This window comes from Aquila chrysaetos, chromosome 16, assembly GCF_900496995.4.
Source record: "Aquila chrysaetos chrysaetos chromosome 16, bAquChr1.4, whole genome shotgun sequence".
Classification (NCBI taxonomy): domain Eukaryota; kingdom Metazoa; phylum Chordata; class Aves; order Accipitriformes; family Accipitridae; genus Aquila; species Aquila chrysaetos.
In genome coordinates, this window is record NC_044019.1 from 611,398 (window position 1) to 681,625 (window position 70,228).

Sequence of the window (70,228 nt, forward strand, 5' to 3'; positions counted from 1 at the left end):
TCATCATTTCTATCACAGACCTTGGCTCTCAGAGGCTCAGACACCTGAGCTCTCAGTCTGCAATTCTGTCTTTCAACCAGAGGAAGAGAAGAAGAAACAGGGGCTGCCTGAGCGTGAAGAAGTCCATCTGTGCAAAGACCAGGGTGCTGGCATCCTGCCCTGTATTCAGCACTCCCGGCAAAGCATCTCTGCAGGGCAGGACTGTCCTCCCCGGGGGAGCTGGGGCGTCTCTCTTGTTGGGACCCCCCCCAGCCCGGTTATAACTGTGCTGTGCATGACTCCATCGCAAAGGTCTGCACTTGCTGCCAGCAGTAAAGGGGCCGGCATGGAGACCGGCCGGGCAGAGCAGCGCTGGGAGGATCCGGGGTCCGGCTGGGATGGCATCGGTCGGTATTTCTGACCCTGCTGCTCAGAAGTGACTGAACGGGTGGGGCAGGACACAGTCCCAAATTCAATATGTTTACTTTAGGTAATAGGACATTAATTAGCAGTAAATTACAGCTGGATTCCTCTGGAGCTCTAAATTACTTTTCTATTAGCACCAAATGGTTTCCTCTTGATCAGTGCCACCCAGGTGAGTGTCGGAGCCACGGTCAGTGGCTGGTCAGTGGTGACTGCCATGATCCTCAGGAGACATGCCGGTCCCCCGGCTGCCACATGCTTGGGGCGTTTGGGGAGAAGCGGTGCTGTGGGTGAGGGAGGGCAGGGTCCATCCGGAGTAGTGAGCTGGCGGCTGTGCCGGGCACCACACCGGCTGCAAGAGGAGCTCCCCTGCCCCTCTCCTGGAGAGCAGCAAACCCCCACTGCTCCGTGCGAAATGCTGGAGCTGCCCGGCCGGGTTTGCTGCAGTTTTCCCACGTGTCTGCTGTTAGCAGGTGACGCCAGGTCTCTGTGCCTTCACGCCGCCTTTTCTGCGTGCTGGCCGAGCAACGCGTGGGCTGGAGTGACCTCTGAGAGCGGAGCCAGAAGCACCAGGTTACTCAGCGAGGACCAAAATGAACTGAACCCTCCCCATGCTGGGACAGAGCTGAGCAAACACAAACCATCATTTTCTTCTGGGAAAACTAAAACGTAATTCTTTCTCCTCTGTGCGTTGCAGCCTGGCGTTGGCCCCGTGCGAGGCTCTGAGTGCCACTGCAGTCTGGGATGGATCGGATTTGTCTGGCTTTGTTACTCCCTCAGCAATCCGGCCTCAGTAATTTATACGCCATTGTGTGACTCTGACGAAAACCTCCTATCAGATAATTGATTCCCTTTGTTTATTTGTAATCCTTCGAAATCTCCTTTCTGATACTAATTACCTATCCGAGGCCTTTGCCCAGCCAGCCTCCCTCTGCGGGCGGGTTTCTGCCCGGCCCCCCGTGCCAAGCCCACTTACGGCTGTGGAGGGGCAGGAGGGGTTGGGGGAGCCCGGGCAGACCCTCGGGCACTGCAGGAGCTGTGGCTGCCTCGGATGCTGCTGAAGGAGAGCCTGAGGGTGCTGGGCTTGCCTTCCCCCAGCAGCCGGCGGCTTCGCTGCCCTCGTGCTCTCGGCACTGGCTCCAGCCCTGCCACGCACCCCTGTCCCCGTGTGCCACTGACACAGAGCTGCACGGCTGTGGGTCTGAGTCCCCTGGGAATGGCACAGGGAGTCTAATTAATGCATGTAATAAATCTGCAGAATTAGGTGACCCATCTGCACTTGCGCATCTGTTGCTTCCTCCTCCACAGAGGTAATTATACCAGACAGCTCTTAGAATAGGTGCTTTTGCCTTTACAGGGGTTTTGTGGCTGGAGCTGAAGGCAGCAGGAGGACTCGCGCCCAGACTGGGCTGGGGCACCCCGGGACAGCCGGGTCCCAGGACCGCTGCTGAGCAGGCACGGCATTGCCCGGGCCAGGGACCCTTCGTAACCCCGCAATGCCAGAAGAGGTGAGACGGTCCACCTCTGTGAGAAGTGCCCCTCATTCCTTGTCCCTGCTACGTCTCGTCCCTGCCTTGCAGGTTTAGTGAGCAGGTGCTTGGCTTCTGGTTCTTCTCAGCAGGGGTGGAATGGCGGGTGGCTTTCAGCCATTCGTAAGCAGCGAGAGGATGAAAGTCCCGAGGAATAGCTGCGCTGCGCGGCATTCCCAGCGGCTGCTCCTGCACAGCTGCTGCAGCTCTTGCCGCCCCTGCCAAAGCCACCAGTGCGACCGGGGACAGAGACAGCCGGACAGGCCCGTGCCCAGTGTGCACAGGCAGGACGGCAGCAGGTCGGGCTGCTGGCGGGGTGAGGGCAGTGCTGCCGGCTGGCTGCCCGTTGCTCTGGGGTGGTGGATGGAACAGAACAAGGAGAGCTGTTGCACGCAGATGCGAAGTGACAGCAAGCTGAAGCACGAGAATTTTGCCCAGGGACTGTTTACTTGCTGGCATTACCTTGCCTGCGTTCGGTCCCTGTGGGGTTTTGGGCTGCAGGCGATGTGCGGTGAGCCCTGGACCCCCATAGGAATTAGGGGATGGGGCTGCTGCCTGGCGGGACGCGGGGTCGCAGCGCCGCTGCACTGCTGTGCATGGAGGGTCCTGCCCCCCGGCTCTGAGGGGAGCAGGCAGAGGGGTGGGAAGGGCATGGGGTACGAGGGGAGACCCACTTCTGCACAAGGGTTTGCACTCGCCTTTGCCAGCTGCTTGGTTCCGCACAGCAAAAAGCATGGCATGGCATCACCCTCCACGAGCCCTCCTGCTGCTCCCAGAGCGCGATTCGAGGCGGGGAGAGGGTAACGTTTTCCACGCACAACTCCTGAGCTCAGTAAATGCCTTGGCTTGCCCTTCAGATTCTATCACCAGATTGTGGTGCCTGGATCCCTCCTGTCTGGCTTTAATTAATAGCATGTGATAATTTGTCTCTGGTTGAGTTGGAATTTAACGCTGAATGGATCCTTGCCCCCAGTGAAAGGCTGGGTTTCATATTGATGATGACAGAACAGAATATTACTTATATAAGTGTAATGATCTTATGCTGCCTGGAGCTTTGGATTTTCTCAGTATATGACGAATGTGAGGCATTTAAAAAAATCAGACACTTACTATATTTTTACATTATTTTCTAGAACGTGGATCTCTGTGGGCTGCCTAGAAATCCATTAGCAAGAAATGTAAAGATGCTTAAAGGCATTTACCCAGATTAGTTGCCTTTATGTAGTCAAGGATCTTTTATGTGATTACCTTAAAAGCTAAAGAGCTGCTGCAAAACGTTTATAGTACAGAGATCCTGAAGAAGAGAGTACACATCTGACAGAAAAATTAAGCCGTTAAAAACAAATGCATAGCTCTGCTTGCTTTTATTTTCAGACAAACAACATAGAAGGTAAAAGGAGTTCATACACAGAATATTTCCTTTTGCAGCCCATGATGCAGGGCTGTGTGTGCAGTGTTGATCATGAGATTTATGGGGAAGCTTTACATTAACTTTTATTTTTGCTGTGATTTCTACCAGTTAGCAGCCAGGAGATGGTGCAGGGATGAGGCGGCACTATCGGCAGCAGGCTGTGAAGACACTGGCTGCGACGGAGCGTGGTCCACCTGGGAAGCAGTGTCCGAGCCCTAGGATCAGCCAGGGGCAGCGGATTGGCGAGGCACCGATGGTACCTGGTGCAGATCATTTGAGCTGCGTTAACTCTGCCGCTTGCCGGTGTGGGATGTTTACTTAATGCCAGATACATTTGTGCTGTATTGCTGCTGCTTGCTCTGCTCTGACTCTGGCCTCGTCACAGCAGAAGCAGCAAAACTGATCCTGGAGCATGTATTTGTGACATGCCCAAACCAGCACAAAATTGCACAAATCCCTTGTTTTCCATTGTAAGAAAATCCTTTCAAGCGTGGAAGAGGAAGGAGAGGTGCAAAAGCTTCTGTGAGGTTTCTGCCTGCTCCTTCTGTCTTCAAGGGCAGCTCTTACAGCCACATACGGAGGCCCGCATCCTCCTGGCTCCTTTGTCCTTTAGCATAAAAAGTCATTTGTCAGCAAAAGAAACAAAGTTTTGTTTTTCAGTCCAGATCTGGCTGTCCTCCCACTGAGACTTTCAACTCTTTATCTCAGGAATTGATGGTCTCGGATTCTGATCCTCTTTCCTTGGTGTTTGTATTGATTTTTTTTTTCCAGGAGGGTTATTTTCACTGTGGTTTCAAAACTATCTTTCTGTCTCCACTTACAGCAGGTAATAGCTCAGGTCGGAGAATTACATATTTTCTGAGCTGTGCTGGCCCCAGCTCTTTGCAGAAGTTCCCCATGCAATCTGGAGCCTGGATAACCAGGCATCTTTGCTTTCCCACTCATGTCTCTCCAGGCTCATCCTGTGGCTGTGGTAGCACTCAGGAGTGGGGTGAGGGAAGCTGCCCACGTGTTGGATGTGAGTTGACAGAGGTGACCAGACAACCTGGGTATTCTTCTTCCTTCGCTTCCAGAAACTGGCCCTTTGTTGTGCCGCTGGTGCTCGAGGAGACAGCTGGTCTGCCGTGCCGTCCCGGGCACAGCATCCCTCCGCCGTGTCTGCTGGCCCCAGGGGGACGGCATCCCTCTGCCCTGCTCCCTGACCGCGTCCCTGGTGCTGGCTGGGCTGTGCCGCAGCCTGTCTTTGGGCTCGGAGGCCCATCCCTGGTCATCAGCTGTGCCTGATAATGAATAAATCCAATAGTCTCAATTTAAAAGGCTGCTCTGTTTCCTTCACCTCAGCAATGGCTTTTAGTCTTCCAGTCTTGCCAAAGAAAAATTCATGAGATCATTTCCCCAGAACAACATGATACTTCAAAATTGTAATTAAAATACCTCTGGCTGTTCTAATATTAAGCTTTTATAAGTGCTTGGAATAATATTTCAGATAAATGGAAAAGCTTTGTACTCTATTAGCCTGACATACCCTTATTCTAGTGAAACGTATCTCTAACATCAAATCCTCCATATACATTGAAAATACTCTTCCCTGTTTGTTTCTTCAATGACATGAATGTGTACGCCTCCCGTGGGTCTCTCGGTGGTGAATGGAGCTATCCCAGGGGTCTGTATCGATTTGCTTCGTGACATTAATGCCTTCCAGTGTACCAGCAGCAAGATCCTGTGCATGAATACTAAATGGGAGGCTGTTGTGCCTCAGAGGCTGGTAAGTGAGATCCCATATATTAAACCATGTGAGTTGTGTGTCATATTAGAGCAATCTAGTTTTAAAGGGCATCTTTCAAGCACAAACTAGCTTTTTCCCACACTTGACTGATCACACAAATAACTGTGATTAAAGGTCAAGTGCCTGGGTTTTTCTATTTTACTCCTTAAAAATTTATATGCGAAAGAAAACCTAGAAGTTAACATAGCATGAAATTGTTATGCAGTTATGAGCCTTTAACGACAACTAAATATCACTTTTCTTCCTGGGTGGCTTGAACAATCTCCAGTAATAATGGGTCACTTCTTCTGGTTTCCACTTGAGGAAGATTATAAATAAACCCTGTCTTTTGCTTCCCTGCCCTGTAATGTGATGGAGAGGGAATTTTAATCATATGAACTTGTGACCCCAGCCATCAGGGCTGTACCCCTGGCTCACCGGGAGCTCCTGGGCTGCAGGTACGAGGTGGGAGCGTTGGCTGGGCTCGAAGTGCTGGTGTGCTGCGGCAGCACCGCAGCAAAGCACTGGCCCAAGCTGAGCTCTCCCAGACAGAAAGAGCATTGCTAAATGGACAGGGATTTTCTCACTGGTCAAATTAGCACAGAGAAAAGGTAGTGGCTGTGTTTCCAGAGGGGCTAAGAAATGGAGGGAGAGCAGGAAACACCCTGTGGCTTCAGGCATCCAGGTGGGCAGTCTGCATCCCGTTATGGGTCTCTCCCCCAGATCTGCCAGGCTGCAACTAACGTGGTAGCTGAATAGCAGTTTTGGGGGCTGAGGTGGGATATGAGGGGTCTGTACTTTGGGGTGTGGGGCGAGTGCTGGAAGACATGGAGAGCAAGTAGAAGTATTAGAGGTATATATTGTCAAATCCAATTGTGGATCCTCATTGTGCTTGAAAAATGCTTCCTCCATTTCTGCAGAATGGCCACAGCAGCAGCATCTTCCTCTGAGCTGGCCAAGAGCCCCAGATTGCCAACAGATTTATAGTCAGATGCAATGCCTCCCAAACCTCTCAAAAGCAAACATGCCTTAGGTATTAAAAACACTTGGAAAGGCAAGATGCCTGTGGAACAGGTTAAAGAAACATTGAGCTCCGGGTTTGGAGCTGGTACCCAGGTTGTTCAGGATTCCTGATCCTGCAGGGACTTTCACACTTGGTTAAATCTATTCACATGGGTAGTCTTATTGACTTCAGGAGGAGAGTACTTAGAAGCTGGGGCACGAGGCAAATGAACTGCAATCACCATATCTAATTAATCTTATTATGCAATGTGCAAATCCGAGTCTGACTGGCAGCAGGCTTCAGTAGGATACCTGCTCCAGTAAACTTATGCATGGGTGAGGCACTGCAGAATTCAGGCTTTAGTGTCTAACGCTTTAAGGTGTTTAAGTGCAGTGTGTTTGTGGAGACACACGACACTGCTCTTCGCCTGCAACGCTGTGCCCCCCCCCCTCCAGTTTTCACATGGGCATGTTCACTGGGTTGCTGTGCCTGGCAGCCCTCGCTGCACCTCTCGTTTCATGCATGGGTTTTGGTGTAGCTGGGCAAGTCCTGCTGCCAGCGTGAACCAGCCCTCAGCTCTCCGTGTCTGGACACAGCCCTCCACACTGGGTGCTCCTCGCCTGCCAAGCCAGCACCTGAGTCCCTCACCGTCCTCACTGGGGGTTGCCAGCTGCGGCAGTGGGGATCCAGCGGCGATGGTGAGGGCAGGGGCTGCCCCTCCCCGGGGCTGTGGGACTGCACACAGGGCTTGACCTGTGGTCCGAGCACCCACTGCCGTGAACAGGGACTGTGCACGGGGTGCCACAGCCCAGCCAGGCTGCGTTAGATGGGAACTCAATATTTTTATTCCAGACTTGCAATGTTTTGCATTTGACAGCACATCATCACAGCGAAGGGAACATCCCACAGGAACAAGTGTTGCTACATAAGCAAGCTTTGGTGTCGCAGTATCAGCCATCAGGTAGGGAACTGACGGGTGTTCAGCCTGACTAAATTTTGCAGAGACCTGCAACACCTACAATTAGCGATAATCAAACCTCGTTGAGTTCCTCCCCCGGTGCAGGAGGCTGTGGGCCTGGCAGCATGCACCTCGCCTGCAGCGAGCTGGGAATTGCCTCCCCCAGCCAACCTCACCGCAGCCTTCCCGTGGTGTGCTTGCCTCAGCAGCGCTGCCCTTCATGCAGGTCTGGCAGGACCCACCCTGCCTGGGGCCACCTTTTCCTGGGGTTTCTTTCTGACCACTCTGACTCTTACAGCAGCCGGTGGGCTTGGAGGACCTTGAGACGAAACTGGGAATCAAATTTCAACCCAGAAAGGCAGAACAGAGGGCTTGACATAACACTGGCATTCCTGGGCATCACTTGCAGGCAAGGGCAGTAACAAGACCTGCCCCGCTGCTCTCTTGGGCCCTGTGGTGCAGAAATAAGGCTCTGACTCACCACTGACTGCCTGTTAAAGGCAGCAGGGTGCAAATGTCATCTGGGGAGGGGGGCACAGCACTCTTAATTATGGCTGTGACCAGTAGGCCACCGCGTCTCAGCATCAGCAATAGCTGTCCATGTCCCAGCAGTCCTTTGGCTTCCATGGCGAGGGCAGATCCTGCCCTCGGCAGCGGTACCAGGCAGGCCAAAGCTCAGCCCCGCCGTGCTCGGCCTGTTCCGGCAGGAGCCGGCCCCACAGATCATGCAGCGAGACACAGCTGGTCGAGGACCGTCCCGCAGCTGCCACCAGTAGACTTCAGAGTGAACGGCGTCCCCGCCCCCGCCCTCGCCCCGCCCCTTCCCGCCGAGAGCCCCGGCGGCCGCCGCGGATTGGCCCTGCCGGCCCGCGGCCACGCCCTCGGCGGCGGCTGGCGGCGGCGGTTGGCGGCGCGGGGCGGGGGCGGGGCGCGGCGGCCGGAGCGCGGCGGCGGCGCGGGGCGCGCGGAGTCGGCGGCGCCATGGCGACAGCGCGCGGCGGCGGTGGCTTCCCCCGGGTGCTGCTGCTGCTGCTGCTGCTGCTGCTGCTGCTGCTGCTGGTGCTGCCCCCGCGCCGCCGCCGAGCAGGGTGAGCCGGGGCGGGGACCGGGCGGGCGGAGCGGCGTGGCCGCGGCACCCGGCGCGCCGGCACTCCGGCACTCCTGGCCGCGCCGTGTCCCCGGTGCTCCGGCGCCGGCGGCCGCGCCGTGCCCCCGCCCCGTGCCCGCCGGTCCTCGGCGCACGGTGCAGCCGCATCGGCCCCGGCGTCGGTCGCCCGGGGCGGGTTGGGCTGCGCGTTGCGGTGCCCGGTGCCGCCGGGGAGAGGCCGGCGCTGCTGGGCGGCAGGCGGCGGGTCCGCTCCGGTGCCGGAGGGTCGGGTCCGGGCGCGCTTCCCCTTCCTCCCGCCGTCTCCGGTGCCGCCGCCGCCTGCCCCCGCGGGCGCGGCGGCGCTGGCTTCGCGGGGCGGATGTGCCGCCGCTCTCCGGGGCGCGGGAGGAGCGGGACGGGACGGGGCTGGGGGTCCCGGTGGCCGCGATCGCCGGAGACGCTGGGAGGAACGGGCTCCCGCGGCGCCCGCTGCCCGCGCAGCGTTGCCGGTCCCGGGCCGGGCCGCCCGTCCTGACGCGCAGGACCCCGGTCCGGCTGCGGGGGGGAGGCGGCAGCGCTGACTCCCCGCTGCAGCCTGCGCTCCGCACCGCGGGCTCGTCGGGGCTGTGGCGTGGGGAGAGGGCTCGAGCCCCAAAGGTGCGGGTGCGCTGCCGTGGGCAGAGCCGCCGAGCCTCGCGTGGGACGCGCCCTCGGGGCACGGCGTGGTCTGGTGTCTCGAACCTGGGGGGGACAGTTCGCCGGGCGGGGGTTGCTTCTGTTCGCTGGCTGTGGAAGGATGGTGAGACTGTGCGTTGGGGGAAGTACCTCTTCCTGTCAAACGCAGAGTTGGGGGTTCTGTGGAGAAAGGATGTAGCCTCCCGAGGAAATCCGTATTTCAGAGCAGTACCTTTCGGTTCCAGGAGATAACGCACGCTGCGGGCATGGTATGGCTGCAGCGTTGGCTGGAGGTGTCAGGGGGATTGTCCTGCAGAGTCCCTTGGGGAGGAGTGTAGCCTTCCCTGGGACATCATCCTCGTTAGTTTAGGGTGCTAATTGCGTAACCGCGAGGTCTGCTCTGGATGAGCAGCCTAGAGCTCTGCAGCCTGAGTCCTGCTCGGTGCTGTGCTCGGTGCTCATACGATGGCTGGGGAGCTGGGGCCCCGGGAGCTGCTCCCTGTGCGCTGGGACCTGACCCACTGCTCAGGCGGGCGCACCGCGGCACTGAGCTTCCCAACGGGCGGGCCGGGTGGGTATTTGCTGGTTTTTCCTGGGTCAGTGAGTTTGCTTTCTAGTGTGTTGTCTTCCCTGCAGTTGTCCTGTTGGACTCGAAGGAATCGCAAGCGGAGCTGGGCTGGACCTCGCACCCATCAAACGGGGTAAGTGCGGAGGTGGGACTGTCCCTCTGTGCTGCTAGAGAGGGTCTGCCTCTTGGTGCTCAGCACGTGGAGCCGGTGGAAGGGGCTGGCAGCCACGGGGTCTCCTCGGGCCGGGGGCGGGTGGGCAGCTCGGCACGAGCTGTCGTGTTGATCAGCACCAGGCACCCCGAGGAGCAGAGCGAGAAGTGAAGTACTGGTTATGGGAGTGGTACAACCAGTGTGGAACAGCTCCTCAAAACGAATTTTACACTCCTGTAATCAGCAAATAGCAGGCAGTTAAGGCTTTGTGTTGTAGTTTGCACACCAGCGCGAGCTCCTGGGGGGTCAGCTCAGCGCTTGGAAGAGGGCTGTGGCTGGGGTGGGATCGCCAGGAGCTCTGCCTCACGTAGGGTTTGTTTGATCAGGTCCTTGCTTTGCTGCCGGGGTCAGTCTGCAGCTGCTTTCAGGAGAGTGTGTCGGGAAACTCAAAGTTGTGTTCCTTGCTGCTTTGGGTTCATTTTCCAGAATGGAAACAAACCATTCAGAGGGAGTAGTGATAGATCCTGGAGTCATCTGTGTTGCCCAGCTGTATTTGGCAATCTTGCATAAATTTACCCCCAGAAAGAATTACTTTGGGAAGTTGCCAGGTCATCCTTAAGGCTGTGAGGGTTGAATCATCATTTCACTAATCGGAATCTCTGCTGGTAACATTGGGGAAATACCGTTTCACTTGAAGTCTGAGGATTTGTCCTGTTCTGGCTAAAACTTCTCCTGACAGAGAAGCTGCTGCTTGCTGTTCACAAAGATAGTTGTCCTTGTGTGATGATGTGTCTGGCGTCACATCTCCTTGGCCATCTTTGACTTCTCTGGGTAGCCCAACCCCATCTGGCATTACGCCGTATGGTAATGCTCTGCAGATGCACCTTCCCAGGGACAGAAAATCCAAGGCGTGTGTGGGAGATAAAAGGCTCTGGCTTCGCAGCAGATGATGTGTCCCGTTTCATATTAGACTTTGTTTTAGAAGGTCTGATGCCAGTGCCCTCTTTCTGGTTGTGTCTCTGCGTTTGCACCTCTTCAAAGAGCTCAGGTGTTAGGTGGTCCAGCAGCACCGCTATGTTACTACAGCTTGCGGGTTTGGTGGGCTGAGGACTTTCAGTGCCTATGATATGATGGCCTGTAGGTGGAGAGGCTTGTGGTGGCGATTTCGTACTGATCGGTGTGTTTCTGCCAGGGTGGCTGGTTCTTGCGCACGACAGCGCTCGAGCTGTTACAGTCCTTTGTATTCTTTCCCCAGTGGGAAGAAATCAGTGGCGTGGATGAGAATTACAAGCCGATACGCACGTACCAGGTCTGCAATGTCATGGAGCCAAACCAGAACAACTGGCTGCAGACAGGCTGGATTGCCAGGCGCGATGGCCAGAGGATCTTCATCGAGCTGAAGTTCACCCTGCGGGACTGCAACAGCATCCCTGGCGTGATGGGCACCTGCAAGGAGACTTTCAACCTGTACTATGTCGAGTCTGACTCCGACCTGGGCCGTAGCGTCCGTGAGAGCAAGCACATCAAGATCGACACCATTGCTGCTGATGAGAGCTTCACGCAGGGGGACCTGGGTGAACGTAAGATGAAACTGAACACTGAGCTGAGGGAGATTGGGCACCTGAGCAAGAGAGGCTTCCACCTGGGCTTCCAGGACGTGGGAGCCTGCGTGGCGCTGGTCTCTGTGCGCGTCTATTACAAGAAGTGCCTCGCCACTGTGCAGAACCTGGCTGTGTTTCCGGACACGGTGGCGGAGACGGCCTTTGCAACTTTGGTGGAAGTTAAGGGCACTTGCGTTGCTCACGCTGAAGTGGATGTGGATAATCCCCCCAGGATGCACTGCAGCGCGGAGGGCGAGTGGCTGGTGCCCATAGGGAAATGCACGTGTGGTCCCGGCTTCGAGGAGAAGGACGGGGGATGCAGAGGTAAAAGCGGCCGTCGGTGTCCTTCGGCAGTTTTTGTCTGTGTCAATCCATGTTGCTGCCAGACTGCTCGAGTCTGCTTGGTGCCTGAGCACACCTCAGACAAGTGGTATTGCCTTTTGTCAGCAATATGATTCTTTTAGTTGATTGCAGCTCCCCAGCTAACAGCCAGACCTTAATTTGAAGGGTGGCAATTGGGCAAATGGGGCGTGTTGCTGGCAGCTGCTCTGCAGCACGGTGTTGGCTGGGCAGATGTGCCAAAGCTCTTGAATACCATCGGGCATTTCCCACAGCTTTACCTGTAACTATAAAATTACTCTAGAACGTTAATATCCCCATTGTCATGCTTTAGACACAACTTAATAATTTGGTGACTTTACAGCTTGCAAGATTATGTTTAATGACAGCTGTAAAAATGGATATAACCTCTACCTTAATGGGCATCTCTCTCACGAACCTGGTGCTGTGACCACTTCGATCTTGCTTTCAAAGGCAGGTGAGAGCTGGGCGTGGGATCAGCCCTGAGTGTGGGATACCAGCTGCCGTGGTCCTCCTTGGAGTGTGTGAGCCTCTGAAAGGAGAGAGGTGCTGGGCTAATGCCTCCTCCCAGGCACCTTCCCGCTTCGGGCCGTGGTCAGGACCTAGTCCTGGCTCAGCGTGGTCTCGGCCGCTTCTGTGCCGAGTCAGGTGTCAGCAGGAGCCGGCAGCGGTCCCGGGCGAGCGGAGGCTGCTCTGCGTGCGGTGCGGGGCAGCGGGTGTGCATCTCCTACCCCAGGAATGGCTGCTGTCCATCGGCACCTGGGGCTTTTCTCCTTTGAAAGGTGTAATTGGCTATCAATTATTAACTGGCAGTGTGCGTGGCTGCCCTCTTAGGCAAAGCTCCTCTGGGGCAGAGGAGAGGTCAGACCATCAGCTGGGACGTGTGAGAGGAGGTGTTTTCTTCAGACAGCCTGAAAGATATGCCTGAAAAGACACTTTGCTGCCTGTGCCTGGTGTCCAGGTGATACCTTGGACCTCTACCTTTTCACCTGGTAGGAAACAGATTGAGAGGAAAGTAGCTAAATAAGTCCCAAGCAGGTACAGTTCCCCCGTGTTTGAGGCGTATGGTAGGAGAGTGAGCTTTTCCTGAGGAATCAGGTTTGCCCTTCAGGAGCTACTTGAGGCTTTTCAGATTTAAATTGTGCCAACTGTGCCTCCTTCCTCCAGGAGGTGGGAAGCCTTTCCAGGTGCTCCAGGTAGTGGCTATTCACTTGGTGCCCTCCATAAGAAGACCTTATTAAAACTATCGAATTGAAATCTCAGGACTGTTCATTGCTTCAGTGGCTGCATGGCAGCTTGCCATGCTTTCCCCATCTGTTTGGAGTGGGAATTTACATAGCGAGTCCCAGAAGGCTTTTACTAATGTCTCAGGTTTCTCTGTGTTGAGTTTAAATAATTCATATTCTCTAAGGAAAAATATTTGAAGTAATTTAATGGACGTAATTAAGTTTTTCCCCCCTCTCACAGAAAGCAGGTCATTAGCCACTCTCCATGGAGCAGCGTCTGATGTCTGGTCAAATATCAGAAAATAGTTTTTAAGGGTTGAAAGTTTTTGGTTTGTTTTAGAGCCCTGCATTAGCATAGTGCTAAGTGCATAGCTTTAAAAGATTTCTGATGAAAGCATCCAGGGCTAAGGAAGTTCTGTGACAAGGACAAAAGCCCTCGAGCTGGAGGCAGGTAAATATGGTGGGAGTTTGGGGATGTTAAAACAGCCAGGTGATGGCACAGCAAATCTGGCTCCGCTATCGTGGTCCCACGGCGGTGGCTTTAGAGGGCTCAGCGGGTGCGAGTCCACTGGATCTTCCTTGCCCGTGAAACATATTGGCCACAGTTTCTGTCACAGCTCTTGTGCCCCTGAGAGGTTGGACCCCAAGGGCTGGCTGCTCTGGGGAGCGGGGGCAGCCCGGGTGCTGACCCCCCACCCAGTGCCAGGGGCGGCTGGTGGTTCTCCAGGCTGTCTTGGGCTTTGCTTCGCAGCTCCTGGTCTCCTCCCTTATCCTTCGAACTTCTCCGAGGACTTTCTGGCTGCGCCTGCAACGTGGGACGTGCTGGTGTCTGAAGTCAGTCGCCTGTTGACCCCGCTGACTGCCGGGGTGGCTGCGTGTCCGGTGATCCCGCGGGGCCTGGCCGCCAGCTGGATCCGGGATGGATCTGGGGCGACGCTTAGGGCCAAGCGCGTGGCGCAGCTTCTTGGGTCTAAATCAAAAGGAAATCGGACGGCAGAAACGCAGGAGAAGTTTCCCCAGGCCGTCTCGCGCTGGGCGCTGCCCTCCGTCGTCGTGCTCCGAAGCCAGGGCACATGACGGTGTCCTGCGGGGACCGGCCGGTGCCCCGGGGCTGCGCTCGCCGGGCAGAGGGGCCGGTCGAGGTCCTCGGGTGGTCTGACCCCAGCCGGCCGGGGGTGGCGGGGGGCTTCTCTGCGGCTGGTGCCCTTGGCGCGGGGCCGGGACCGGCGCTCGTGGGCGGCAGCGGGCAGGGCCGTGCCGTGCCTGGTCGGCGGCGCTGGTGGCGGCCGCGGCGCAGGCGCAAGGTGTGGGAGGTGCGGGCTTCTCTGCAGCAAGAACAAGCTTTGTTTCCCGCTGAACTGGTGAAGCTGTTTGAACTAAATCACAAAGCGAGTCTCCCTGTAACCATGATTTAAGTGCTGAAATCATCCTGCCGCTGAGAGAACATTTGTATCCTCACACTGAAATTGGGAGAGATGAAAAAAGGCTAATAGGATTTACGGCACTGCTAATTACTGCTGTGAGAAAGCGAGCCTTTTTGCTGTCCATCTTTCTATATTGCACCACCTCTCTGAAGAAGCCCCAGTGTACCTGACAGTCTTCCATGGGCTTGCACGTTTCTGATGAATCATTTCAGTGATCGTTGAAATGCAGCCATCTCTAGGGTGGAACTGAGCAGCTTTAGCATCTGTTTAACATCTACTCTCAAATAAGAGGAGAGATTCTGTCACTGTAAATACATTTAGACTGCTTTTCTTGTCTAATATATATCTGTAGCCAGATGCTGGTCTGCGCTTACTCTGATCTTAAAACCTATTTCCAGCAGATGGACTGCAGGCAAGTGGGAAGTCCTGTTGCACCGGGGATGATCACCTGTACATCCCTATTTTGTTTTCGGTAGGCTTCTCGGCACTGATGTCTTTTTACCCTTAATTTTACCAGGCATGGGCTGTGGTCCCTTCATGCCATTTACTTTGTGGTGCATTGCAATAGCTCTTGTGTAAATGAAACCGTGATGTGGAGGATCTGCCTGACATTTGCTGTAAAGTTGTCTCTTTCTGCTTCATCTTTTCCATCCAATCCCTTGTAATATCTGCAAGGAGAATTTCAACAAAGCCCAAGGTTAATATTTACCAGCCAGATTTGCTGCAAATGAGACAACTTCAACCAGACGTTGAATTAATATGATGGAGACCGGTTTCCAAAAATAGCTGTCAGCCACTCTCCTTTGACAGAAACGTAAATTTGTGCTGTAGCAAAGTTTCCTTCTCAATTTGTTTCCCTCCACTTCTGACAGCAGCGGCGGGAGCCGGCTCTGCGCTGCTGTTGCACTGGGGAAATGCCCTGTGCTCCGGTCTCCTTCACTGGTATTGCTTGCACAGGGCAGCCTGGCACCCTGCTTGTTCCGGTGGATGATGGCCTAATTGGCGGGCTGTATCCCTTGCAGTCATTCCCTATGCAGGAATGACACTACTGAAACCAATTTTAGGGATGAAATAGTTTCTAGTGCTTTGTCAGGATTTTTAAATGACATTTTAAAGTGAATTTGGCATAGGCAGCTGGACCAGGTTTGCCACCTGCGGTGCTTGTGGCCGCAGGGACCGGGCGGTGAGGGAGGGCGATCAGGCCGGTCCCTCGCCGGTGCTGATTCTGTTTCATGGTCCAGCTGATCATGGGCGTGCATTTTTCTTCCCCTGCAGTAAGCAGCGAGTGTTGCTGCTTTCCAGGGAAGGAAAACCTTGCACAAGAAGTCACATCAGTGACTTACTGTTTGTGGCAGCCCATGGGCATGAGGAGCAGCCACCGATGTCCACAGTGACAGTTTGAAAAGGGGACTAAAAGAAGTTTCCCCCCTTTTCTGCATTACTGAATGGATTTTTGAGCAGCATGTTGTATTCAACAAGCCATGGACAGGACACAAGGAAGATTTACGGTATCTCAGGGAGAAAGCTAGAGAAAATAATAGCCCTTAGACTCATTCTTTTGCACCTTTGCTTATAAAGCATGTTGGTCTTCTGGGCTCTCCTGAAAAGAAACTTCAAGGATAGAGACATGAAAGGTGTTGCTGTTGTGGGATTTTCCCTTTTTCCCACCCCCTTCCTGTACGTTTGTGGTAAACCAGTGCGAGTTAACCAGGCTCGGCTGGGCAGATTTGTGCGCTTTGTCCCACTGTGTCAGGTATTCCTGTACGTTGCTCTTGCACAGATAACCTGTCAGCTACTCTGCCTGTTTGCTTCTGTGGAAATGGGACTTTCTGAGGGCTGGAGGCAAGTCTTCCCACGGAGCCTTTCCCCGGAGGGCGCAGGCACGCTCTGGAGAAGGCTCCAGCGTGCGAGGCTGTTGGTGCAAGCCTGCGCGTCTGCGTCTGGGATGTTTTCCTCTGGCTGAAGTGGACTGTCTTCAGTCTGTACTGGGTTCATCCCTGGCAATGTCTATGTGAAGGACTTCGGGGGCTTTACAAGGCAAGCTGGCACGCCTGCTGGTCTTGAAACGTAGGGATGAGATGAACGGCACAAGTCAATGCTAATTAGAAGAAAGCAGTCTTTGCTAATGGTAACTGCTAGTGATACAAAATGTAATGCACGCTTGACACTGTGCAGTAGGCAAGAAATGGCTTCTCTGATCTACTGTGGGATTCATCAGTGGTCTGCTGAAAAATGAAGGACACTGGACTGCAAGTCCGCTCTGCTCATCAGGCTGGGTTGCGTTATTAATGGCTGTAATTGCCTGATGAATCTAATACTGTGTGTAGTATAATTATGCTTTATGGCAGCTTATAATAGTTGCTCTTAATGAGGAGACAAGATTTGTGACAGCACAGTCTGGATTCTGTTGTGGCCCTTCATTGTCACTGTTTTCCTAATCTGTTTTCAGCCCCCCCCAGTAATTCCTTACAGAACTGTGCCTGTGCAAAGGCAGCTGGCTGGGCTGCTCCCTTCTCTTCTGCCTGCCGTAGCTGGGGCTCTTTGGTCCTGCAGTTCTCCCTGGGATCGGCTCTGGCGGGCGTTTATCCTCCTCTCAAAGCCTTCCAGAGATGCCTTTGCCGCCTGCCCGGGCAGCCTGTCCTACCACCTTGCTCTGCTCATGTCTAACACAAATCGCCCTTGCAGTCACTTAAGCTTATAGCTTCTTGTCCTAGCGCCAGTGAGCAGTGAGAACACTTCTCTCGTAGCGGATTGTGCCTTGCTACAGATATCTCAGGAAAGTCAATATAATCTTTCCTGTGCTTGGCTTCTTGAATAGTAAGGGAACAAACGGCTAAGCAAAGCCTTTGAGAAGATCATTCTGCCTGTTGTGAGCAGTAGGTTTGTGGACAAAATCACAGCTGTAAATACCGTGAAATAGAGTAGTTTCTTCATTGCTTCCAGCCATTACTTGGACATAAACTTGGTCAACATTTTGAGAAAATTTAATAGGAAGTTTTTCTGTAAAAAAGAGATTTTGGATACAGTCCTTGATTTTTATTTCCCAAGGGGAAGTGCTACAATAGAGGAAGTGCTTGCTTTTTAAAAAAACAGTCTTTCAGTTTCTGTCCTGTTGTACCTCCCCTTTTTAGTGCTTGCCTTTTTTGCTGCTGAGCATCACAAGCTGAATGTGGGGGAGAGGGATCGCTCTGGTGTCAGACCCGTTCATTTTACGCTCGTCCATTGAGACTGGTACGACAAGTGCCTTTGCCTGGCTACTGGTATCAGACAGCAGTGTTTGTCTCTCCCCTTCCTCAGGAGAGGGAAATGCAGTCATTTGGTTCCAGTGTCCGCGGTGGGGAGGCAGGCAGAGATGCAGGTAGAGAGGGGGCTGCGCCAAGGGCAGGAGCCGCAGGCTGTTTTGGCAGAGGAGCGTGTGCCCGCGCCTCCTGGGCTGAGTTTCTGCTTTGGGAGCCGGCAGTGCGCAGGCTGGGGGTTCCGTGGGGTCATGGGCAGCAGGCAGCTCCTGCCTGGGGTGCAGCAGTGCATGGCAGCACCCTTCTGCCTGTGTTAAAGGTCATATTTGTTTCTCAAACAACCATATAATTCACAAAAAAGGTGCTTGCATAAGCTATCTCTTGAAGTGCTTTGCTTAACAGGAAACAGAGACTAAAGCTGACAGGAAATAGAGACTAAAGCTGACAGGAAACAGAAACTAAAACTGAACATACACCTTGAAGTAAACGATAAATCACAAGATTGTTTGCTGAAGACTCTTGAAAAACAACTCTGAAAACTACAACACAGCAAAATAAAGGTCATCCGAAAATAACTGAGGAAGACTTCAATCTTCAGCCTCAACGACCATCAGGAAACAGAAAACGACCCCCTAACAATAACTGAAACACGCGCAGAGTATCTCCATTACTTCATGAACACGGAAGTAAAGATGTATAAAAAGGGACTGTTTAAACTGTTTAGTGCGGCAGTTGGCGGAGCGGAGACTCCCCTGTCGCCCAGCGCTGCTTTTGCTCATATCCTGCTTACTATAATTAATAAAAATTTCAATTGATCATTACGGTTAATAGACTCAATTTATAACACCTGCACTGCGCTGCCAGGCTGGGCTGGTGCCTCCCGGGGGTGGTGGTGCCTTTCCTTCTGCCAGTGAATTGCAGACATCAACTTTAAAAAAAGAAAAAGAAAAAAGAAGTCCCAAAGCAGTGGCCTAGCCCTGAGAGCTCCTGACACCGTCTTTCCCTTAGTGACAGCAAATGGTGAGCGAGGCTTGTGTCCTTGTAACTCTCAAGGGCTGCATGGCTGCCTTGCGCATCAGCAGCTCTCTGCTGCGAGAGGCCGGTGGGCAGCGATGCTCCTGCTGCGGCTGGCGGCTCGGTGGGACGTGTAAGAGCGGTTTCTGGGTGCAGGCAAAGGCTGTGCTCCCTGCGGTCTGGGGAGAGCCTCTGGGGTGGAAGTGCAAGGCTTTAGACCAACCCACGTCCCTCCTGTTGTTCTGGGAATTGGCCCCTTCGTTCACCTGGTAGCAGAGGCGGACGAAGGAAAGCACCCGGAGACTTCCTGAGCAGGCTACCTCCTTCTGGAAGATGTTTTTGGAAATCGAGCGCACGTGTGCTCTGCATGGCCAGGGCTTGCTCTTGCTGAGCGAAAATTTGGGGCAGGAGTGGGAACTGGTATTGGCAAGATGCTTTCCTGTGCGTCGCATGTGTCCCATCAAGGCATCATGTCACTACAGTGTCCTTAGAGGCAAAATAAGTAGTTCAGTTGGAAGTTAGAGAAATTTAGAATAATAAATTACACTGTTTTGTCATTTAGTGCAAAGACACCTCCTGAAGCCTAAGGTCTGCTTGTCCATTTAAATAAAAAAAGAAGGATCCAAATGTACAGCGCTTGGGGCTTTTGATTTGTTTCATCTTTTATACATCAGCTTACAAACCTGTATGTGCTTCTGGAGTTTATTTTATCTTCTGACTGATGCTTGAGTATTATGCATAATAAGTTTATTTTTTCTCCTGGGATTCTGTAAGTTGCACAAAGCACCAGGTTTTACTTTCATCACTGATGCAGCCACCGGCATCCTGCAGACAGATACTGCACTCGCAGGGCTAGTGCTGATGTGCAGGTTTAGCAGCCCTTGTCAGGGCTGGAGCCAGGCACACTGTGGCTGCCCTGGGTGGTAGTGGGGTGGGAAACAGGGGCTACATGTCAAGTGGGGGCTGTGGGAGTAAATCTGTGCCTGTTGCTGAAGGAATAATCACTGAGGATATTTACACTTCAGTTTCCTTTCTGAATTATGGTTTGGCTTTCTCCGCTTGGGTCTTGTTGCTGGAGCACCTTTGTGACCTGGGCAAAGTGACAGTTTGAAGGCATGGAGAACTTTGTACTAAATGAATTTGGAGTATCTACCTCCATCTGCCCAGTAGCGGTAGCCTCTGTGGTAGCTGTAATGCCTTATGGTAGATGCTGCTTTCCATCAGTGACGCATATGAAACACCCATGTAAAATATGCTTTCTCTTCAGTCTCTTTTTGGAGTAATGATCAAGCTTGGAGATATTTATTATTCGGGATTGCATATTATATTGCTGTTTTACGGTGTGTCTGAAATAATTATGGCTATGGAAATTGTGGCAGAGCCAGACACAAATTACTCTATGACACTCAATTTAAAGCAAACTACTCAGAAAATTACAAGCATCACAATTCGTTTGCAGAATTCTTGTCAGGCTTAAGGTTATAGATACCTGGCTGGTAGATGGACATGCTGGTTATTCTGTTAAAATACAGGGGGAAACATATCTTGCGCATGGCTAAGGGAGGTTGTGTGAGATAAAGCACTTGGCAGGATTAGGGTGTGTTGGAGGTGCAGGTCAGTCAGTCCTTTGCAGGGAATCATTTGGTAGATACATTAGGGAACTGAAAGAGACAACAGTAAATTGCGGTTGGCTCAGTGGATGTGCCTACTTTAGTGTGTCCTTGAGTAACATTCCTGCATAAATAGCAATGAGGTTCTGTTCGGTACTGCTGTAGCACTGAATTCAAGCAAATGCATTCTTTTAGCTATTTCAAGACTGTCTTACTAAATATTCTTGGGTATTTAATTTTCTTCTGGACTAAATCACTAAATTTAATTTCAGCTATTAAGAGCTCATTGTTGGAGATGCACAAAGATCTCCAGCCTCTGGACATAGGTTTTCATTTCAGTGCTCTTTAATTTTTGCCCTTCTTAAATAATTTGTAGAGTAGCATTGTCCTAAAGGTTTCAGACATCCTGGGAATGTGTTGGACTGTAGGCTGCTGAAAAGTATTACTGAAAAGCAGTTATTAAAAAACAAAAAAAAGTTTGCGGAAGACAAGCTGCCTTTGGATTTTCTTGAGTGGTACAGCCTGAAATACTCGTCCTGGCAGGCAGAGTGCCTCCAAGAGGAGCTGGAGACCCGATCCAGTGCTCGTATTGATCGCTCGCTCACACTGACTTTGTCCTTGCACAGGTATGGAGATTGGACATGATTTCTTCCCCTTCCTCACAGTGGGGCTCTGTAGCGGCATTGCTCTCTGCCTGCAAAGTATTGATTACAGTTTTTGCAATAAGGCAAGGCAAGATTGCAAACCCAGCATGTAAAGGGAAGACAGGAGCCTCTCTATTACCCGAGGACATTTGTTGACAAGGCTCTTTGACCAGCTCGATACACCACTGAAACTCTATTCTGTCAGTGTGTTTTGCACAAGGTGCCCTGTCTGGTTTTGGGCAACCTGTCCTTGTCTGCGGGCGCTCGCTGGCAGCCATCCTTCCAGGGTGCCTGCTCCGATGCTGATCTTTCTGTTCCTCCTTGGGGCCTGCTGCCCCGTCCCTCCTGCTGTGCTGGTCTGAAGCACCTCTCCAGTGTTGACGAAATGTTTGAAACATAATGAACAGTGACTTGCTTGGCTTGATAATGACATTAAGGTGGATGGAGGCTGGATGTGCCAGCCTGGTCCAGCAAGGGGTCCGCGGTAGCAATAGCTCCTGTGAGAGACGCGTTGAGAACGACTTCATGTTTTATGCGATGCGGTGCGTGGCGTGTGCCATTTACTGGCGGCCCGTGTCGTGGGGAGCAGAGGACTTCTTCCCCGTGGTGCTCGAAGGGGCTGGCACGGACCTTTAGTGTGCCTCAAGGTACGTTACTCCCAGGAGCAGACACCTCTGTTCTCTGTGCTCCTGGGGGTAAGCCCTGCGTGCACCAGGCACAGACCTGCCCTGTCCCGCTGGAGGTGGGGGGCTCTGCGGGGGACTGGTGTGCAATTAACATCTCTCAAGTAAAACTGGACTGCTGTGTCGGAAGGGAGGACCCCAGGGAGAGCGACCCTGGGCCCTGGAGGGAGACTCCAGCAGCAGCCCGGGGAGGTGTGAGTGAGGAGGGGGTGGGAAGGGGGATCCCCCTGCCTGCTCCGGATCCTGCCTGCGTTGGGCAGACCTGCCCGCAGGAGGCTCTTGGAGGAGCCGCCCTGACCGGGGAGGGGTGGTTTCCAGTTTGGACACCAACAAATCTGAGACCCTAGTAAGTATGGTGTAGAGTTTTGTCTTGTGGTTTTTTTTTTTCCCCATCCTATTTTGATGGTTGCAAGTGCAAGTTTGACCATGGCTAGGTGAGGGTTGGATGCAAGTCTAATTGCTTGGGGCGCCCAGTGCTCCGAGTCTGTCCTTTGCCAGGAGGGACTGTCGGTCTGCTGGGGTGCCTCGACCCCTGGGTGCTGTAATGGTTCTCACTGCGGCACCCCCTCAGTGCTGGCTGGTTGTTTCCCCTAGCTGCTCTCTTTCCTAAATAGCATTTTTATGAATGCCTACTTCAGCAGAGAAAATTAACACACGTTAAAAGCAGATGAACTTTGTCAAATACAATTTCATGACAAAAAATGGAAAGGAATTGATTTTGGAAGACAACCAAGTTGTAGTGTTAATTATAAATGACTGTATAGGCGTTTTGAGTGAAACTGCAGGCGTTATTGATTCACGCTGGCACGCACGTGGCTCTTCCACTATCTGCAGGAGTTCAGCAACATGAAGAAGTTCAATAGTGCTAACGCAGGCAGTGTCCTTCGTGGGTTTTTTTCTTTCTTCGAAGATATCTGCAAGGTTTGTGGGTCAACAAGCTGACCTGCGACAGTTTGAGGAGGAAAAAAAAAAGGCAGAACCCATCAAAAGTATTAAGACTAAATGCTGAGGAGGGTGTAAACAAACCAACAAACTCTGATATGAAGAAAATGATACCAGACAGCAAGGAGCGGTAAGCGTGCCTATGAAGTGCATTGCTGGAGCTCGTTGCTGAGACAGCAAACGCCTTCCACAGCCAGCAAGGGGTTTATCCTGCTTGTGGCCAGAGGGGTGGACCCAAGGCCGTGGTCTTCGCCAGGCGCTGACGCTAGTGCGGGCGTGCTTGCGCAGAGTTGTGGCTGCGCTGCGTGCCCCTTCCCATCCCCTTTGCCTGGCACCGGGGTTGTTGCCGGACCCTTTGACTGCCCCGGGCTGGGTATTGTGCCTCAGCATGGTCGCTCTTAACAGAATCGTTAATAACATTTTCATTAGGAAGTGGCATCTCCGTGGTGTGGTGTGGGTCTGGGGCCTGGGTGCGAGAGCCGTGGTGGTCCATATCCCCATCCAGGTCCAGGAGGGGAAGGGGGGTCATGGCCAAAGGCGAGAGAGGAGGCCGTGCTGGTGTCTGTCACTGGTTTTATGCGGGTGGGCTGAGAAGCGCAGACCCAGAGCGGCATCCTGAAATGGTCTTTAAAGGGTCCTCCTGAACTGCACCCCGGGTGGGATCTTCAGGCGAGTCCTTCTCTGTCTGTGGCATAGCATGGTGTGACTGGAGAAGCGGAGAAGAGAACATGTGCAAGCACATGTTTGTTTTTTTCCAGCTATGGAGACGGGCAGGAAGTACGTTTGATGGGTTTTGCCTGTTTTTTGTATGAGCATTAACATGAAGTTGTCTGGGTTAAGTAGCTTTATCCTAAATCCATGATATGAAGCAATTTCAGCCTAGTATTTAATGTTCCATTTGTGCTCATTCTCTTAATATTTTATGCTCAGCTTCAGTATTTACTTAGGTCTCAGCCCCTTCCTCTCTGCAAAATGATGAACACTCTTTAATTAGAAGAGACTTGTAAGCCGCAGGAAATGGATTTTTGGTTTTACTGCACCCTGCGATGCGTCTGGGGTAGTGTTGGTGAATGCTCCTGTACTGATGCTCACATTTGTCTACTGAAACCCACTGCGCAATTTACAAAACATTTTGCAGCTGATGCAGCTACGCTGTGCAGAGCAGTTGGACACTCGCACACGCTTGGGGAAGGACAGACGGCTTCAATGCCTCAGCTGGCAGCGGGATCAACACCATGTACAGGTGCAGGAAAGTCACATCGGACTCGGCTGAAGGGCCGAGAGTCACGTAGCCAGGATGGAGCTGGAGAGCCTCTGCTCCGGCTTCCTCTGTGGAAGTAGAATTTGCTTCCGCAGCGTGTCCATCACAGGCTTCTCTGCCGAGCAGGCGCTGGAGGGATCCTTCCCTTCCTCCCGCTGCTGCTGACATCTGCAGCATCTCCCCCAGGGGCACAGCCACAGCTACGTGGTCCCCAGCCGTGCAGTCCCCAGGGCGGGTGGCAGAGGGTGAATTTTCTTTAAACTTGCCGAGTTACAGGATTGCACCTTGGCTCACTCACCCAGGCTGTCTGCTCTTTTAAAGAAGATTGTCTTTTCCCTAGGAGGCAAGTTGCTGCCAATGCAATTACCGTCAGAGATGTGCTGCTCGGCTCTGCTCTCAATAAGATTGCATGTGGAAGCCGTGGGTCTGTGGGGAGGGGGAATGCTCTCTGGACAGTAGCTTTGCATTGAGCTTATCTGCTCCATGGGAGGAACGCTAGCAGGAGCAGTGCCTGTCCAAGAGGCTGCTGGAATAGGATTCAGTCTTTGCTCTCATTTGGTTAAAAGCCAATTTTTTTCTTTGTGTGTGTAAACCAACATGTAGAGCATTTGTAGAGGAAAGCTGTGAATCCTTAAGGGTCAACTTCGGTCTTTAGTTGTGCAGTCAGTGCACTGGCTGGACCTCCAGAGACCCGAGTCCTGTTCTTGGTCCTATTTGTCTTGTATGACTTTGTGCAAATCGTACAGTTGTTCTGTCCCAGTTTCCTGCTTCTCAGTGTGGTTAATGTTTCCATACTTCAAAAAGAAAACAGAGGCTAACTTAATTGTTTGAGATACCCATCACTGCAACAGTTGACTATCATAAGTGCACAACGTAAAAGGCTGCTGACCAGCTGGTAAATACTGCCAGGGTGATTAATAACTTCATTTTACTGCTGCATGCAAAATCTTGGCCATGCTTCACTTTAACAGTGACTACGATCAACCCTGGAGCTTACACAGCCTGTGTCTTGCAGTCGGGTTGTCCTACTTGATGCACTTAGTGAGTCACTTTTAATCACTGTTCATCGATTAACAAGATAAAGCTGCTCAAACTCTGATGCCCTTTTGCAGATTAATCAGGATCTCTTCTGCCATTTTTTAAGCCAAAACTTGAACACACAGCTAACTGGCTTAGAAAATGTTGAGATTCTTGCTGGTGAAGGAAAAGCTTTGGCGTCCTTGGAGCTGTGACTCCGAGTCCCTGGCTGGAGAGGAAGGTTATGCCTAGGAGCCGCTGGCGGAAAAATCTGGTTGGCAGGCTTCATGGTGCTGTGAGATGGAGATGTCTGAACTGCTTGGGAGGGAAAATTAGAGCTGTCCCATGCCAGTTGAGTAGGAAACCATGCATTTTTCAATTCTGCATCCTCAATTGCCCCTGCTCTCCCTGTGGCACAGACTGGGCGTGAGAGAGGACGTTGCCTTCTCTTGATAGAGCCATCCGCTCTTGTCCGAGGAGCTGTGGCAGATGAGTCGGTAAGAAAAACCCTTCCCGTGGGTGCATCATGCCGGGTAATCTGCCAAGCTGCAGCACAAATCAATGTTGCTTGTTCTGCTACTAGTTTGATCGTGTGTGCGTACAGTGTTATATCAAGGAGGGAACATGTGCTCTCTCTGTCAGTGAAATGAATAAGGCACGCCTCGTGAACAGGGAGTAGCTTGTGTGGGCAGCGATGATGGAGCTGGAGAGAGGCAATTAATCTGTCTGACCCATCCAGCTGCTTCTCTTTGGCTCTAGGAGAATGCATTATTGAATTTTATTGTTTAATAATTAAGTTGTGGTAGTACCAGAGGACAAGGAATAGGATAGAAAATAGGATACAAAAAAGAGAATTTCATCCTATAAATTAATGGCCTGATCTCTTGAGAGCTGTCACATACCCACTGCAAAAATGAGCACTGTGAAATAACAGGGACACCTAAACCAGCTGGGGACCAAGAAAAACACTTGTAGGATGAGGTGGAAGAGGGTGGGAGTTTATCTGAGAAAAGAAATGGAGAGGCACACATGATGCATCACATGTGCTGGGGTGCTTTTGTTCTTCTGAAGTGTAAGAGTCAGACAACCAAGAAACAAAATTAAAAAGTAAGCCCATCAGCTGAGCTGCGCCCAGGCTCCTTGTGGGACACACTCACGCAGGGTCATGGTGCCTGTGTTTCTGAGAAATGCAAATTGAGGCATTCTGTACAGTTATTAACTGACATACCTTCTGACAGACACTTTTGTAAACTTACTTCTAGCTATTAAAAAACAGGGAGGATCAGCCTGAATAATGCTTCTAATTGAAAACATTCAGTTTCCTATGAGGAGATGTCAAACTTACGTGACTGTGAGACTCCCCTTTAAATGCGAGGAATGGCGGCAGTATGCTCTGGGTTTAGTGCTCAGGTCCCATCAAGTTTGTGGACAAGATTGATTTTTCTGTTCTGCCTGACAGAGGGTGCGAGCAGGGATCTCGCACCAGTGTTCAGGCTTTGATGGTGTAACAAGATAGGCTTCTCCCCGTGGGGAGGGACGAGTTTGAGCTGGTGCCGCAGCAGATGGAGGCTGCAACTGATGTGCAGCACCAAAGCCCACGAGCCCCCGTCCCGGCTCTGCTCTCAGGGCACACGTCTCCCCGCGTCCTCCAGCTGCTGGGAGAAGGGCCGGTTCTGTGGCAGCGCGAGCCCCGGCTCTGGGACTGCGCTCGGGTCACCGCTCTGCAGAGCCGGGAGTTGATGCTCGAGTGCTTGGGGAAGCTCAAACCTTGTCCCCAGCGTGCGGGGACTGCGGCATCTGGGGGTCTGCCAATTCTCTGCCTCTTCGGGATGGGCGCAGCACGTGTTCAGCTCTCTCTTGGTGGCTCTTTCGGCAGAGTCCCCCAAGCGCTCGATGCTCGTGCTGGGTTTCTCTGTTGAAGTCTGGCTGCTGCCTCCGTTGGGGTAGGATGCGGTCTCAGGCTTCCGCTCTCTGGAAGTGACTGTGCCCTCCATGTGTGGGGTGTTGGGATCACTAGTGGGCCACTGCTGATATTTCTGCCCTGTACTGTGGTCAGTGCTGCCTAACTAAAGCAAAAAGCAAACTATGTCTCCATTGTGTGAATGTAACATTAGTTTTGGTTTGGTTTCTCAAATGTAAAGAGGAAGCTGGAAGTTTTGGGAGTAATTTAAACATTTGCTAGTTTTTCCTGTTTTATCTAGCACCCTAGGTAGGGAGTGACATTTACTATGTATTGTGGCTCACTGTCTTAATCTTACTTCTCTGTTGTGTTTGTCAAGCCCATGCTTTTAAAGGTTAGTTTTATCCGGTATTGGAGGCGTGCAGACTGTGAGACAGGGGAGGTGAATACAGAACTGCAGGCTCTCCAGTCCCATACTGGCAGCAGCTGTTGCCAAGAGCTTGCAAGATCAAGGAGCAAATGTCAATTCTTCTTCCTAGAAACGCATATTTTCCTAGAAATCCCTCCTCCAGCGCCTCTCGGGAGAGGGTGCTCCAGCTGTCCAGCAGGCAGCGACAGCCGGTGAAGGTGTCTGGGCTCCCCTTGCAGCCGGTGAGAGCAACGAGGGCTCCTGGCACATGGATCGTCTCACCCAGTGCCAACATCGCAGGCAGGTCAGGCAGACAAGAAACGCCTGCATGTCTCTGGTGACTGCTGCAGGGTCCTGATGTCCAGCTTGGTCATCAGCTCAGCTGGCCAGAGCCCACCGATGAGGCTGCCCTTCGTGTCTGGGTGACCACAGCATGCCCTGAAATGCTTTGTCTTGTCCAGTTCAGCCAGGAATCACAGCCAAGAGGAGCCCAGAAATAATCTGCTGGGTTTGGTTCCCTCTTTAAAAGTTTTGGGTTTTTTTAATTCTCCATTTTAACAATTTAACTCTTGAGTTTTGCTATAGAAATGTAATGTTGAGTCCACATCAGTTGGAAAGTTGCTATTTCCATTCCAGTTACAAGGAAGTCTCTCTTCATTACTTGGGCATGACTGGAATGGGCTTGAGGAGGCCAAATCTGTTGCTTTCTGCAGGCTTTGCTTGTGTTGGGTGGCAAGACAGCACAAGATCTTGTCTGGCAAAGAGCAAGGCTTTTAAGCAGCTCTTGAAAGGCTGTATCTATTATGTAAGAAAAGCAAAAATCTCATGTGTGATGCTGCTCTCAGCTCTGCCAAGCTGCTGTCTGTTGTGTGCCGGTGGCCAGGGGATGGAGGGACCGCTGGGAGTACAAACCTCAGCCATGCTGCTGTGGTCCCTCCCCATGTGTGACTAGGGCACTGAATTTCTAAAGGCCTTGTGGTAGGTGAAATAACCTCCCCTTAAATGTTCACCCATTTTCAGCATCCCAGGGAAGGATTCTCCCTGCCCTGTGCTCTGTCTAGTGCTTTGTCCTCAGATCACAGCTGTAGCTGCCAGCTTTATATCATGCTAAAAATTAATGAACCAGAGTGCACTGGAATAATCTGCTTTAAAAGGAACAGTCTCAGCAGCCAACTCCTTAAAAATGATAAGAGAGGGGACTGCGTTACTGGAGCTGTTCATCTAGGAACTTTACAAGTGATTAAGTTTAAATATTCAGGGAGCTGATGAAGGGATAGCAGACAGCAGCACCACATCAAGAAGATGAAGCAGCCAAGCAAAACGTGAGTGCTTCTGTTTGGCTTGAAATCCAGCTGAGACAAACTCCTGCCCCTCGGGCTGGCCTTGCTGGGGGTCACCTCTCAGTGTGGAGGGGCTGCCAGCCGGAGGGGACCCCTGCGCCAGCTGGCAGGAGTGTGCACTGGGCACACCTGCCCCATCCCTTGCTGCTGGGGACACCCAGCAATGCCAGGCACACATTTGTGTGCAGGCTGCTTCCTTTTCAGATGTTTTAAGGTCAAACTGAGACTGTTGCAAACTGCTTTATGGAGTTTTGCAGCCTTTGTTGTTGTTTTCATGAAGCGATAAGTCTTTCATAGCTTCTGGGTGTCTTGATAGGAGTATTGCTTGTAGGCTGCGTGCTGCTGGTAGTAAAGATCAAGCAAATCCTTGACCGGTGTGTGAATTACTTGTTTGTGTATCAAAGGTGCTTCTCAAAGTATAAGGGAAGCCTGTGTATGACTTATAAAAGAAAATTTATACTACTGTTTAACTTCAGCACATACCTCACTGTCCACAGTGACTGCTGTATAATCCACAATGATAAAGCTGTAGCTGCCAGTGACATGGCCTTGTGACTTGGGTTTGTATATGAAGCTCTGGTGACTGATGAGGTCTCTGACTTCTCTGTTTTCAATATTCCTCTCCTTTTGGGGTTGTTGCTGAGTCTTGCTGTGGCTCCTGTGTCATTTCTGCTCTGCTCACCTGACTCTAAACCCTAAGCCATGTGTTTTCCATATCCTGCATCTTTCCGTAGCCACCTTGTCCCCCATGTCCCTTCAGAACCTCCAGCTCCCTTTGCATGTTGCCCCAGCCGTCTGGATGTCTGACCATTCCTCCAGCCCCTCCCCAGCCCCTTGAAAGAGTCCCCCAGCCTGGAGGTCAGTGCAGAGCTACAGCATCTAAATGTCTCTTCTGGGTCAAACCAAAGGCACATCTCTCTTGGTGCCAGGATCATGCAGGTGCTCAGGGAAAGCAGCCTGGAGGCTGATATCTGCTGGCCAGTGGCAGGCAAAGGATGTCCCAAGAAACAGGGAAATGCAGTCATCAAACGTGTCTCCCATTCACCTTGTGGTGTTCTTCCCATAACTCCCTCTCTCTGTCTTTTCAGCTTGCCTTCCTGGATTTTACAAGCTTTCCCTCCGTCTCCCTCTCTGCTCTCCTTGCCCTGAGCACAGCTTCACGCATGAGGAAGCCTCCACGTTCTGCTCGTGCCAGAAGAACTACTCCAGGTCTCCGTCAGACCCACCATCTGCCTCCTGCACACGTACGTCTCACTGAAACGGCAGCTCTTTGTAAGGCGAGGAAACGGGGATCCAGGCACTGTGTCTGTCCCGCAGCGCAGAGCCGAGCGGGTGCCCAGGAGGCTGTCCGAGGCTGTCCCCCTGCCAGCACGTGCCAGCCTGTGCTGGCCCACGGGAGCTGCGCCCGGGCACGCGTGTCCCTGGGCGGCCCTGTCCGTGCTGGGGTACTGCCCCGGTCGGGAGGGGATGGAGGGGCTCTCCTGTCCCTACGCCACAAAGCTTGCAGGCTGAGGCTGCAATCTGCTGAGACAGACGCGTGGTCGGGCTGGCAGACTCCCTGGCAAAACTAGGGCACGGTCATTTAGTCAATATAGATCACAGATTTTAATTAAATGGCCTCTAGTTAATTGGATTGGACCCCAGCTACTCCAGTGATGGATGCTGTACAACTGCCTGCACAGCGATGAGAAACCCTCCCGCTTTGCCCGAAGGCGAGTGTGGCTGGGCAGTGTCCGACCAGCAGTGGGTCTCCTGGGGCCCTTGCAGCCGATCCCCACGGAGGTGCCAGCTCCGGCCAGGCGCTCCTCATGCGCTGTGTGAGCTGTTGCTTGCTGTGCATACCCGTCCCTCCGGCGGGGATCCTCCGTCTGGTGTCCCCACCGTGCTGCACGCATCGATGCATCCACATCCCCTTGTGCTGCCACGTGCAGCGGCTGCCCGGGACCGTGCTCTCTTGCTCTGCCACCGGTGCCTGCGCTGCTGCTCCCAGAGGACCTGTAGGTTTGCCCTGCTCCCCAGGCAGCACCCGGCCGTCCCGGTGCCCGTGCACAGACACTCTTCTGCTTCCAGGTCCACCCTCCGCCCCAAGGAACCTGGTCTACAGCCTGCGGCAGTCGTCGCTGGTCCTGGAGTGGAGTGCCCCGGCTGACGCGGGTGGCCGGAGCGACCTGACCTACAGCCTGTGGTGCGGCCAGTGTCCGCGGGGCCGCTGCGAGCAGTGCGGCAGCAGCGTGGGTTTTGTGCCGCAGCAGACGGGGCTCGTGGACCGGACCGTCACCCTGGTGAACCTGCTGCCTCGCGTCAACTACACCATCCGCGTGGCGGCTGTCAACGGCGTCTCGGGCGTCAGCCCGCTGTCAGGGCAGCAGTACGCCGAGGTGAACGTCTCCATCGGCCTCGCAGGTATGGCTGCCACGTAGCGCACCTGACCGCTGAAGGTGAGCGGAGCCTCGCCCCCATCGCACCAAGAAAACAGTTGCCTGTGCTGTCTTACGCTTGCGCGTCGCCTCTGGGGCCTATGGTCTGCTCGGCAGCTGGTTCTGTGGCTTCGTTGCTGGGAGGACGCAGGGTCTGGAGGTGGCGTGGGCGCTGTCCTCGGGCTCTGCGCGCCTGCCGCTGCCACGGTGCCCCAGTTCCTCTCGGTTTGCTCTGGTGGCCCAGATGTGGCGCTCAGCGGTGGCAGGCAGCACAGGCAGGAGGGGGAGATGGAGACGGAGCTGCAACGCTCCCGGGGGGTTTCGGTTGGTGCCACGGGCAGGCGAGGAGCTGGCTGTGCTGGAGGAGCCTGTGGCCCCGTTGTCTCCCACTGCACTGGCTGACAGGTGGGTGGCAGTGAGCGTGGTGACAGCCTGGGCTCCTCCAAAGGGACGAATCTGCTCTGTGATCCAGCTGCCGTTTGAATTTACAAATCAAAATAAAAGCACCTTCAAAGAAGCAACGTTTTCAGCCCATTCACAAAAAAACCCTCCTTAAAATAGATAATTCCAATATTGGCTGTCATTTGGAAGCAAAAAACCTGATTTAATCGCTCTCTTCTATGTCAGTCTGTGGCACAATTTCTTACTGTAAGTGTCCCCTTCCACTTTACGTTTTGCATTGCTGTTCCCTTATGTGAGGCGAAGTGAGCACCCAGCCTGCCTGTGCAGATGGGGCCCCTGGCCAGGTTTGATCCCTCCTCAATTGTTAGCTGTGCCTAAGGAAAATCAGCTCTGGCTTGTTGTGTCCTTGTCTGTTCCTCTGTGGTTACGTTATTAATTTGCATGAAAACCCTTTGCCAAGCCACAGTTAATGGAGACAGATGATCCTCACATACCTCTTGGCAGGAATTGGCCAACAATTTCATCTGAAGAGATTAAACTTTGATCTTGTTATAAATAATTTTCCCACCACTTGATCAAATGTTGTTGCGTGTGTCATTGCTTTCTCTTCCCTCATATAATAATTTCTGTGAATCCGTTGGGTGGATGCTGTGCCGCAGACTGCTCCTCAGTGGAGGTGTCATTTCTCATTAGGATCTTTGCTGTTCAAGGATGGATTTAGCTCTGGGAAGATCTTCTGTCTCCTGAGCTCCGGCTATTCCTGAGCCAGCATACAAGCTAGGGAGGGGTGAGCTCAACGAGGTCTAATAACAAGCTGTTCCTCCAGAGGCTTCTGCCTGGTGTTGGGCAGAGGGACCAGTGCTCAGGAGCTGTGGTCTTGCCTGGAGCTTCAGGTCTGAGCTGGGGACAAGAGGCTGGGTAAGGGCAGCAAGTGCCCTGTCCTCTGTAGGGAGTGAAACCGCAGGACTGTGATACCAACCCATGCCCTAGCCGTTCATCTGTTTAATACAGCTTTTCTTCTAGATAAGTGGGAATCTCAACCCCTTACTCAACACTGCGTACTCCTGAAGGAACTGAAATATGCATAAAGAATATGGCATAATTAATCTTGTAATCTGTTCAAAATCAATGTCTCTTGTCGAGCTGTCAAGTCTCCGGATGCAGATGGTGGCTCAGAATTAGCTGAGCAGCTGAGGCTCGGGAAGTTTCTTGAAACACTTAAATTTTTTTGCTGCCGAAGGTGTCCCCTCCTGGGGCAGTGCCAGGCTGGAGCTGCTCCGTCTGCAGGTGCCCAGGTGGCCCAGTTCCTCTTGATTTGGCACCGTGGGCGAGAAGTGACAGTGATGATTAACATGCACCTCTTGGCAAAGATGGGGAGAAGGTCATCTCCTGGGGAAGTGGCTTCTCAGTCTAGTTTGCCTGTAACACCCCTCTGGGGCAAGAGCCCCCCTGCTGCGAGGAGGGCTCTGTGTGGGATGGGACCCTGTGCAGGCAGGCGGCGGCGCGGGCAGGATGCGGAGCCACAGCTGGCACGGACGGTTTGCGGAGCGTGTCACCTCCAGCGAGTCCTGAGCCCTGGAGCCCCTCGTCATTTAAGCCCATCACAGAAGTGCCGGATGGGGCCAGAGATAAGGAGAAAGGGAGACTTGAGGGATGCCTGGAGCAGCAGTGACTTCCTTGGCAGCTGCGATGCAATGGTCTCAGGGAAGTGATTTGCAGCAGCAGGGAAGCTCTGGCTGCAGATACGCAAACTCAGAGGAAAAATTAAACAAAGAAACAAGACCCTATTTAGCTGTCAGATCCCTGCTCCTCTAAATATAGCTCTGAGTGCAGCTTTCGCACTGCCCTTCCCCTTCAGCAGTCACAAGAGGGAATTAGCAGTTGTTCATTGTATTTGCAGGGGGAAAGAAAAGATGCTATTTAGTCTGCAGGAGGCAAAATTAATACTGTGTTTTTTCTAATCTGGCCCCAGCATGGGACTAAATAAAAGTGTTTGAGGAGAGAACGGAGCTGTTTACCTGCAGGAGTAGAGCGGCATTAGCTATGTAAATGTACACTCTGGGACGATGTCATTTATATTCCCAGCAGGGATCGGCTCCTATCTTAAAGGGCTTTTAAATCTGTTGCAGATTAATAATGCAGCCAGTGCCGAAACGCATTCTCCTTTCTGAGTCTATGGAGAAGTGGTTTGTGCTGAGTTAGGTCCTCTGAAGTAGACTTCTCTGTGCCCGCTTGTTGCTGGTGCGGCAACACCAGCCCAGCCCCAGCCAGGAGGGGCGGTGGGTCCACAGGACGAGCCGACTCCAGGGCAAGGGTCTGTGCTCACGGGGTCTTTGCTCTCCACGCAGTGAGAACCGGACCTGGAAGAGCTGTATGGTAACTGATGAGGCTGCTTCTCTGGTTTGGAAAGAAGGACTCTGGGGCAGGCATTGCCTCGGACAGTGCCCAGTGCGTTTTCTGCGTTGCAGCGTTAATAACTGGTGACGGAGGGGAGCGGCTGGCTCTCCCCAGCGCGAGCAGTGCCGTGGTGCAGGGCGGCAGAGGTATTCGGGGGCGATGGGGAGTTCTCTCCATCTGACTGCCGCTCACCCCGTGTGGGGAGCACAACAGACGGGTTGTGGTCTGCTCTTGTTTGCTGCGTGTCTGCTCCGCTGCCCCAGCCCCGCAGAGGTGCGGAGAGAGCGTTCCTGGAGGCGGCTGGGTGCAGGAGCTGGCGCTGGGCACAAAGAGGCTCTTCCTGCTGCCTGGCCTGCAGGCATTTGGTTCAGCTCCATCTTTTAAGTGCTTGCTGTTGTCCCTCTTTAAGGGCCCCCTTCAGGTTTTGGATGCAGAGGGTGGTTCAGTGGAGAGACACTGTGGCCACACCTAATTTTATGCCTTTTCTGCTGGTATACTGGTTAATTAAGAGGAGTCAACCCACCACCACCAACAGAATGGAGTTTATAAAATCAGACAGAGTGGTGAATAATTTAATGTTTGCTTTTTCAGAATAGAGGCAATGTTAGGCGAGCTTAAAATATTGATGGGAAACACATTTTTTTCACAGTGTGAAATGCTTTATAGTCTGTGTGGTTTTCTTTAATGCCTTTTAAACATGTTTGAGGCTAGTGCCTGCTTTCCTGGCATGTACCATGGGTTCTGCTCTACAGCCCATCACTAAGTGAGTGTGATTTTTCCCCGATGACTTTGTTAACAGTCAGGACCACTTGTTCAGGTTTCTTCAGTCCGTTTGCTAGATTCAGAGATACAGAAGGGCATCTGTGTGATATTTTATTGATGGGAATCATATAAAACAGCAAGGAGCACTTAACTTAGTTTACAGGAGCAAAACTCAAGTTAAGTATCAGGCTGGCCTCAGCCACCTGTATCACTTGTTTTGTAAAACATGAAGTGACGTGCGCTCATGCAGAGGCCACAGGCTCGTGGTGGGGATTACCCTGCTGTCCCAGCGATGAAAGCTGTTAGCGTGCCCATGTGCGTTTCTGTTTGTGCACGTGGGTCAGTGTGTCTTTATGAGACTGATGAAGGAAGTTGAGAATATTTCTCTTTTTTTTTTTCCTCATCTTACTGAAACACTTCTTGCATATGAAAATCATTCTCACCACTCTGCCCCAACAGCAAATGCCATATTACAGCCTGTGCTAGCCTAAACCTGGCTCTGATGAAGTGGGAATAAGGAGCAATTTGCCGGGTTTGGAGCAAAAGTGTGCCAAACTGGTGCAAATTCAGTCATACTCATTATTGGTGTTTGAAGTAGTTCCTCAAGAGGGCACAGGGGTTCCTGACAGTACCAGCAGGGTTGAAGGTCTCTGGCAGAGGAGGGGAACCTTTGCCGCACACGGGTGCTGCCGGCACTGGCCATTTCCCATGTGCTGTGGTACAGACTGGTGCGAGGAGGATGGCAGCACCATGTGCGCCGTGGGATTGCCGTGCTGGAGGAGTCTCAGGCCTCCCTTGTGCGAAAAGCATGGGCAAAAAAATGCGGGAGGTCCGAAAGGGGTCCTGTCCTGCTTGGCCTGGTGGGAGCGTTAATAACCTTTCTGCCTTGCTTTGTGCTGCCGGGGTGAGCTTGCTTCCCCTTCTTTACACATGGACAGTTTGGTATCCCCTTAAAGGTCAGCTCTGGGGCCAGTGTATTTACTCGGAGAACTACTTTTAAAAACATGAAACGACACTTGGCCAGATTGCAGCAGAGGGAGCTGTGGGCAGAGGCTGTCAGCTCGCTCGAGCGCGGGAGCTCCCGGCTGCCCTTCGGGTCCTCCCGCTCTTTCAGCAGAAGCCGAAGGGACTTGGAATCAATGAGCAAATCATCATGAATAAAACATCAGGAGGACTTTTTTCTTCAGCAAAGATTAATGAGCTAAGTAATAAATACAAAATTTCACAGATACTTAAGTTTACTTTCCAGGGACTTGTTCCTCTCCACAGGAGTCTCTGTGGGTTAGTCAGGGTCCAGCAAATGTCCTGATTTGATGGAGAAGTGGGACAAGCTAGAAGCAGCCGATTTCCCCATGTGGCTTTCACTGTGCCTGCTGCAGGGCCGCTGGTGTCAACGGGTGAATTGGTCACCGCAGCCCCTTCACCTTGGTGTGTTCTGGCCCTTGGTGCTTACCGGGGTGATCCAGGGACCACTCTTCCTTGTGCCAGGACTGTGCCTTCCAGCCGTGGCCAGGCTGATGGCTGCTGAGGGCAGGCTGGGCCACCCAAAGCCACAGTTATGGGAGGCTTTTCTGCTGTTCCCTGTTCTCTCCTCAGCTGGAGAGGAGACTTTCTGCCTCCTGACCAGGACAGCTTGTGGCACTGCCCCAGGAGAGCTGTGAAGACCTTACTTGGCGTGTTCAGCCACTGGTGAGGTCAGTTTTTCTAATCAATCCTAATTTTCTCTCTAATCAATCCAAAGCAGAGCAAGGGGCTGCAATAGAAGCTTTTATCAAGGCACCAGGTACAAAGTTTATTTTCCCTACTAAAATATTTAGTGTCTTTCTTGAATAGTACCTTTGCAGCAAAGACACTGATGTCCTAGCATGACCTAAGCAGTCCTTTCCTCCCTCGTCTTGTTGTTGAATGCCCTGGCCATGGGCAGATCACAGCGTCTGAGCCGCTGCTGCCTTGCTCTGGGCAGTCAGGGGATGCCGTGTCCTTGGCTGGCTCCTGAGATGCTGCAGACAGTCCGACAGGTCCAGCTGGCTTTCCACTGGTGCAGGAGGCAGAGGCTTTCGGAAGAGCTGCTGGGATGCTGCCTGCAGGCCGGGAGCCCGGCGCAGACAGTGCTGCTGCCTGTCAGCTGCGGGAGCTGTACGGGCACTGTGCGCAGGTCAGCGGCTTGAAGGCAGGAGAAGGTGGTCGGAGAAGGAGACGGTGTGGAGGAGGCCCTGGGAAAGCAGGGATGAGCACAGCAGGGTAAGGCGGGCAGACCCTTCTCTGCTGCTGTGAACAGCAAAGGTGTCAGGCAGAGAGCCTGCGGATAGCTGGGGACAGCGAGCTGCCTGCTGCGTGCTGGAGAAGTCAGCTTGTCTGGAGCCAAACCTGATTAAAATGGGAATAGTTGGCAAGTGCATCTTGCATAGTGAGATGAACTAAACGGGAGCACACATGCCAGGGAGAAAGATTCAGCGTGGAGCATGTGCTAACTAGAAATAAACAGCCAGCTCCTGGGGCACAGGCTGTGTGCTCGGCAGCGGGTAGGGCAGGCAGCTCTCCCATCTTCCCAGCTGTCCGGAGTGGTGTGGGGCAAAGCCTGTGCCAGGGTGGCTGGAGGTGGCTGGAGAAGCCTTGGTATGTCCTACAAGCCCTCCTGCTCAAAGGTTGTATTTTGTGTTTCCCAGAAATCCTTAGCAGCAGGTTCAGAGTACTGAATGTTAGCCGGTGGTCAGACCCCTCTGCAGTGCCATGGGCAGAGGGTGCAATTAGGGTTTTATGCTTGTTTTCAGTCAGAGCGTTACTAGCTGCCCACAGATTACAAAGCCGTTGTATTTTACCACCATCTTCTCCCATTGGATGATTACCAGCCTGAAGTTTGCCCTGTTTCAGTCCTGATTCAGAGAGAGGGAACTGGTATCTGCAGAAGCAGCACACTGTTCAGCTGTTTAAATTGTTGAAGCTTTTACTGTGGCATCACAGGGCAGAAGCAGAAATGAAGTTACCACAACTGAACACATTCGGGCTGACATGTGACTCGCAGCCCAGATGAATGAGAGGATAAAGATAAAATTCCTTGGAACCTGTGATCTGCTGGTTGCACTTACTTGGCTGTTCAGAACCAAAGCAACCGAAGTGTGGTGGCACGCAGTGTCACAGGCTGTGTCCCCGGGGCTCTGCCCCAGACCTGGCAGGCTGTGCTGGGCTGGTGCAGGGGGATTTGGGTGCTGCTGGCCGCAGGGAGGGTGCAGAGTACGCTGCTGGAGCAGGGGGGATGCTCTGCCCCCGGCAGCACCACCGTCACCTGCTGCTTTCCTCTGATTTTTCAGCGCCGACTCCTGTCACTGACATCCGCACAGATAAAGTTGAGCAGAAGAGCGTCTCCTTGTCGTGGCAGGAGCCGGGCTTCCCGACCGCCAACGGCACCGAGTACGAGATCAAGTACTACGAGAAGGTAGGCTCTGGGGACTGGCTCTGGCTCTCGGTCGTGCTCCAGCCCTCCCCAGCCGATTCCTGGCTATTTCCCTCGCCAGCCAGGTCTGCCCCTCGGGAGCGCGGGCTGCTGCGTGTGCCGGGGTGGGTGCTGCATGTGCCGGTGCTCCTGGTCGCAGTCAACCACCCGCCACGTGGAGATTGAGCGGTGGGAAAGGGAGAGAATGCATGTCTGTGGACGGTGCTGTTGTGAAGATTTTACTGGAACCTGAAAGTAAGAGGAGTGCTTCAAATGGGGGCCAGTAAGGTCTTTTCTTCTCCAACAGTGTTATGCAATCAGCTTATGCAAGTTTTAGGAAATTTGGATTATTTGTAGAGTTTATGTTAATTAGTGGGGTTTTTTTACCCATCTGTGCAGCAAGATTTCATCCAGTCCTAATGTTGACATCTCCCTGGGAGAAACAGTAAAGCTAATAATTTTCATTCATTCTTTTTTTTTTTTTTTTTTTGTGTGTGTTTTAATGCATTGGCTGGCTTTTTTCAAGGACATTAAAAATCTGAGGTTTGAGTGCTTGCCATTAGCCAGCTAGACAGGGACTGCTAAACCGTACTGGGTTTCTAAATCTTTGATGAGATAACACCTGTATTCATAGCCTGCTCTCTGGGAAAGTGTTGGACCTTGTGGTCTGCACTGGTTTAGGACTGACGGCCACTGAATCTGTGATTTAGGTGAGCTGTGAGTGGCCTTCCACACAGGAGGGGACACAAACAAACATTTTTCTGACAGTCTCGTAATTTTAAAAATAGCTGTTATTTGACAGGTGTGGTGGGTTGAGAATTTTAGAAGAAATACTGGTGGGCAGAGAGCAGGGACAATGCTCTAAATCAAAATAAATGCAGTTTATGACACAGTTCCGCAAATTACCTTATCTGCGTGTGCTCAGGCTCGTTATGAAACTGATTACATGTCAAGCAAACTGTGCAGGTGACATGTTGGTGTTCTGTATTTAGAAACAAGCTACCTTGAAGCTGATTCATATTAATGTCATTTTCAGTATCTGATAGATTTGAAAGGAGGAATCTGTGGGTGAGGGTGAATGCTGAAGCCCGAGACGGTAATTCCTGTGCAAATGGGCTGCAGCAACAAGATACTCAGGGCATATGAAACGAGGAAACGTCCTGCTTGGGTAGGGAATTCAAACTATAGTTTAGCAATTATTGACTGAAATGAGGTTCTTGATGCTGACACAAAAATCAACTTAGTTCTTAATCTTTGCTTTTAAAGCCATACTTTAACTATGGAGATTCAAGGGGGAAAGCATATCAAATGGAAAATACATTTCACAGCGACGTCTTGGCCCTGGGAGTGGTGCGGTGAACGGCTGCTGCCTGTGCCCGTGCCAGATCGCAGGGCTGGGACGCTCGTCGGGGCTAGTCTCCGGCGTCATGAGGATGCAGCATGCGCACATGGGATCTGAGAGAGCCTGATGCTGAGGCTGCGGAAAGTGGCCTCAGATAACGCCAGTCTGGGACTGTGGCAATACCGGCCTCATCTTCTCGCCAGGAAGTCTGTTCAGAAGTACCTGACATGGCTGAGAAAATGATCTCTGATAGTGGCTGCACAGTAGCACAGGAAGCGTTGCGGGAGCTCAAGGGAGATGCTGGGGCTTGTTTTGCTTTGCAGACCACGGGAACCAGAGGCACAGGGGTCTGGGCTCTGGCATGTGAAAGCAGCGCAGGTAGCCCAGCGGTCCCACTGGCCGTCTAGCCGGGCAGAACTCACCCTGCCTTCACTGTCTCCATCAGCGGCTGCAGGAGGGGGGCTGCCCATCGCGCTCTCCCTTAGTCAAAGTGGAAGGATCTGTTGATTGCTGGGCAAGTGAATAAAATCCTGGGGACCAGGACTATTGGCAGACCCACCTGCCAGCTTTGATTACTCAGTGTGTGCTAATACATGTGTATTTACTCCAGGGCTCAGGTGGCTGGAGCAGGGGAGCAGGAAGGAGCAGGACAGTGCCAGCAGCCAAGCCCCAGCGCGGGGGCAGGCAGGAGGAAAGGAGCCATGCAGAGTGGCACAGATGCTCCCCACCACCCCATCCTCTGCCTGCCTTCATAGCGCATCACCTGGCTCCATCTGCTATTTCACGTGACCTTTGCATGCAATTTCTATTAATGAGACATCTAGTAAATGTGTTCTTTCTGTTGAAGGCTTTATGTTTAGATAGACTGTCCTGATGGGACCCAGAGGCGAGGCAAAGATACAGCTGTGCAGTGCCTGCTCTGTGGCGCAGCTGTCAGTCCAGCTAGATTTCTGGTATCTCATTATTTCACAGGATCAGAGAGATCAAAGCTACTCAACTGTGAAAACCACGTCAACGGCCGTGACGGTCAATAACCTGAAGCCTGGCACCCTCTATATTTTCCAAATCCGGACATCTTCCTCGCCGGACTACGGAAACTACAGCCCTAGTATTGAAGTGGAGACGCTGGCAGAGTGTAAGTGTTGGCAAGGCTCATCTTCTCTTCGCACACGCCTGCAGACGTGAGGCTCTTTGAGCCGAGTTGTGGGGATGCTGCTGCTCCTGCCCCAGATGCTCCTGGTTTTGTGGAGCAGCATCTGTTCCTCTGGTTCTGCCACTCTGGGTCTAAGAGCAGGTACTTCCCAGGACTTGCTTTTAATTGCATTTTCCTCTTTGATTTTAACAAAACTGCTGCTGCTGGCCTGCCTGTCCTGGAGGTGTCTGTCCTCACTCTTCTCAGTGCAGCATCAGTGAGGGCAGCCAGTCTCTGGCTCCTCTCTGGTGTAGAGACTGGCGACAGTCTCTGCTCTTCGACTGAGATTGCCCAAGAGAGTGCTTAGCAGAGCAAGAGTGATTGAGGGTTGTTTTGACTTGGTGTGATGTTGGTGCCAGAACAGGACTCAGCAGGTCCTTTTTGTGGGGCCACCAAACAGGCGCTGGAAGGGAGTGAGCATCGCTCCCTGCTGATGTAACCGCCGAGGGCACGATCCTGCCCATGTCTGCGAAGCTGTGCAGCCCACAGCGGGCGCTGCAGAGACGGGGTGGCGAGCTGCGCCGTCTGCAGCAGAGGAGGCAAGGCCAGCCTTGGATCCAGCTGGCCTTGGATGTGTGCCCCAGATAGGAGATAACTGCTTACCCCCACTGCCGTCCTGGCTCATGAGACACTTGGCTTGTTAGCCGCTTGGCTGAATAAGGTCAGCCAGCACCAGTGTTATTTGCTGGGGCTTTTCCTTTTCGGTTTCCATTCATAACTATAGTCCAGAAGCATCTTATTTCACTGACTAAAAGAGGGCTTGGAGAGATGGTAGGGCTTCAGCTTAATAATCCACCCTGGCTAGAAATGAAAGCCCTGAAATGGCTGGCTCAGTACGACTCCCACAGATTGTGTTTAACAGGGCTTTAAATTGCATCCATTTGCCACACAGAAGACATTTTCAGAATGAATTGAAGCCAATAAAAATTTTATATAGAATTTAGCTTTCTAATACCCCTGTTTGCAAAAGCAGGAAGGAAGGGATTAATGTGATGAAGGAAAACTATTTGTAAGCCATAAATTTTAATATGTCCCTCTGATAAACAGAAACCTTTCCTCAGCGCTGATTAACAAGACCAGGAGCCTGGTGTGGCAGCGCCAGTGTTGCTCTGTCCGCACCTGCAGAGTTGCCCTGCACGTTGGTCTGATTGCACCAGCTTGAGCTTTTAAAACTGAACCAGAATGTGAATTGCTGTGAGGATGGTGAAATGTAGCCTGGCGCTGCAGGTGAATTGTCCCACAGCCTTGCTGGAGGACACAGGTCAGCGCTGGGAGGAGCAGCCGGGGCTGCCCCATGCCTTGGACCTGCCCCAGGGCACGTTGCCGACCCGCTCTGCTTCCCTCCCACAGTGACAGTGGCCTCCAGCGAGCAGAACCCCGTCCTCATCATCGCGGTGGTGGCCATCGCGGGGCTGACGGTGCTGGTGTCTATGGTGATTGGCATGATGGTCTGGAGGAGGTGAGCGGAGCCGCAGCTGAGCTGAGGCACGGACTGAGGAGGTTTGGGGCAGGGGAGGAGGACCGGACCGAAGCGAAGCCCCCGCAGCAGGGGCTCTTGGGGGCACGGGGCAGCACTGGCTCTCAGCGTGGGAGCTGGGTTAAACTACGTGCTGGCTCCTCGTGCCGTGGGGCTGGACTCTGTTCCTGAGCTGCGACTTGAGGCTTTATACCTAGCGAGAGACTGCTGCCCAGATAATGGTGTGCATCTTCATTCTCATTGCAGACAGTGTGGGTACAGCAAAGCCAGCCAGGATGGGGATGAGGAGCTGTACTTCCATTGTAAGTGAAGCCTGGCCACCGTGGCCGGTACAACTGTGTGGGGATCCCTGTATTTATTGCTATTAATAACCCAGCTCCTGACAAAGCAGCCCTGAGTCCTTCCTTTTGAAGTGTTGTCATCCTGCATTATCCCAGAGCAGGGTCTCAGCACAGCGAGGCTCTCTGGGGACTGTGGGCTTGACAGCTTCATAAGCCAGTGTCCGTCCTTCCTGCACACAGGTCACTGCCGTGCCAAAGGCAATGGGGATGCTTTCAGCTTTCCACGGGGTGTATGAATTATTCCATCAGCTTTTCACAAACGGCTACATGAGAATACAGCTTTTTTTTCTGGGGCTACTCTTGATTATTGAGCAGCAATAATTTTACAGACAACAGTTGTCAAAGGAAATTCAGATGTCAGGATTGATGAGTTTATTTGATTCCTGGCATATGCCCATGAAGCGCACACGTGCTCTTCTGCTCCCCAAAGCGTTTCAGAAGCAGCAGAGCCTGCATGCTTCTTGGATGCAGCTTGGCCATTTCACCTGGCTTTGAAGGGCCTCGCGCTGCTGAGCTGGAAGGTTTTTATGTAGGGCAAGGGGAGTGCAGCAGCCGTCTGTTCTTGGGGAGGCGAATGGAGCCAAAGTGGAAGGGAAGCCTTGTGTGGTGCGACCCCTTCCCAGAGCAATCTGGCTGTTTGCATGTGTGCTGGTCCTGGACAGGCCAAGCAGCTTGTGCAAAACATCCGTTGTCCTCCTTGCCTTGCCCAGGGAGAGGAGGAGACGTGGCAGTGCTCTGGCAGGGGCCTGGTGAGCAGCGGAGCTGATGTGCTTCGGCCGTTGTTTTGGCCGTTTGTTTTCAGGAAACGTGAATTAGGGTTTTGAGGAAACCCCAGCAAGCGGGTGGCTGTTTCTCCTCTGGAGCTTTGCAAGGGCTCCTGTAAGCGGGTCAGCCTCGTTCCGTGCAGTTCTCCTGGACGTGCTCCTGGGCAGGGTAGCTCGCCATGCAGCAGATGGTAGGCGCCTGCGGGAGGTATTTTGCTGCCCATGCTGCTAGTCGAGGGGACCTGGAACATGGCTGTTGTTCATTGTTATAATTACCTCTCCTAGAGGTCTTGGGAACAGAGATGATTTGGATACTCGAGGATTAGCACGGGTGGCAGATAGGCTCAGTCTAGGAGGAGGGTGCACTAGAGTGAAGGAGCTACTCTCCTTTAACCCAGGGGTTGTGGCAGTGGAGCAGAGCGATTAGGTTCATTTAATCCCGCAAGAAATCTAGCAACCTTAAAGCCAAATCTTTTGCTTTGCTTATAAAAAGGTGGGAAGTCAGACCTGCCAGCAGACCTGGAGATGGATAACTGCGAGGGTGTTTCCTGGGATGGGTGGGCGGGAGCTCTGCCAAGCCTTTCTCATGCGCTCTTTCTGCCTTTCCTGCAGTTAAAATACCAACCAGGAGGACGTACATCGACCCTGACACTTGTGAAGACCCCATGCAGGCCGTGCACCTCTTTGCCAAAGAGCTGGATAACGCTAGTATTAAAATTGAGAGGATCATTGGGACAGGCAAGTTCCTCCTCGCTGGCCCCTTTTTGCTGGTGGCTGTGCCGTGGGCTGCGCGTGTGCCCAGTCGGAGTGCTCCCCTCTCGACCCCGGCATGCAGGGCCACGGCAGTGCTGCTGACATTGCTGCTGCGGTCCTGCACGAGCCGCAGTGCCGTGGGCACGTGCCGGCCCTCCCGCTGCTGCCCGCAGGCTCTGCCCACCTTGCCGGCATCTCCTTGTCCTCTGGCACCATCAGCGGTGTGGACTTTTGCTCTTGTCTCAGGGAGGGTACATGATTGCAGTGGGGAGATGGGAGGGGAGCTGGTGAGTATTTTGTTCAGGAGCTTGATTTTGCATTCCCGTTTATTTTTCTGAGGCACTAAGTACAGCCAACTGAGTGAGGCACAGACCAGAAAGCATCAGCAATTATCTGCATCTGGGCAGTTTGACAGCAGCATGAAAACTATTTATAAATATGTGAACCTAATGATTTATTGATTTTCATCAACTTCACTGCCTAAAACTTAAAAGCAAATTAAAATCCCCTCACTGGGCCCTAGAGCCTTAATTGCTAATGTGTGCCAGAACATGGGAAACACGATGATTCTTTGTCGTTTCTTTTCCTAAAGATAAATTCAGCTGCAGAAAAAGAAGAGGTGGAGGAAGGGAAGAGGGAAGGGCTTGCCCACTAGCTTAAAGGACAGTGTTGAAGGGAAGAGGACACTGAGGAGAAGAGGAGGTTATCTTTGTAGCTGCTGAGTGGAGCAGCTGAGACTAATCCCACATACCTTTCGGAAGCAAATTGGTCAGGAACACATTTAAATATAAGGAATTTGGGAGTACATTTGTCTTACTGCTGACCTAACAAGTACCTGGCTTTGAAATCAATAAAGCTTTTCATAGCTACACATTTTTTGCTGTAAAGCCAATATTAGCCTTTTATGTTATGAATTTGGTAGCTCCTGTTGTGTCAAGTGTGTGGCTGTGCAGAGTGGGATACTCTGCCTCAAAGACTGCAGAAACCCTCCTGGCCCTGCCGTGCTCTGTTCCGTGAGAAGCAGATCCTGCGTGTGCCGAGCCGGGAAGCAGAACGAGCCAGGCCCAGGGAGCATGAACTTGGTGGCTGGGGGTTAATCTTCTTTTCCTGGGAAAAAGCACAATGTGCACTTGAGCAGAGCATGGAGAGAATGGCTTAGAGATGTAGGAAGAGGAAGAAGAAATTGCATTGCATTATCACACGTTTTTAGTATCATATGCTGATGCTAAACTTGTGTGAAGGGTTGTGTGTTCAGCAAAGGTGGGGGAAGATCGTAAAACAGACTCTGCCGGGGAAACTTGCAGCCACGCAGGGCTCCGTGTGTTTCTGAGTTTATGGATTGGCAAATCCTCTGATTAACGATGGGAAAATCTTGCTTGTCTACACAGCGAGACACATCACTCGTGCTACAGGAATGCACTTTATGGTCCCAAGGCAAAGAAAACATCCCCTAGAGGGAAGCTGTGAGGGATGTCCTGCCGTGGCCGCGGATGCTGTTTAACTCGTCTCTCTGCTACGCAGGAGAGTTTGGAGAAATCTGCCGGGGATGCCTGAAGCTGCCCAGCAAGCGAGAGCTGCCGGTGGCAATCCAGACCCTGCGGGCAGGGTGCTCGGAGAAGCAGCAGCGCTCCTTCCTGGCGGAGGCAAGCACCATGGGCCAGTTTGATCACTCCAACGTCATCCGCCTGGAGGGGGTCATCACCAGAGGTAAGGGGGGTCCCAGGCCGTACGGCATGGGGGGGCAGCCTGAGCCACACGCAGTGGAGGAGGGCTCCTGTGCAGGCAATGTGCTTAAGCTGTTGCTTTGGAGTGATGACCTGGTGCTGAAGGTGCAATACTGTTGCTCTCTGGAAATCAGGCATTTCCTCATATATTAGCTATTTTAGCATTCTGATGATTAATAAAATGCTAACAGCTAGGTGAATAAATCCAGGTAGTGGCTTAGCAGCAAAACTGTGTACTCTTAATAAAAGCAAATTGAAGTGAGGTTCTGTCAGTAAAACAGATGACTCTGCTCCTGGCTCTCGTGGGAGTGTGTGCGCTGAACTAGTCTGCAGATACTGTAGTTGAATAGATATTCATGTAATCCAAAGAAACATGAGCATGTGTGCTGATTTTAACTAGCCTTTTTATTAGGTAAGGAAGTATTTCTGTCCTGAGTCTTGGGCTGAGCTGGTTGCTTTTGCATTCATTGGGTAGTGCCATCCTCCTTTGTGATGTGGTTCAGTGTCCTGATAAAAGGAGCATCTGATACTGGGATCCAGCGTGATCCCAGCTGGGAATGACATGAAAGCCTCGGACGTACTGCTCATTGCAAACTGTCTGAGATAAAGTCCTTGTTTCCCTTAATAGCCAGGCAGTGCAGGCTGACCATGCTGGAGGTTAGCACCCGGATTTCTAACACCTGCAGTGTTAGAACTGCCTGAGCAATGGGCAGGACTCACGTGGTGCTCCTTGTCTATCCGTGCAGGGAGTACCATGATGATAGTGATGGAGTACATGGGGAATGGTGTGCTGGACTCTTTTCTCAGGGTAAGTGCTATGGGAGCTGGTGGTAACTGTGGGGGTCTGCCACCTGCTTGGGCTCTGCTGGCGGTGCCCCCTTGAACTGGGCATTACTCACCTTTGGCTTTGCCGCCTCTTTTTTTACAGAAGCATGAGGGACAGTTCACGGCCACCCAGCTCGTTTGCATGTTGCAGGGGATTGCCTCTGGCATGAAGTACCTGGCAGAGATGGGTTACATACATAAAAGCCTTGCTGCCCACAAAGTCCTTGTGAACAGCAGCCTGGCCTGCAAAATAACTGGTTTCAGACGGCCACAAGAAGATAAGATGGAGACCATCTTCTCCACCACGGTAAGCTGCATTTCCAAATTCTATTGTCAACATTCCCTGAAAGCAAAATGCTGACAGAATGGCTACAAAACCTCCGCAGAGGTGGATCTCCCCGGCTGCATTGCACAGCCATGGCTGGGAGCGCTTGGACTGGGGCCTGGCGTCACTGGAGAGGTTTGCAGCCTGCTCTGAATGCTGAATAAGGATCAAATCCAAAGCCAGCCAGCTTCCACAGGTGGAGTGAAGACATACAGCAATTCTACTCCAGAACCAATATTTTTCCTAGGCTCCTGTTTCCTTCCTCATGTATGAATGTGGGCTCTGCATCTTAACAGCTTCTTTCTCAGCTAGCAGTCAAACGTGTTTAGCCAGGGAACTGCACAGGAGCCGTCCGGCACCATTCTTCCTCTGGCCGCAGCCCTGCACGCATCTGCACAAACTGGCAGAGAGGCAGCGGGTGGCTGGAGGCTGCTCTGGCAGCCTCGGGGTTCCTTATGTCTGTTTTATCACTTGTCATGAAATTCATGGTTTTCAATTAAGAACTTAAGTCCTGCTTGATTCACACTCACGCCTCGTCAGCTCTGCTAGCCAGTGTGTCTCCCAAGTGCCTGCATGCACTTGGAGAAGCTGCCCGGCAGCCCTTGGGTGCGGAGCCGTGGGGCTGTCCCTGCCCGCCAGGCTGGGCAGGCACCCTGTGGGCCCCCGAGACCCCCACAGCCCCTCCCGGAGCCGGCTCTCTCTCCCCGCTTCTTTCACACGCTGCTTTGGCGCGTTTCACGTGAGGGCGCCTCAACGCATTTTTAACTGCAGAGCAATAAGTCGTATGTCTTTTGGTACCCCGCATCTGCCTGGTATCAGCTGGGGCTGTTAGCGCATCACATTAACTGGGCATTAATATTTTAAAGAGCTTTGATTCCTCAACCAAATGAGCACTTAATGTTTGCAGGGAGCATCGGGCAGTGCCAAGGAGGCAGCAGCTGATGTGTGCTGCCTGCGGGGACGTGGTGCCTGTGTCCCAGTGCAGGGTATGGGCGTCCCAGGGGGAAGAGCCTGTTTGCAGGGTTTGGCCCGTGGTCTGCCAGGAGCTGCAGTCATTTGCCAACTCTGAGCAAACCGGTGGCAGAAAGAGTCTTGGAAAACTTTTTCAGCCGTTATCGCTAGCTGCAGGGAGGCACGCTCAGTGCGCTCCATAGGGAGAGCACTACTGTCCTGAAGAGTCCCTGGCAAAGCGTGACTCCCCCTCACCGGACATGGTGAGCGTTGCCTGCAGAGCTGTAGCTCAGCCGTGGCTGTCGTGCCGCAAAGCTCTCGAGCAGAATTGCCCTGGCGCTGGCGTGCCGCTGGGTACGGAGCAGCCCGCTGAGCGAGGGGGATGGAGAGCCCAGCAGGAGCCCTGGCTTCTCCCACCGCGGTGCAGCGGGGCTGTGGCTTTGGGGTTGAGGTCTCCCCACTGTTAATTACAATTAGCTGTGGTGTCTGTCACCTGCTTCCCCTACTGCATCCAGAGGGCTCTGCAGATGCCGAGGTGTGGATTGCTAATTACAGGAGAGCAAGCCAGGGTGAAAGGACTGTGTGTTTGTGCAGCTCTGAAATGGTCTTCATTAAATATTAATGTATAAAATGCCATCAGCTCTTCCCAGAGACATTCTCCTCTCCCATTAATATTTCAAGACTCACACTCCCATGTAGCGTACAGTTGCATGGCCATTTTAAAACAAATTGAGGCAAAAGTTTTCTCTTCGTACTAAACCCGCATGTGGCGTGCAGGCTTGCTCAGCGTCTGCCCTGTGATGCCGGGCAGGGCACGATGAACGGCCGCCCGGGAATCGCATGCATCGGCTACGTCCCGCTGTGCGAGCACGTCATTTCTCCCCTTCTGCCTGTCCAGCGCGGGAAGAGCCTGGTGCTGTGGTCAGCCCCCGAAGCCATCCAGTATCACCACTTCAGTCCAGCCAGCGACGTGTGGAGCTTCGGCATCGTCATGTGGGAAGTCATGTCCTATGGCGAGAGACCCTACTGGGACATGTCCAACCAGGACGTGAGTCCCCGGCGGCTGCGCGGTAGATGACAACGTTGCCGTTGCTAATGGTGTGCAAGTGGCTCCGTGGTGCACGGAGGAGCTGGTGGAGCTGCTGCTGCTCCCCAGGCGGGGTGTGAGGAGGGAGGTTTGCCCCAGGGGTTTGCCTGCGATCTGCATCGTAGCGCCTGACCCCGTCTCCTCACCTCCTCCGCCCTCCTGCCACTGCAGGTGATGAAGGCTGTGGAGGATGGGTTTCGCCTGCCCGCCCCGGTAAACTGCCAGCCACCCCTCCACCAGCTCATGCTCGACTGCTGGCAGAAGGACCGCAGCCAGAGACCCAAATTCTCGCACATCCACAACATCCTGAGCAAGTTGGTGCAGAGCCCGGAGCCCCCAAAGTGCCCCAACTCCACGTGCACCAGGTGACCACCCTCTTGCTTTGCTGCCTGTTGTTCTGCTTTGCCTGCCGGTTCCCACCTCAGGCGTGCCGTGCCCTGCTCCCTTCTCACCGCCCTGTTTTGTTGGCAGGTCCCACAGCACGTCCATTCCGCTCACTGAGCGTACCTTCTCAGCCTTCCCGTCTTTCAGCTCTGTAGGCGAGTGGCTGGAAGCGATAGAAATGGGCAGGTACAAAGACAACTTCACCGCTGCGGGCTACTGCTACCTGGAATCAGTGGCCCGGATGACAGCCCAGTAAGTTAACTGGTTTCCTGGCTATAATCGTGTGTTGCTGGTGCAGTGTGAGTGAGCTCTGCTTTGCAGTTACAGTCAGGCGTCACTAAACAAGAGGACGGATATTCCAAAACATGTCTGTAAGAGCTCGCTGGCGTGGGTTGGCCTGCGTGCGTTGTGCATCTCAGTTGCTGATTTTTGAAGCTGAGATTTAAACCTGGAGTTTGAGACTTTAACCTCTCGTTTCTGACAAGAGCAGTGTTGCCTGTCCCTTCCAGAAAGCAGAGTCAAATCTAATGCAATTCACTGATAACCTGTTATGCAGGCAGCACAGGGTGGCAGGGTCAGGAGCCGTCACACGCCTGGCATGCTGCAGGCTCGTGTTACCCCTGGATTCCCAGTCAGGGTCCGTATTGCTTTGGCTGGGACAACAGGTTGGGGATTTCTTACTCTGGCAGGTCTGAAAGCTGTGCTGCCCTTGCCTAGGAGCAGTTGGTGTCGGGGCACTTTACAGTTAGGGCTTGTTTTTCATGGCTGATGTGGGGCTCGTTTTGCAGAGATGTCCTCAGCCTGGGGATCACGCTGGCGGAGCACCAGAAGACCATCCTGAGCGGGATCCAGACTCTCCGGGCCCAGGTGATACAAATGCATGGCCGAGGCGTGCAGGTGTGAAGCAGTCCCCCGCAGAGGTGCAGAGCACTGACCCGGCGCTCCCGGGGAGGAGACAGCCAGCCGGCCCTGAACCGGACCAAATCTCTGAAACCTTGTGGTTTCAGGTGGGATGTAGGAATCACTGGGCTGCTGCCAAGCAAGTCATTCCATGTGGCAAGAGAGCAGGGCTTCCTGTCCCCTGTGCCGGGGAAGCCAAGGATTCCTGGGACGCATGCGGTGTGCCTAGGTGGATGTGGCTCTCCCTAGCACTGTTTTGTAAGATGAGTCAAACTGTAATGATGCCATTTCATATGGTAATTAGGTTAACAGGGTGGATGGACGTTTGTGCACTGTCTTAATCCAGAGCTGACAGCATTTTCCTATCTAGCATCCTACTAGTGAAATCCATGGGTATTTTTATACAAGTTGACATGTTCTAGCAACCCCACAAGGAGCTTTTATTGCTTTTATTTTTAGAGACCAGAGCACAGCTCACACCCAGCGCCCAACTTCTGGAAGGTGACTTTCCCCATCTGCTATGTTGAAGGAAACTGTTTCCCAGCCATGTCCCTTCTGCTCTTAGAGTTACTTCACTGAGTCTTGACAGCACAGTTGGTGAACAAAAACAAATATTCTCCACTAAAGCGCAGAGCAAGTGGTGCTGAATGTTTCTAAGGCTCTCTTGGCAAGACAATTTCAGGGGAAGAAATTAAAAGCTTTGAAGAGAGCCATAGCCAATAGGTCAAGCAGTGGAGTCCTTGGGCTGCCCTGCTGTTGCTCTCAGCCTTCGCTGCCTTTTGTGCAGGTCCTGGTCCCTCGTTTTACTGCTGCAGCCCAGCAGTGGGGCGGGAACTTACAGACTAGAACAACAGCAGGCAGTACACTGCTGCCCACATGCAGATTGAGCCCACAGGCAGAGAGACCTGCTGCCTGTTCAGGACTGATGCTAAAGCATCTGTTGCTACTTTAGCCTCTCTTCCCTGCTTCCTCCCTCGCAGTTTTGTGGGCAGAGCATGCCGCATCTTGCCTTCGCTGGCTTTGTGGGCAGCTGTGATGGTCTCTGACTGCTGTCCCTAGGCTGGGAGCAAAGCAGGCAGAGCGTCGCTGCGTGCCCACAGCTGTGGGCTGACGCCAGAGCCTGGGGACTCCCTGCTGTCAGCTGAGCTGGAGCATCCTGCTCAGAGGTGTCCGCTCTGCCTCAGAGCAGTAGATGGACGAGTCCTCTTCCCTCTCTAGGTCTGGAAGCTTTTGCAAGGGAAAAAGTTTTATGAACAGCACTAATTCAACCCACAGCGGGCAGAAAGGAACCTCCCAATTCAGCCAGAAATGGGATGAAAACCTGGGAATTGGTTTGGGATCAGAGAGACAGCGGGCATGGCTGTGCTTTCAGGGGATGCTTCCCGTGTCCACTCTGGCAGCGTGCCCCTGGCCACTGGAAGGACCACCTCAGCTGTGGTCAGTGCTCTTCCCCTCCTCCTCCGGCTGCCCCGTGCCTGGTCTGGAGCAGGGAAGGGAAGGGCAGCAGTCTGCCTGGAGCGTCCCGCTCTGCTGTGCCAGGGTGTCAGTTTTCCACCGCAGGTTGATGGCTCTGCGGAGGTCCATGCCAGAGGGCTGCAGTGCCAGCGTGCCCCACAGCACCCACAGCCTCTGCAGTGGGTGCACCCTGGGTCTGGGCGTTTGAGGTGGCTGCACGGGCTGTGCCGAAGGGACCGCACACCCTAGCCAGACCTTGGGTAGAACTGATGGTTACATCCGTGGGATCCCTGAAATCCTGCTGTGCGATCTGGGCAAACCAGGGCACATCAGCACTTTATTTTCTTGCAGACGGTAGCACGGTACTGCCTGCCTTGCACGCTGGCAGTTCCCACTGATGCAGGCCTGATCCCTGATGGAAGACATAAATAGCATCTGCTTAATAATACAAGTTTCCTTGAAGTTAGTTAATTAAATGGGTCTTTGCAGCCTTGTACAGAGTTTTGTAGGCCTTTTATTATCATCTGTAAGTATTGCAAGTGAATTATTAATGATAAAAGGCAAAGATTTACAAAGGGAACGAATGCTGTGGGAGATGTTCACAGGGCGGCTGGAAATCTGTTTGAGTCAGATCCTCCTATTAGCCTGCTCTGAGAGGATGAGGATCTAAATGACTATTGAGCGAAGGGCCCTAAGGCAGCCTCTCGCGGGGCCGGCATGGCACCTGCCCTACCCGGGCGTCTTCCTTCTCTCCCGGTGGTGTGGTCAAGCAGAGCGGCGTGACCATAGGTGCTGGTGGCTGTCCTGGGCCCACTGGCCTTCGCAGAACGCGTTACCGTAGGGATCCAGCTTCTGCTTAGTAAAGCCTCATTCATGGTGGTTTCCTTTTCACTGGCCCTTGGGCTCTTCTGGCTCAGGTGCATGGCCAGGCTGGGTCCAGGAGTGCTCAAGACTGACAAGATTTCACTTTTTTCAGATATTTTAGCTTGATTGCATTAGAGATCAGAACTCTCTGCTTGAACTTCACCAACCAGTGGTCTCAAGAAGGTGCCAGCCAATGTTGGTTTATCAATTTTCTGCCTTGTGCCGGTGTTCGCAGGCAATGCCGTGGTGAGCACCACGCACTCCCAGCGGCTCCCTGGTCCCGCAGCCCCGGCGGTGCAGGCTGGCGGAGAGAAGGGCATCTTCCCCTACGCAGGGTTTGAGCTCCCAGTAGCAAACGCTAATGGGAGTGCGAGTCAGCACAGACACGCGTGTGCAGAGCTTGAGGCAGGAACGCTGGCCCTGCGGGACCCGGAGCTGTCCCGGCAGCGTGCCTGGTGGTGGGCGAGTGCTGGGTGCGCTCCGGGGAGTTTGCTGCTCTCCAGGGTAAACAAGCTCTCTCATTCCTGCCACCTCTGCAGTTTAAACAACATTCCCCAATATCACTTGGTTAGTTTTCTAACACAAATAATTTGTCTTTAAGTTTGGCCCTTGTCCGGTCTGGTTGGTCACTCACAATCCTGCTGTTTCACACCAAGAAGAGTAATAATGGTGAACAGAAACCTTCATTGGGTAGAAATGCCAGATCCCAAGGATCAAGTGCAATTTGTATGCTCTTTATGTTTACATTTTATCTATAGAGAAAGTATATTATAGTTCTTCAGGCAGGGAGTTGAACCAACTTGATTCCTGATCCTCTGCCCCATGTCCCTGCTCTTGTCCTGTCCACCGGGATTTCCAGCAGCCTCTGCATTGGGATGCAGGGAGCTGCGCTGGGGCGTCACTGCTGGAGGGGCTGGCTCCAGGTCGATGCAGCTGCTTTCAAGGAGATCTGGGGAAATCCAGGGCTTGGTGATGAGGTGACAGAGTGCTTCGGAGTCCGGGAAACAGACCTGGCCGTCAGCAGGCAGCAACATGTTCCTCTTGAACCCCCCAGAACAGACCCTGTCTCCAGTGTTACAGATGTGAGGAGGGGCTGGCTCTGCGCTAGCTGGAGAGAGATAAACCTCAGTACAGCTTATCTAGAGTCATGGCAGTTTCTCCTGGGCTGCGGTGACCGGTGGCTTGTCGGGAGCCGTGGGTCCCTTGGGAAGCTGCGGTGGCTGTGTGGGCAGGGGTCCCTGCCCTCCCACAGCAGCTGAGCTCTGCAGGGGGCTGGCAGCCCCGCAGCCTCCTGTGCCATTTACTTGTGTAATCGTGTGATGCTCGCTCTGTGCTAGAGTTCTCCAAGTGAAAATGAGACCATCTTTCAATCATTCCTTTAGTGTTTCCCCTACTGAATTAGGCTCCCATACTACATTCTCTAGCACAATCAGAATTGAAGGTGTAATTTCTTTGTCTGAGTCTCTCTAGGTATTCCCAAAAGAAATTCAGTGTTTAATTACTTTTCTGACTTTGGTGAGCGACTCGGATGTGGTGTTTCAGAAAGCTGTTTCTTTTAGACAGCATGGCTCTGTGGAAGGGACCGTGCTCTAACTCAGCAGAAGCAAGAGGTATTTGCTTTCCTGGCTCCTTCAAGAAAGAAAAGAAAAAGCACATAATGGAAGTATGCTTTCTAGCCTAGCTTGTTGCAACAATAAACACTTTTAATTGAGCTCCTTATCAACACTGAAGATAATAAAATGAGCAGATTAAGCTATAGATTGTTGTTATGATTTTAAAATTAACTTGCATTCTCTCAGCACCTCTTCGGGGAAGTATTCAATGCCTTATAATTGAATTAATTAGCAACGCTGTTTTGAAGCTGCTCAACCAAGGGAAATGCCTGAAAAATTTCAGTCTCTTTGCCCCTCCAGCCTCTGACACAGTGCAAGGCTCCTTCCTCCTCCCCTGGCTGTGGGGAAGCCCTGATCACATCAGTGCTAATAAGGGCTCAGGACTGTCCGAGCACACTCACCTTCTCTGCAGCAGTGGTAGCGTTAATTGGCTTGTTCAGAGAAGAAAAAAGAACGAATGTTTTGTAATCTGTGGGCTTTGCTGGAGCTAATAGATACAGTTATGAGAGGATTAGATTTTAGATGTTCAGGCAGAGTGGAGGCCAGTCACGAACTGGAGGAGCAGAGCGAGCGTGCGTCTCTAAGCTCATGTGCGGACAGGACCGTCGGCTGTTCTTGCATGGAGGGGAAGCACCTGGAAAGCAACCCTGATCCCTCAGCGTGTCCGGTCGGCTGTCGGTGCCTGGCGACTGTAAAGCAGGATGCTGTTCCCATCGTGTGTCCTCTGGAAGAGCAGCGCGGCGGCTGTGCCTGTCAGCAGCCAAAGGCTGGCTGCTTTTGGGAGGGCAGCGACACGGACCCGGTGTCCAGCGTTTGGGAGGCTGGATGGGGCACTTAGCTGCCCTGATACAGTAGCAGGAAACCTGTTTCTGGGCTTTGCTTGGTATTCCTCGTGGGAACATCTCGACGAGATGTTCCTCTCTGCTGGCGAGAAAAGGCCCGGCACAGCTTCTCCTGGGGTGGCTGGAGAGCAATTCCTGCTGCTCGCTGTGGCTCCGCTCCGCAGGCGAGGCTCTTGCAGGAGAGGCCCTTTCCGCTGAGCTCCCTCGGCTGCGGTCCCCAAATCTCCCCTCCTGTGTTGCGCCTTGTTTTCCGTGAGGTCAGGATGGCTCCTAACCGGACAGCTGGTCCGTGCGCTGCGTCCTGTGCAGCAAGGCACAGTGCCTGCAGGATCAGACCCCGTGGGGCTATAGGGGTGCGTGAGTGAGGGGGGACAAGGGATGTGCCTCCCATCCCTAGGGATGACTGAAGGCCTGAGGCAGCACCAGGGTAGGAATGATGTGCTGGAGCCAGAATTGGGGAAGTGCCAGCTGCAGCTCGACGCAGCGCTGCTCGGTGCAGGCAGGACACGCGGCTTTGCCATCGCCAGCACCCTGCAACACCCCCCTCGCATGAAACCAAAACTGGAATCAAGTTGGTTCATCTCCACATGCTTTTTGATATTCATTAACTGTGTGTTATATACTGTAAATACATACTTGAGAAGTCAATATATATTTTTATAAGCTTGAAACAAATGTAATATAATATCATAAGGGACACTGTGTACATTTCATGTTTGAATTATAGTCAGACATCTCCAGGGAATCACAGTTGGTTTGGAATAATTAATAATAATAATAATAATAATAAATGGTAATAAAGATCTATTGACATTTTTGTTAATTTTGTATTTATTGAACTATGTTTGAAGATTGCAATAATGAGATATCTAAATACCGAAGTAAAAACAACCACTAATTCTGCCCTGGCTTGTCTGTGTGGGTCATTTCAGGCGTCGTGATGAGAAGTGCTACTTTAGCAAGGGTAGCAGGTGTCAGGTAAGGAATAGCTTTAGTAGCAGCAAGGTGTGAAATGATGCATTGTTTTATCAAAGAGCATGGTGCTAAAATGAGAGCCTTTGCTTCTACTACAGAGGTGGCAGCAACAGTGGAACTCAGGATGGTGGTTTCTTGTTATTGACACTTTGTTAGGGGGAAAAAAAAACATTACTCAACTAATACAGCATGTGTGTTTTGTGGATAGAAAAGTCCATCGGTTGGCCTGTCAGGCCAGATGCCATTTGGGCAGGCAGGAATCCCTCTTGTCACCCAGAGGACCAGATAACCTTGGAAGTGCTCACAGTGTGGAGCTGTCAATACAAGTGCAATTGTCAGTCTAATATACGTGTTGCTGTGAAGTTTGGGGATGCTGCTGAGCAGAGGGAAAACACTGCAGAGTTACTGTGCTCAAGGCATGTAATTAATTGTTTAATTGAGTAAATGAAAACAGTGTATGGCCAGCATCTAAAATGCAGACACTGCACAAACAATAATATTTAGAAATAATTTGATGCAACTCTCACTAGTTCACATTTCTTCTCTTTTTCTTAGGCTGCTTAATGCCAAAGAACATGTACAAAAGCCTCATTTCGGTATGCTGACAACAGTGACAGCTGCTAGAAAGAAGGAATGGAATGGGTGCTTAAAATGGGTGAAGTCTATTTGCCTTCTGTCGATCAATTAATTCAGCCAGTCTTCACTAGGAGCCTGGTCAGGGCTATATTGGCACTATAAAGAAATAATTAGAGCTCTGAAGCAGGGTTATGAATAGTGGATTGCAAGTCACAGCCAAGCAGATGTATTTTTTGCCCAGTTATCTGCACTCATGCCTCCTGCGGGTGATGGTTTTACCTCTCTTCTGTGACCTCCCTGGCACGGTCTCGGCTGGGGGCTGTGGGACACCTCCCCTCCTGGCTGCGACGGGGGGGCTGGTTACCCCCAGCACAGACAATGAGGGGGGTGCAGTGGAGGGCATGGGTGATGCTGGGGGTGGTGGGGGTCTCCAGCTGCAGACATCACCCTCCCTCGGGGCCGGCGGGCAGGCAGGAGCGATGGCAAAGGCACCGTGCATTCGGCCCCGCAGCGTTCCTGTGGTGCGTGGGCAGGGGCGGCTCCCCCAGGGAACGTGCCAGGCGAAGGCTGCGGTGTGCCGCGTAAGTCAAGCCATTAATAATTGAGATCATGTCACACGGAAACAAGTCTGCCATAGGCTGCGTGTGGCGGCTCGCAGAGATAGCCGAGAAATCATTAGCAGCTGCCTCCCTGTGCGCTGGGAAAGGTCAGTGTGAAAGGCAGCCGGAGCGGGGTGAGCATCGGCCACGGCTGCCTACGTGCGAGCCGCCGGCTCCGGGTCCCCTCCCAGGTCTAAGCCTCAGTCCCCGCTTTCAGACTCAGGAGCCCTTCTCTTGTTTGCCCTGGCAGGTTTGAACTCCTCTCACTTGATGCCTTGTGTGAAGAGTGAAAAAAAATAAAAATAAGGAAGGTAATTGCCCAGAAATGAGCTGTTGCCCACCTGTATAATTAGCTGGTATTAATGGCACAAAAGGGGCTCCTTCCCCTCTGCCACCCAAGGAGCAGACTTGCCCAGCTGTCCCACGGCAGGTCCACACTTCAGCAGTTCACTGCATTGCCTACCATGGAGGCAGATTTTCTGGCTTATTGGGTCAAGCTGCTGCACTGAGCAGTGTCTCCCTGCCCTGTTTGAGCTGGAAGCTTTGTCTTTATAACTTAGTGCTCACAGTTTTACGACTGCCCTGTTGCAGTGATGGATTGCACGGGCTGACATTGAAGCTGCTGTTCCTTCTTCCCCCACCTTCTGCTGATGCAGCTGACCAGACTGCGAATATTTTCTGCACAACAGACCAGAGAAAACCTCTGTCCATCTAATTCTACTTCCCCGATCTGGAGGTTTGAGGGGAAAATTACAGCCTGGTTTGCAACTGTGCATGTGTCTTGTATATCCAGCAATGGACTTACCAGCTTTTGACACATGCAGTGTCTTTGAGGAAGAAAACCAGCTCTGGAAAATGTCTGGAAAATCATAGCAAACAGCACGGCTATCAGACCGTGCACGGCTGGCCCATGGCTGAGCGGTGCCGGTGTCAGCTCCTGCGCCCCGGAGAGCTTCCCACTGCCAGCCCTGCTCCCCTGTGTGCCCAGCCCAGGCCCGTGCCCCCGGCTCACCCCAGGCGCGGATGGAGAGCACGCTGTAATGGGGGACGTCGCTCTCTGGTGACAAAGGAGGGATCAATAAGCTGTTATGGCTGAGACACAGTAAAACGCAAGATGCAGCAGCGATCAGTCAGGGAAGGGCTCAGCACCTGGCAGGTGCTGCCTCATACAGGGGGATTTTTTAAATAAAACATTTAGTGCATGATGCTCATGAGAGCAGGTCTCCTCCTCTTGCCCCTCGCTCCCACTTAGCGGCCTCAGACATGAAATCCATCACCTGCCCCCTTCCTCTTTTGGACATTCGCTGCAGAGAGGCTGCATGGCCCCGTCTCTGCTGTGATGGCTGATGAGGCCGGGATGAGCCACCGCTGCCGTGACAGCGGTGTGGTGGAGTCAGGCAAACCTGGCCTCGCTGGCGTGCATCCCCCATCCTCCCCACGCGGGAAGGAGACAGGCAGGAGGAAAGCAATGCCCAGGGAATGTTAAAAAGAGCCTGGCTCTGGAGGAAGAGCAACGTTTAAATATGAACAACTGCTAATTATCAGGAAGAGCAGTGCCATCTATCATCATAATCAGCGATCTGTCAGTTCAAGTGTCACCGGGACGGATGCATCTTTCCTCCTCGTATTAATCTCCTACCGTCTCGGTGCGTGAGAAGAGCGCTGCACACGCTGGGGCACGGCCAAAACCCTGCAGCTCCTCCTGTCCCGCCCCGGAGCCCACCTCCTTACCAGGACTTCTCCGCAAAGGACAGGCGCTCTCCCAGCCGCCGCGCCGGGCTGCCGGTGGTGCCGGGCTGCCGGTGGTGCCGCGCTGCCTGCCTTGGCTGGACAAGGCGGGTGCCCGCGCGGTGGCACGAAGGGACGGCCATCCTGCAGGCACAGCCATGCGGCAGCAGCAGCAGAACTGCTCTGCGGAGACCCAGCGTCCTGCAGAGCAAGGGACTAGCTGTCCACCCCGTGTGCTTTCGGAGCCGTGCCTTGGTGCGCTTAACGGCTCTGCTCGCTAACCGTCAGCACGAGCTGGGACTCCGGGGAAGGCTAAAACCCCACATGGGGCTCATCAGCCTTTTCCTTAGCAAAATGACTGATGAGCGTGTAAAGCAGCGCTGCGGGTGATGGACAGACCGACAGTGGAGCGATATCCCGGGAAGCGCAGCCAGCTGTCAGCTCCGGGGGGAGCGTGGGGGCATGGCAGCAGCCAAACGCATCAGTTGGGAAAAACAGAGGCAGCACCGCTGAGGGGAGTGCACCCCACAGCTCTCGGGCTCTCCTTGAGAAGAGTGCCTGTGCTCCCCTGGCTGGGCGGCAGGCAGCAGAGCCGGGTCTCCCTGCGCCTGCCTGCGTCCTGCAGTATTGCCAGCTCTCGCGCTCCCTTTTTCTAATTGCAAAAGCTGAAAAATGCGCCGAAGGTAATGTATTAACTTCATGGTCATCGAAGGCGTGATAAGCAAGTTTCAGAGACAGCGTTATTGGGTATGGGTTCAGCTACTCAGGACTTTGCCTGCCTCACATCGGCTCTGGCCGCCTTCCTTGCTTTGGCCCAACACCATCCACTTAAACCGATTCTAATTAAAGCAGAGGCTGCAAGCTCAGTTTCAGCCACCCAGCGCATAGACGAGGCTGCAGGGACCTGGTCCTTCTGCCCCTCATCCCGTGCTGGGGCCAGACGCAGCCACCGTCCAGCTCTGCCGCTGGTCATGCCGGCATGGACAGAGGCGCCTGTCCCAGGCTTGTCCGGCGGGAGCAGCCACAGAGCTCTGGCTTGGCTGAGCCCGCTGCAGAGTGGGGACCGGCTGAGGGGTGCCCGGGCTGAAGCAAGTGCTGGGGTTTGTGGCACATCCCGGTTCAGGTGGCCTTGGCACAGGGCTGGGTGCCTGCCAGCGGCACCAGCGCAGCCCGCCATGGGTAACCTTAGCTGCCTTTGCACTTACCGTTGCCTGCTGACAATAGAGCCATCTGCCCAGCAGCAAGAGACGCCTGGAAGGCACAGGAGCCGTTTAATTACACAATTATAAATATCTTTGGCCTTTTTATCTTGCCGAGGCTGACAAGCACCTTCAGCATCAGACAAAGAGAAGCCGTTATCGCTCCGTGCAGCGGCTGCCTTCCTGGGCAGCAGCCACAGCTGGAGGGGCACAAACAAAAGCAGAGGAACAGTATTGAGTCAGCAGGTCCAGATCAGTCCCTGAGCCACCGCCTTGGCACAGGCTCTATCACACGGCCACATCTCAGGGAGCTTGAGCTGGCCCTTTTCCTGCCTTGCTTTTTTGCATTCCAACAACCTGCCACGTCTGGAGCCCCAACAGCAAGAGCCTGTGGGCTGACAGGGGCTGTGCTCCCCCTGCCCCTTTTTAGCTTTGGCTGCATTGTGTCTGGAAGCAAAGCACACCTGGGGGGGGATGGCACGGCTGGCTGGGACGTCTCCTTACCCAGCTGCTTGCTGCAAGCTGGTGGCAGGTCTATGGTGGCAAAGAGGGAAAGAAGAGGGACGGGAAGTTGTTTAGAGGGTTTCTGTTATAATGAAGAGCCCTTATAAGGTGTTCTCCCCAGGCACCCGCCTCCTCCCCCCCTTTTTTAGGGTGGCATCTGACTTAGAGGATATAAGTAATTGAAAGGCCATTTTAATGAGTCCTGGTTTATTAGCAGACCAGACTTTCAGGAATCAGTTGTGCCAGGAGGAGTGTTGCACAACTGTTCACAAAGCTCACTGCAAACAGGCACTTTTGAAGCGAGCTGGTGGGCTGCTAGAGCGGGCGAGCGGCCTTGGCACCGCTCAGGAGAAGCAGATGCCCTCGGTGCTGAGTGACCAGCTGGCATCCTGAGACCACACAGGGCATCGCGACCGCTGCCAGTGCCAGCACCTCTTCCTGCCGTGGCCATGGCAGCAGCCCCTCGAGGCTCCTGTGCCCAGCAGGGCACCCTGAGCTGCAAAAGCCAGCGAGCCTGACTGGAGTGATGCAGGGGCTACGTGCGTTGGTCTGTATCACACCTAATAAAACTCATTAGATGAAAGAAACTCCATGAAATGCTGGGAATTGGCAGCAGCTGAGCAAATGCATTCATTAGAGATGCAGCCGCATCAGGCTCGGGGGTGCTGCCGCACATGGATGTTCACTGAGTCACATTTACAAATGGGCGATGAAATAGTTATCCACAAACATTTAGCACAGATGAGCAGCGTGGTGCTGCCCGGCTGTAAGTGCCATCTCCACCGTGGTGGCGGCGCCGGCTCCTGCGGCAGTGGGGTCGGGGACGTCCTCCTGCCTGCTCTGCCGCGCACGAAGACCCCTGCTCCGGAGAGCAGCCGCGGGCTGTTTGCGGAGGGGCAGGCGGCAGGGGCACCCCGGGCAGGGGCACCCCGGGCAGGGGTGTTGCAGGCCAGGCGCTTCCTTCGGGTGCTGCAGTGAACCCCCAGGCACCTGCAGCGTGCGGAGGGCTGGTCTCACTCTCTGCACAGCGCCACGGGAGCACAGCTCGCTGCTTTATGTACAGTCGTAAACATCTCCATTAACTTGCACAGTATTTAAATTCCGTAATGGACCTGAAATAAAGCAGCAGCATCTTGTCCCTGCTGGAGCCCTAGATCATCTGTTACAAAGAGGCACTTTGGGGAAACCTTGCATATTTGAATAAGAACTTAGAACTGGACAATTCAGGTTTTTCTTGCAAGTCCCTTCTCTTCAATGAAGCCTGTTCTTGCTGACGCTTTCCCAGGGGAATACTGTGTCTCTGTTAGGTGGATGCTTAATAGAGTGCTCAGGCATGATGGGGCAGTGGTGGGGCTTTTGCATTTTCTGACAAAAGAAGCAAAGGTCTGGACAGGCCCTCTAGGGCCAAACACGCACCAGAGGAAGGCCAACACAAAACCAGCCCAACGCAGCTGTGCGGGGCAAGGTGCTCGTGTGATGTGCACTCCACTGTGCCTTCCTCATGCCTATGGTGGGCGAGCTGGCCTTGTCACAGCTGTGCAGGGTGGGCAGAGGCAGCAGGGACACCCCAGAGGACCACAGACCTGGATGGGTCTTCTGCTTTTTCTTTTGCAAAAGCATGAAGACAGGAGGAGTCAGGGCAGAGGCAGGCGTGTTCACATGCTTAGGCACAGCAGCACAGGTCCTGCTGCAGTCTGTGTTTATTAGCAAGGAATAAAACACACCACAATGTTTAGGTAGCTCGGCTTGTTTCCTGCAAGTGGCCATGTCTCACCATGTCATGAGTGCCACGATGCACCGCGGCAGCAGCTCGCAGGCAGTTCTCTCCCGCCGATCCCTCCTGCAGCTCATTTTGGGCTGTGCCAAGGTTCTGGCAGTGCCTCTCCCCATCCTGCTCAGGTGCCGTCTTCTCTGGGCGAACCACGAGAATGTCAGTGTTCCGTCTGATCCCAAGGCTCCTGCCTCAATGCAGCTTGGAAACCGAAAGCTTTGGCCTGATCCTCGTGCCAGGCCCCAGCCTTGGTGCAATCACCGTGTCTGATGGACAGATGGACCCTGCAGGGAGGCTGGTACCCGGCGCATCCCTGCCGGTGTCGCTGCTGGTGCTGCTGCCCAGGTGCTGTCTGGCCACAGCTCTGGGGCTGGGGAGCTCTGGCAGCCCATGCTCGCTCATAAAAACGCCATGGCTGCAGGACCAGGGACGAGCGCACAGCCGAGCAACGCGCTCCCGGTGTCCTGAGCACGGAGGTGGCGGGGCAACCTCTCCAGGCAGGCATAGGGATGGCACTCAGCCATGGGGGTTTTAGGCTGTTAAATATTTTTAAGTGAATTCTATTAAACGCCAGGAGTCGAAGAGATTAATAGGGCAATGAAAATGCTTTTTGTGAGATTTAGGTGCTCTGGGGTGATGGCAATTGGTGCGCTGGATAAATAGTGGTTTGTGACTGTAAATACAAGCTCCCAGGGTAAGTGGTATGTAAATTGGTAATGCTGTATGTCTCTGGGGTAAAACAGGCTCAGGGACCCAGACTGCTTTCACTGTGGCTGTTTCGGGGCAAAGTTAAATTAAATGAAGATATGATGCAGCTTTGAAGGAGAAGCAGAATTCATTGCAGCGGTTCATGTGAGGAACAGCAACAGAGTCATTCCCTCTCCACCATTTCATCACCAGGGCTCCCAAAGGACCTATTTTATCCTCATGCTGTCTGTACACATGTGTGTGTATGACCCAAGGGGTTTTCACATGTGGGTCGCGTTGCACGCTGTCACAGTCCTGCTGTGACGTGGCTGCTCCTGCACAGCCAGCCTTGAGCCCAGCCAGCGGCTGCGGGTCAGGCTCACACATTTCCTTGCAAGTCTCCTCCTTCTGTGTTTGCTTGTTCCTGCCCATAAAAAGGGTCTTTTGTGTTAGTAAAGATGCTGCCAAATCCTTGCTGGCTGAAGATTAAAAGCATCGCACCAAACACCAATTTAGCAGACACCCCCACCCACGTTTGCAGCGGGTTGGGGTCGGGCAGTGGTTTTGAGGAGCCCCTGCACGCTCGGGTGCGGTGGGTGCCCAGACAGGAGTTGAACTAGCAGGAGGCGTGACAGAGGCGCCTGTCTTGGTCATCTCACAGATATGCCCGAGTCCCTTCCACCTAAAGCACTGGCAATCAAAGTGCTTGTGTTAGTGGGGCAGCTGGTTGTGCTGAGCTGGGCAGAAAGGCATTTGCAGTCAGCTCTGCACTGCCTTTGATTTTCTAATCATGATTAAGTGCATAGTAGGGTCTACAGTGCCTGCAGCTGGGGCACGTTTTGGTTTCCACTTAAATAATTTTATAAGGAAGCTCTATTATGACTGTAACATTTGCCCACAAAAGGATAAGAGTTTCCCTGAGTCTGTTAAAATTATTGTTAACAGAGTATTGTCTTGCCTTAATAAGAGCAGGGTGGCTCTCAGAAGCCAGCGTGCTGTCTCACAGCACAAAGCAGAGCAATATATAAATCTCTGCTTTGACTTGTGGGGAAATGCAATGTGTCAGCTATCACATCACACTGCATCAAAATGTGATGTGGCATAATGAATCAAACTTCCAAAAATAAAACTTTCTTCTAGAAATAAACTTGTCATTGTCGATTTAAACTCTTGCCAAAGAATCGTGATTTGATGTGAGTTACTTTTGCCAGCAATTTACAAAAGTGGGTGGTTTTAATTACTATTTATAACATGAGTAAGAGTCTAAAGAGAGAAGGGAAGGTGTCTCTATCCAAATATGCATTAGCTTTACAACAGAAAACCCAGATCCTAAATGTAGCTCCAATATAGCAGAGCTTGAGAGAGCGAGAGCGCGACACAATCCACTTTGAGCAATCAAGGAAAAGGAACATTTCCTCCATTCCTCCTTACCCAAATGCCCATGGAGGTGACAGCGGGGAGGCTCTGACCAGGTGTTCTGCCTGCACCTGGCCGGAGCATCGTCCCCTGCCCAGGGTGGGCTCCCTGGCTACACAATGGGGACACAGCGTGGCCACATGCCCCGGCAGCGAGTGGTGCAGGAGCTGGGGAGGCACGGGGTGCCCTGCGGCGGGAGAGAGCCTGGGAGCGGGCGGGGAGCCGGATGGTGGGATTAGGAGGTGGGAGCAGGTGACCCTTCCCATCCCAGCTCCTGCGGGTGCTGCCTCATGCTGGGAACCAGCCCAGCCCGGGGAGCTGGAGGTGCCTGTCGGCAGCAGCACCCAAGGACAAGCCCCGGGAGCCAGCCCTTCCACAAAAACAGGCTGGGGGTCCGTGCAGGTGGAGGGGTGCAGGCAGGGACGGCCCTGCCTGGTCATGGGCAGCCCCAGGCTGCAGGGAGGGGGCCATGCTGCCAGCACCCTGCCCATGGGCAGGGTCTGCAGCTCACCTGGGTGAATTGAAACAGGATTTTTTATTTTGCAAGAAGTGTACTGGTCTAGAGCTTTGAATTATTCAGCTGTTTACACTGGTCACACTGCAATGGGAAGATGCATTTCCTCAGATTACAGCTCTCTTTTATACAGCCTTGATCGGGGATAAGTGTGGAGAGGCTTGGCCACGCACTGCCGTTCCCACACCGTGCTCCATGGGAAAACCAGTGGGCAAGCAAGGGAATGGGCCTGACACCTGCTGCTCGTGCAGGGATGAGTGTACCCTGATTGATGTAGGGCTGTAGTGGCTCTGTGCTGCCTTTTAAACCAGCATCAAGAGATGAAAAAAGATAGTGAGATATATGGGCTCAGATCAAAATTTCATCAGACTTCCTGTGTCACTGAGGAGCTGGGAATAAAAGGAAATCTGTCTGAGAACCTAAAGTACAAGACACAGCAAGGAGCCATGGTTATTGATGATGAAATCTCTGAAATTTGGCTCCTATGCATCAATGTCTTACTGCACTGAAAGATTCTGTGTGTTCCTCTGATTTAGTCTTTAAAGAAGAAAAGAGCTGATTAAAATTCAGCAGCCTGAGGTATTTTAAGTGGTTACTCACAGACAAAAACTTACAAAATTCTACAAGGAGGGAAGCGATCATGTCTTGTCACCAGACTGCGAGAAATATTTCAGTGTCCCAGCCTTGGGAAGGGCGTTTGGGAAAAGCCCCGATCTGTTGGTGATGCTGATTAGTACAGGTGCTAATCACAGTGGCTCCCTCATTTGTACATGCAGCCCTGTAATCACCGGGAAATGAGCCGGTGAGCTCTCCTGGACTATTTTGCTTTTGTTTTGGACAAAACTCTTGCCATGCCCATGGTGTTGCACAGACAGGAGTGTGATCAGCCCCTGCCCACGTAACCATGTGTGGGTAAGTGCTTGCACCAGCTCATGGCTGGCAGCACCCACCGAGCCACCCAGCCCGGCTTTAAATTTGCCAGCACAACCCACCGAGCCTGAGCCCCCCGCCCCAACTCCTGCCGTCTGACCGAAGCAAACAGACCTCGAGCAAAGCTGCTCCCTGTGTTGGTGCAGGTGAGAAAGGAGCAAGGTGGCAGCTGCCGAGGGCTGGAGGGAGTGGTGGTGGCTTGGACTCCATTATTGATTTGAGGAATGTTTCAAACAGATCATTTATTTTCATTAGGCTTCTGCCGATGTCTTCATATCAGTGTCCCCTACATAGGTCGACATCTGTCCTCAGGAATGCTTTAATTGCATTTTCTTCGCTTTACGCAGCTCTTAGCTAATGCATTCTGGCTTCATTAGATTAGACACCTATTGTCCTGAGGATGTTGTCATGTTTTCAAATGGCTTCAATCAGCACCTCCCAGGCACTGGCTATTTCGGGATATAATAAAACCGAAACCTCATTCAGGCTGGATGAGTAATGGAGGTGCATTTCCCACCCCCATCCAGCCTGGCTTTAAATTTGACTCGCTGACATCCCCCTGGATGCTGGCAGAACACAATTAAGCCTCTTGTCTTGCAGGCATCGTCCGTGTGGTTACACACTGCTCAGGAGGAAGAGTTCTGCAACAGGAACTGGGTTTCTAATGATCTTGTCATTGTGAGCAGCACAGAGAGATTAAATGAAAGACTGAGGGAACAGTCAAGATCAAAACTCCGATTTCCAGATGTCTGGAGCACGGCAGGTTGCAGGCTCACGGTGCTCTGTCTCCTTGGACCCAAGCTGGCACAGCAGCTCGGGGTACGTGTACATGTGCACATGCCCTCTTAATGAAAGAGAATGAAATACGGAGTGACCAAACCAGAGCCCACCTGTCACCAGCAGCGCTGGGCTTTTCTTCCTTGGCAGCTCCAGGCAAAGGCCGTTCTTAGACCTTGTTCTGCAGAAGCTCTTTCCCCCTCCGGGATCCTTTACCAGCGCTTATAGCAGCTCGTGTCCTCACTGCACAGCTGCAAAACGGTCACAGGTTCAGGAAATAAACTGAGGTAGGAAGGGACTGGCCGGACCCTGGGCTGGGGGCAGAGACACACGGGGACAGCAGAAGCGCCGTGCTCCGGTCCCTTGGCAAGGGCTGACAGCTCTGGGACGGTCCCTGTGCTGTGGGATCAGCTCAGCACACAGGCCCCCAGCACACAGGTCCCCAGACAAGGACTCTCCTTGTCCTCCTTCCCTGAACACTCTCCTCCAGCAGAAGGATTGCCTCAGCCCTGTCTTCTTATCACGAGCTACCACAATATCCGCATCTATCCTTTTCACCCCACAGGCAGTATTTTGAGTTCTGGAATTCATCTTACCTAGCAAGAGACTCTAAATATATCCCAGACAATTTCCTCTCCTCATTTTTAATAATCTCTTTCAGCCTTAAATTAGTTTTTGAAAATATGTATTGGGATAGTAGGCTTTTTATCACAGCTGATAGACAATATACATCGCACCCGTGTCCTAATCCTCACAACACATGCACATTCATTACAGTAGCCCTGCATCAATTTTAACAGCACTTAATTCATTACAACTCCATTACTGCCTGTGCATGCTCCCCACAACAACTTTGCCAGCAATTTGTCATCCGTGCCCCTGCGGGCAGCTCTGGTTCCCACCCCACGGAGCCGCGGTCACTCCTCGAGCTGTGGGACAGGATGGAATGGACCCATTCAGAGCACGGCAGACGGAGGATGCTGCCCTGTCCCCCACACACAAGCAGGGCTCGTTCCAGAAACCTCGGGGAGGTGACAAGTGGAAAAGCAGAAGCAAAAAAGCCCTTTTCCTGCCCAGGATGCCTTTCTCCGCTTGCTGAGCTGTGAGCGAGGGGGGTGGCCTCAGCCCCCATGGACACAGCGAGGCTGAGGTGATGCGCTGTGGCTGCGCAGGCGCGTCCTCCCGTCCCTGACCACTGGTGAGACCAAACTGGGAGAGACAGAGACAGCCCTGCTCAGGAGACTGATGGTGCCTCTCTGTGCCTGCAGCTCGGTCAGGGACCCCAGGTCCCAGGGGGAAGAACCTGCTGGCAGAGCCTATTGCAGCAGTGGCTCCTCTAGAAGAACTCGTCTTGCAAAATCCTGGTTTTGCAAGAAACCTCTCTGTAAGCAGAGACCTAAATACCAGGACAGATGAAGAGCCACGATGCTCGCTTTGGGCCAGAGCTGAGAGCAAGAAGAGGAAGCGACATGATCTGGAGACTGGTGACAAAGGAAAATCACTGAAGCCTGAGAAGCTCAGCAAGTTGCATTACAATGACTGTTGCAGAGATGGTGAAGCTGCAACATCTGTCGTGTCCTGGGAGCGCAGAATTGCCTACTCGGCAAAAAATAAATCTCATCGGGCTAGCTGTGCGAGACCAAGGACACGGCACCCCAGTCCCTGTGTCAGCTCGTCTCATTCTGCACCGTGCCCCTGCCATTAGCCAGCGTGTAGAAGAGTAAGCGCAAGATTTACACTCCTCAGCCCACGTGCCGGGAGGTTTATGGCACCGTAAAATGGCTGGGCTCTGAACAAACACAGCTGAGCAATTCTGCACGGCCCTCTGGCTTCCAAAGCTGCTTTATGATTCTCCTTTAACGTGACTGATTCCCTTTTACTGCACTGGTTGATTAAAAGTATCACTGGGATGGTGACAGTTCCCTCTTGCTTGGGGTACAGCGGTGCCGGGGCTCCTGCCCGGACCAGGGGAGGTGGGATGAGGAGAAGGGTCTTTCACGCTTCCCCTTTATGCCATGGGCAGCCAGACTGGGAGTGCTCTCCTCCTGCCACTCTCGCTGGCAGGAATTAGCCCAGAATCGATTAGACCCACTCCGCCAGGAAAGGAAATACCCTGCAATGCTGCTGATACCGCACATGTGGCCAGAAAAGCGTTGCCATTGAATACCCGCAGAGAAAGATTCATCAGTAATCTTTGGAGCCAAAAGGCAATTATGACTGTAGCAAATTATTTCAGCCTCCAAACAGGACGAGAATATTTTCGGCACAGAGGAGAATATTTTCGGCTTTCCTGGGAAGCAGGAAAAGCAACACGGTGGCTCTGTATTTAAAATAGTATTTCTACTTCTAACCAAAAGCAAATTTTTGTTTTTAAGGACAATAGTAGACACAAAGAGCAGGAACAGTCTGACTGCAGCATCAGGATTTAGCCAGAAAAAGGAGTGAGATGGCAATGCCAGGTCGTCAGCAGATTCCGGACCACCCACACTGGCAGAGCCTTCAGGCTCCCCGATATGCACCCATCCTGGGCCCTTCTCCCTCATGGAGGGGGTGGCTGCCCTTGGCTGGGTCACTCACAGTCAGCGCAGGCAGTGGGGCAGGAGCAGGGGTCTCCGGCGGAGACAGTAACAGCTTCATTAGGATGGGGAGTGTCCAGGGTGTTTTGACATAATTAATTGGTAGGGGGTGCAGGAGGTGTCTGCAGAGATGCTCTGCCCAGGGCGCGAGGGACCACTGTGAGCACCTAGCCTCCAAAAATGCTCATGCTCCCTCGCGGCAGCAGGCAGTGCCCTTCCTGGGTCTCCAGTGCTCTGCACGGAGAAACTTCCTACAGCAAACCTTAGCTAAGGCAGGGAGTATTGTGGGCAACAGATGGCAAGTGCCAGATGGGTAAGGTGTCTGAGGAGGGAGATGTTATTACGTGGAGTGAGCCACAGGCTCCAATGATCCCGCTCCAAACAATCGGCAATTAACTTAGGCTATTAGCATCAAACTTTGTCTCCGAACTTTCCTCCCTCCTCTCTTTGCCATTGGGCCTCCTCATTTCTAGGTGAGCTGGATATTTGATGAGAAAATGAACCCGTAATTCATTCACAGCAAGATGCCTTATTCCTCAAACAAGCAAAAAACCACCAGAGGGGTTATTTGCCAAAAAATGATGGGATTACTATCGGTCGGCACTCTCCCAAAGGGAAAGGGAAATTCGTTCTCTCTTGCAAGGGCTTTTATTTATAGTGAGCAGGTGGAGCCTTGTCACTGTTTTGTCTTGTGCTGGCACAGGCTTGGGCTCTGTCCTTCCAGGGGACACCTGCAGCAGCACCCTGGATGCTCCCCACTTCTGGAGAGGTGAGCTGGTGCCTCCTCAGCACAAAGCAGCGGCCCTGGCCCCGTCCCTGCCACAGGCTGGGGCCCGCGGCTCAAACCTGCCCCACAGCAGCTTTTTTTTGGTGCTTGGAGGGATCATGTCCAGCCATATGTCTCCTCCTCCCTTGGGCCACTTGCTCTTAAATCCCCCTGCACTGGGGTGCTGCCGGCTCCTCTGCCAAGCTGGCATTTCGGTGCGCAATGGGGCATTACACCAATGCCGGAGGGGTCCCTGGCAGCCCCCGGCTGCTGCCCCACCGTGCATGGCCAATGCAGGGCTCAGGCATCCACTAACAGGGCACTCGCACAGGAACTATTTGGGTGCTTATGTCTGAACTAGCTGGGCATTCACGTATGAACTAATTGGGCACTCATGCATAAATTAATCTGGTGCTCATGTATGAGTGCTGCAGACCTTGTAATTTATGCTCCGCACCACTTGACTTCCCCTCCGTTGTCTGTGCTGCCTTGGAGGGCTGTGCCGCGCTGGCGGCGAGGGAGAGGATGCGCTCCTGTCATCCTGGAGGTTTACGTTCTGTCAAGGCTTTGCTGCAATATAATGTACAGAAAGGCCTTGCTGCTGCCCCTGTCCCTCGGGATGCCTCTGATGCCTGGCAGCTCCAGCACAGCCTGTGAGCAGCTCTGCTCCCTGCGTGCCTGCACGGTGCTCTCACCGCTGCAAGGGTGAGTTCACTCTGCACCGTTTGCTGTAAAGTGCAAAGCTAT

General features: G+C 52.9%; 1 protein-coding gene across 1 annotated transcript; it reads left to right on the forward strand.

Moving 5' to 3' along the window:
* The first annotated feature begins 8,049 nt into the window (after positions 1-8,049).
* EPHA10 (EPH receptor A10) lies at positions 8,050-55,366 on the forward strand. Its single transcript, XM_030039524.2, is given in 18 exon segments — positions 8,050-8,127; positions 8,129-8,156; positions 9,467-9,531; positions 10,805-11,474; positions 29,305-29,460; positions 30,287-30,619; positions 37,503-37,627; positions 39,939-40,101; positions 41,509-41,617; positions 41,882-41,937; positions 43,353-43,478; positions 45,015-45,200; positions 45,964-46,025; positions 46,146-46,349; positions 48,217-48,366; positions 48,577-48,770; positions 48,877-49,041; positions 49,578-55,366. Coding segments are annotated over 18 exon segments (2,985 nt in total). The 3' UTR covers positions 49,693-55,366.
* The last annotated feature ends 14,862 nt before the right edge of the window (positions 55,367-70,228 follow it).